The sequence below is a fragment of the Peromyscus maniculatus genome, chromosome 3 (genome assembly GCF_049852395.1).
Source record: "Peromyscus maniculatus bairdii isolate BWxNUB_F1_BW_parent chromosome 3, HU_Pman_BW_mat_3.1, whole genome shotgun sequence".
Classification (NCBI taxonomy): Eukaryota; Metazoa; Chordata; class Mammalia; order Rodentia; family Cricetidae; genus Peromyscus; species Peromyscus maniculatus.
This window is the reverse complement of record NC_134854.1, coordinates 143792798-143857349: the sequence shown is the minus strand read 5'-3', so window position 1 is coordinate 143857349 and position 64552 is coordinate 143792798. Positions and strand designations below refer to the sequence as shown.

Sequence of the window (64552 nt, the reverse complement as noted above, 5' to 3'; positions counted from 1 at the left end):
GCTGAGTTGGGGATTTAGCTTAGCAAGCACAAGGCCCTGGGTTCAATCCTCAGCTCAAAAAGAAAGAAAGAAAGAAAGAGAGAGAGAGAAAGAAGAAAGAAAGAAAGAAAGAAAGAAAGAAAGAAAGAAAGAAAGAAAGAAAGAAAGAAAGAAAGAAAGAAAGAAAGAAAGAAAGAAAGAAGGAAACCAGAGCTGCTTAGAAAAATGGTACTTCCAGAATTGGGGCAAAGAAAAGCATGGAGGAACCTAAGCAGGGCCCTTTTCTGCCTCAAAATAATGCTCACGGAATGGGAGGGAATGTGTCTAAAGGACACAGGTCCTCCCACTGGCCAAGTCTGGGGCAAACTAAACTTTGGAAAAATAGATACGGTAATAACGTTGTAATCACTAAAATTAACGGAAAACTGTCGTCTGCACCAATACAAGTGAACAGCTGAGTAAGAACCCGCAAGGGAGATGTGGCTTGGATATTTAACAGCATCAAAGTTCTTTCCCTCAAAATACACACCAATTGCTGGTGATATTCTACATGTAATGTTACATTGTACCTGCAAATAATCTAATTAATGTAAACAGTAACAAAGCAGTCAGAAAGAAGTATCTTTCCAGCAGGAAGGAACATCACTGGTGTCTTCACAGTAGCCTTCACACCAAGTAACAGACTGTAACAGGATGTAATGAACAAAAGGCACACAGCTCCCTTCTCTTGTCACAGACCTGTGGCCTGACTACTTCCAAAGAAACATCCAGGTCATCCAGAGTGACAGATGTTTTGCAAATCAGCTAACTGTTCTCATTAAAGACATGGCCTTCATCCGCGTCTTGAAAATCAAAAACGTGAAGAACAGTCCCAGACTGGCAGGGACCACAGCAATAAAGATCAGCAGCAGGCCCTAAACTAGGTCTTTCTGCTGTGAAGGACGTTATTGGGACAACTGGTAAAATCTGAGTGGTAATATTTCATACTAACGCATTAAGGGGGAAGAAACATCATGTGGGAAGCATATTCTTGCTGGGTGTGGTGGCACACATCTGTAATCCCAACACCTGGGAAGCAGAGGTAGGAGGATTGCTTCAAGTTAAATAAAGGCCAGCCTGGTCTACAGAGTTAGACTGTGCCTCAAAAAAACGAAAGGAAAGGAAAAATAAGAAAGGAAAGGGAGAGAGATAATTTACCTTTATGTGGTACAAAAAAAAATGTAAGTTCTTTGTACTACAGCTTTATATTGTTTCAAATTTTTAAATATAAAATAAAATTATGGGGTAGCATGTCTTTTTCTGAAGACTGATAATAAAATTATGCTTTTTTTTAGATGCTTTTTAAATGCCAAACAGGAAATAATTTAAGTTCAAGCCACATAATGCTTGTTCCAAAAGTGAGTTTGGGATCCCAGGAGCTTTTCCCATGGCTTGTCCATTTCTGCCTACTTGGGGGTAATTTCAGTGTGGCCAGAATTCTCATTGGCAGAATATCTTGCTTTTTGCCCTTTTGTAAAGTTGAGTTATGAAAAAGAGGCCGTGCCTAGCCACCTCACTCAAATGCTTGGTCACAGAAGAAACTGTCGACTGACATGGTGGGATGAAGCAGTCCCCTCCCTGACGGGGGAAGGTGACTTACTTCAGAGACAAGTCACGTCAGAGGCCAGGACGGCAGTGCTCGTAGAAGGGTAGACCGTGCAGCGAGGAGTAGGAAAGTCTGTTATTTTTGAGAAAGCAATGGCCAGTAAAGTTTTAGTCATCCCTTACCACGCTCATTTCTATGCCAATGTATGTTGTCTCGTGTGACTACGTCTCCACAGCTCTTCCCTAGTTTCCACTCAGCGTTTTGATGTTCTTGGACTCTAGATTTCTCTGTCGTCTGCATATAGTCAAGAATAAATAATAAGCTTTTTTAAGGCTGTAAACATTCCTGAGAAGGGGGTGTGGTGCTGGCTTGAAAGAGACACACACAACCTTAAGTTTCATTTCCCCAGCTGAAGGCTCAGAAGACAGAATAACAAACTGAGAGGAAAGGAAAGTGTCTGTTACCTGCCCAGTCATTATCTGCCCTCTGGCGATGGATTGCCTCACTGGAGGGCCCTTCAAACTTATCCCTAAATGTCTTATTTTGGAAAGTGGATTTTACACACAAAGGAAGACAGAAATATTTCAATGACCCCAACATGACATTCACTCATTATTAGCACTATTTTGGGTACAACTGTCTAATTGTTTATCAGTCTTGAACATACACATACCAAACACACCACACACAAATCTATATATTGTTTTTTTTTCCTTTTTCGTGGACTAGTTAGTAGTGAATTAGAGAGTCAAGATTCTTCAGTTCTGAATAATTCACTGTGTATCTCCTAGACCCAAATGAAATGTTTTACATAGCCCTGGTAAAATTATCATCAAATTTGGAAACTTTCTAAAAATCTAGTCAATATTTAGATTTGACTAAAATGAATAATCTCATTCATTTAGGTTTTTCATCATCATTTAGAGACCTTTATAGACTCATGTGTTCATTTATAAGAAAAATAAAGATGCCGGAAACATCTTATGTTCCCAGTACAACGTTTGGCAAAACTATAGTACAAATTTCAACCCTGACACAGAGCATTTCCTCCACAGAAGAATGCCTTGTGTGTCCTTGCTCCTCCACCTCCTTCCCTAATTCTTGACATCCACCCATCTGATTTCCATAGCTATAATTTTGTCACTTCAAAAGTGTCTGTGAACGAGATTTCCTAGAAAGATGTTGCAGAGACTGATTAACTGATTGGAACCACAGTGATATGGAGAGCCTAAAATATTGCAGGTCCAGAGCCAAATTATACCTTATTTGGGCTAGCTTTAGCCCTGTAAATAATCATTTCCTTGCCCACCTCTGTACAGGACTTTAAGTCCTGTGGTTAACAGATAAAACATTTGGAACTTATACGTAAGTTCCCGAAAAGCTGAGATTGTCATCAGACAGCTTCTGAGACCTATGGGAAAGATCCCCATCTTGCTTTAGCCAACTCTCTAATGCACCCACCACTGTATTTTAAAACTGCCTTGATTTATGACTTTGTTTTGGTTCTGCTGCTATGAAACTGCTTTTGTGCAGGAACATGGGACCTCGGGTAACCTAGCTTTGTGTTTTCCATGCCATGGTCACTCAAATTTGGCTCCAGAATAAACATTTTATTCCCTTTGAGGCTAGATCTGCGTTTTTGTATCAACATGTTGTATAAATGGATATTAACTCCACCACACACACTAGTATAAATTTTTAGAGGTGTTTTATGATTGTTGAGTAATATCAATAGTTTATTCCTTTTTATTGTTGAGTAGTATTCCATAGGATGAATGTATTTGTTTAGCCATCTCTTGAGTTATTATCCATTTTTTATTGATTACAAATAAAACTACTACTTAAAATTATGTGATTTTTCTGCATGGATTTTTTTTTTCTGGGATAGATGCCTAGAGTACAATTGCTAGGTGATATATAGCTACATGCTTAATTTTTTAAAGAAGTGTCAAATTCTTTTCCACACTTGACAACTCTGTTTTACATTCCCAGTAGCCATGGATATGCCATCTGGTCACCAGCATCCTTCCAGCATTTGTTGATGTCGCTGTTTCTTAGTTGAACCATTCTGATAGCGTCCACAGTAGTCGGCAGATGAAGCCCAGCACTAAGGCCAGTAGCCTGAGGAGTTAGGGACCTTAGGGACCTCCATTCAGATAAAGCCACATCCTTGGCTACTTTCAGGACAAGACAAACTGACACAAGTCAGCTAGCTTATTAAGAAGTTGATGGGGGGCTAGAGAGGTGGCTCAGCGGTTAAGAGTACTGGCTGCTCTTCTAGAGGACCTGGGTTCAATTCCCAGCACCCACATGGCAGTTCACAACTGTATGTAACTCCAGTTCCAGGCGATCCAACACCCTTGATTTACCTGATTTACATATTCAGGTAAATCAATGCACATAAAATAAAAATAAATCATTTTAAAAAAAGAAGTTAATAGGGGACAGTGTACATGGAGGGATCTATTTAATCTAGAGGACAGATTTAAACATGGAAGGAAGCAGGGAGGGAGGAAAGGGGAGAGAGAGACAGAGGGAAAGGGAGATGGAGAGAAAATGTACATATAAGACATGATGAGTACAAGCTCCTCAAGAGAGGCATCCCTCCCAGTTGCCTCTGCAATTGCTGATGCCTGATTACAGAATCATACAATCTTTTCAGATTGCCCTGCTCAAAGGAGGTAACTCACAAGACATAAAGACTAAGCAAGGTGAAAATCAAGTTTACCCATTAGCTGTTTCACTTTTCTTGAAGAATTTCCTTTATAAATGAGATTTTTTTAAGTGGTTCTACAAGGGAAATATTGTTAGAGATAAGAAAGGCTCGGTGAAGCCAGGCAGTGGTGGCACACACCTTTAATCCCAGCACTGGGGAGGCAGAGGCAGGTGGATCTCTGTGAGTTCGAGGCCAGCCTGGGCTACAGAGCGAGATCCAAAGCTACACAGAAAAGAAAGGGAGGGAGGGAGGGAGGGAGGGAGGGAGGGAGGGAGGGAGGGAGGGAGGGAGGGAGGGGGGGGGAGGGAGGGAGGGAGGGAGGGAGGGAGGGAGGAAGGAAGGAAGGAAGGAAGGAAGGAAGGAAGGAAGGAAGGAAGAAAGAAAGAAAGAAAGAAAGAAAGAAAGAAAGAAAGAAAGAAAGAAAGAAAGAAAGAAAGAAAGAAAGGAAGAAAGAAAGAAAGGAAGAAAGAAAAAGAAAGGCTTGGTGATGCAGCCATAACCAAGGCTCTGAGGAAGCACAGTCCCTTCACTGTGGTGAACAGCCATGTTGGAGAGTTCTTGCAGAGACCATGCATCCTCTCCACGCCCGGTCCCAGTTGTGCTGGTTGCACTTCTGGCTCAGGCAGAGGAAAGCACAAACTGGACCCCAGAATGCAGCTGCTCTGCCCTGCCCTCTTGATGTTTCCTCGGGAGCTTTTTGCTGTTGCCAGGGCTGTCTCGTTCTGTGGCTGAGGTTGCTGCTGCGTAACAGGCAGGTTCATGCAGCCCAGGGTGGCCTCAAAGTCACTGGGTAACGGAGGATGACCCTTGCCTTCTGATGCTCCTGCCTCTGCCTCCTAAGTCCATAGTTCCAAGCCAGTTTGATAATTAATCCTTGTATGTCCGGACTTAACTAGGACTGGATCAACTTTGAATAACCAGTTTTCTCTTTCTTTTCTTTCTTTCTTTCTTTCCTTTCCTTTCTTTCTTTTCTTCTTCCTCCTCCTCCTCCTCTTCCTCTTCTTCCATAAATTTTTGACACGGGGTTTCTCTGACTGTGTAGCCCTATAGCTGTCCTAGAACTCACTCTGTAGACTAGGCTGGCCTCTGACTCCGAGATCTCCTTGCCAGTGCTGGGATTAAAGACGTACACCACCACACCCAGCAAACAGCCAGTTTTCTTAAAAGAAGCATAGAAGGGCAGGCTGGGAACCAAGTAGTTAGGCTGAAAGGAAAGAAGAAAGAAAAAAAAAAAAGAACCACCCTTCATATTACACCTTCATATTACAGTCTCTCACACAAAACAAGAATGCCAACTCACAGGTACAGGTTAGCAGCTAAACCAACAGACAGAATGGCACATCAACAACCGTGAGAAATCAATACTTGCTATGAGCACAGACTAACAGGGAACTGAGAGAACATAATCACATTAACTCAGGGTGTTTGGGACAACTTGGCTATTTTTATTGCTTTGCTTTGTTTCTTTAAGTTTTATATTGAGGCGCCTGTGTTCAGTTGTGTGTCTAAAAGGAAAAACTAGGCAAAACCTTGGACACCGGTTTCCTTAGAGTACCTCCTTAGAGATTTGAGGAAGCTGCAAGCCCCTTGTCTTAAGACCGCTTGCAGAGGGTGGCCATCCACATGCCTTGTGTGTGCCGCTGCCAACTTGACAAAGGCAGTCAGTTGCAGAAGGGGTGAGGAATCAACTAGAAAGTCTCAGTTTCCATAGAGAGAAAATAAGGGCCTTATCAAGCAAAGAACTGGCCTGCTAAATGTGCTTTGGAACCTAATATGCTGATTAAAGATATTATCTCCCTGGGTGCCATCCTAGGGCTATTTCATCTCAGCAGCATCTGAAGCGGTTCTAAGGCATGGAGTGGCTTGAGATTGGCTGGAAGAGGGTGTCTTCCCAAACAAGCCATGTACCGTTTCATCTGGCCCAGGGCCAGGGTATGTATAAGAAAGTCATGTTCGAATCCCGAGGCTGCTGCTCAGGCCACCCTACCTGAAGCAGCCCTTCCCTGTCAGGGACAGGAACGGCTCCCTGCTGAGACATCAGTGACTCTCTAGCTAACAGACTTCCAAGTGCTCGGACTTCTCACATGGAACAGTGGGGATTGGTGGGGACACATCCTGCTCCTTACCCCCCCTCCCTGCCTCCTGCCTGAGAATCAGAGAGCCTGGCTTATTACTCTGAAACCGCCCTCATCCTCAGGAAAGTGTAAGAAGATGCAAGAAGTAGATTACAAGGGTCCATTTTCAGTGTGAGGTAAGCTTAAAGTCCCTCAGAGTTACAGCTCAGCAAGATGTACCAAGTGCCCTCCCTCGGAGTAGCCTGAGGTGTTCCCCACTTAGGGACTTCTGTCAGGTAAAGCCAGGCACTTCTGTGACACAGAAAAGAGTTCCGGGACAAGTCACAGGAGAGCAAGGTGAGTGGTGGTTTGGATTCGAGGTTTTTTTGAGGGGGGGGTTTGTTTGTTTGGTTTTCTTCTTTCTTCCTTCCTTCCTTCCTTCCTTCCTTCCTTCCTTCCTTCCTTTCTTTCTTTCTATTTATTTTTTCTGGAGCTGAGGACCGAACCCAGGGCCTAGCACTTGATAGGCAAGCGCTCTACCACTGAGCTAAATCCCCAACCCGGTTTTCTTTCTTGAGACAGGATTTCTCTGTGTAACCCTGGCTGTCCTAGAACTCCCTCTGTAGACCAGGTTGACTTCCAACTTAGAGATCCGCCTGCCTCTGCCTGGAAAGTTCTGGGATTAAAGGTATGTGCCGCCACCACCCAGCTGTTTGCTTTTTTTTTTTTTCTGCCCCCTTCCCACCCAACTGCTCCCCACTACTCCTGGGTGAGTTTATTAAGCAGAATTAAGAGATAGCACATGATCCAAGTAAGCATGAGTATTTAGAAAGATTAAGAAAGAAACAGTAGAGTGAAGAACCACCCTGCCTCCATCTTAGGCCTAAGGGCCATCTTATAGTAAAGATAAACCAGGCTCATTCTTGTTAATGATTAAATCTGTTTCTCAAGGATTGGGTTATGTCCCACCTGTGACCTTAACTACAGATGGTTCCGTACTGCCGGTTCCAGGAAAAGGCAACCATGTTTTTGTTTAAAAAAGTTAAGACCATCCTGTACCCTACCTTTGTTTCAAAAGGTTATCTGACTGCCTCTGACTACCTTGTTATGACTACCTGTTGTTACGCCCACCTGACGACCATGTCTCTGTTTCAGGAGGTCGTTAGGCCTAACTTGTTATGCTTCTGTTCTGCTCCTGTAACCCTGCCTACTTTGCCCATTAAATCCCCCATCTGGAAACCCCCTACCCCTGAGCTTTAGAAAAACCTTGTCTTCCCGTAGTGGGTAGCTGGTCCAGCTTTGATCAGGAAGTACCACCCCCATTGAGGCTTCGGTAACGGTCACTCCTACAAGGTGGGCCTGAGAGAGGACCCTGAAGACCCGAGATCCGGATGCTCCTGCTCTCTTGTTCCTGGACCCTGGACGCTGGAGGTAGACTGAGCAGAGTTCTCCAGAGAACACCGCCGGACTGCGCTATGTCTTTCCCAGACCCTGTTACCTATCCCTTCACTTGTAAGTTATCCCACAAAATAAACCTCCCTTTTAACTACGTGGAGTTGTCTTAATATTTTAACCAATATCTTGCATACATCCAATGCTGACCTCTAGAACCCCGCCTTAGCAGGAGGCAGCCTGTGTACACGAATAAAAAAGCTTGCTTTAATAATTAATTAGGTCATGATGATTTAGGTTGCTTATTTTTCTCCTCCCATCTTTGAAATTAACATTCAACTAGGCATGGTAGTGCTTCTTTTAATTAGGCAAGAAGGCATAAGAAGGTCAGGAGTTCAAGAGCAGCCTCAGCTGCAAAGCAAGTTCAAGGCCAGACTGAGCTACATGAGCCCATCTCAAAACTGAAAGGGAAAGTGTCGACTCGGGACCCCTACAACCAAGTTCTCAGACCAAGTCAAAGGAGACTTATTTGCCCCGGAGGGACAGTGGGCAGGGAGAGGGGACAAAGACGGAGACAGAGGAAGAGGGAGAGGGGAAGGGAACAAGAGAGAGGGGGAAAGGTATGTGTCCAGAAGACAAAGGACTGCCTCTGAATAGAGAGGAGACAGACCTGGCCCATAGGAAAATGGCAGTTCATAAAGGTAAAGGGGAAACCTGGTGTGAGAATGAGGTGTTTAATTTTAACTAGGCATGTTAATTAGGTGACCCAAGGACAATTTTTATTACTGGACTTTAATCCTTTGATAGCTGGACCTTGGTAGTCGGCCTCAGGAGGAGGAAGGGGCCAAATGAGGGGCTAGACCTTGGCGGCTAGCTTTAGGAATGCACTCTATCGGTTTAGCAAGGCAGAGGGAACTGGGGAGAAGGGCAAGGCCTGCCAGAGCCATGCCCACCACACTTGAGCTGGCCAGAGTCCCTTCAAAAACCAAAGCAAGTTCAAGGCCAGCCTGGGCTACATGAGATCCTGTCTCAAAACATAGGAGAAAGACAAAGGAAGGAAAGGTAGGTAGGGACAGAGGAAGAGAGGGAGGGAAGGAGGGAGGGAGGAGGAAGGAGAGATAGAGGGATGGAGGAAAGAGAACACACATACCCAAGACAAGGGTACAGGATCCCCAAATGCACACATATACCCCTGCATACACATGAGCATACATATACACGCATACTCGTTTACAGTTAGGGCAAAGTGGTGGAAGAAATCTCCTTTCCTCCCCCTCCTTACCTGTGACCTTCCTTCAGTTTATAGAAAACCGTGTGACAATAGCTGCAATGGATGAACATTCAACTGCCACACAGGCCAAGTGCTCCTTGCTTCTGAGGAACGGGACCTTTGGTCCCAGGTTGTCTTTAAGACAGCTTTTTATATAAGTCCAGGAGGAAGAAAATGGAGCCTTTAAAATCCACCATTTTGAAACCGAAGATAATTGAGTTTTTGAGACAGATAATTCCCACCCATTCCAAGCTTGGCAGAGTTCATAGTCCCTGGGTCCATTCCTCTAATGGATGGGGAATAGAAGCCTTCTGTATCTTTTCTCTGGGGGTCAGCTTCGAGCACCAGACTTCTGCATTCCTATTAAACACTGAAACTGGCATGCCTGAAGGAATGAGGAGATGTCCTTTGGAGCCTTTCTAGCGGGCTGACATCTTAAAACAAAGGACCCTCAGGGAACTGGAATTTCCCTGCCCCAGGACTCCCACACTAGAGAAGGAAAAGGCTGGAGCCTGGTGCCAGCCAGGGAAGAGGAGAGGGCTTCACACAGCCCAACAACATGCCCAGTCACCTACAGGAGAGACTGGAACTGAGACGCAGGGCAGCGATGGAACCACGCTTGGCCCGGACTACGGAAGTATGTGGTTCTCTTGCCTTCTATTTAAGCTCTCTCCCCCATGTTAAGACCTAAAAGACGGACTTGGGGTCCTTGGGGAAGCTCTGAATCTCTGTGTCCCTCTTCTCAACGTGCCCACCTTGAATAAATCTTTTTCTGATTTTCATTATTAATTTGGCTCCATTTTTGCTTGTTGTTTGTTTTGTGTTGTTGAGACAGAGTTTCTCTGTGTTGTCCTGGAACTCACTCTGTAGCTCAGGCTGGCCTCGAACTCACAGAGATCCGCCTGCCTCTGCCTCCCAAGTGCTGGGATTAAAGGTGTGCGCCACCACCACCCAGCTACCATCAGTTCTTTTTGTTATCCACCAAAACCAGAAGATAAGACCCTATTGCCCAAAACATCTCCTTTCATTACATAGGAAAGCAGTCACAACCGTTGTGGAAATAAGCACCCACCCTCTGATTGGATCTGAGGTGTGCTCCATGAGCAGGAGCCAATGTCTGGTACTGTAAACCTGGTTAACAACCCTCATCTGGGAGGTCAAATGGGGCACTTAACTACTGTTGTTTAAGTGATGTAGCAGCAACTGCCTTCTAAATCTGTTTATACCTCAGACAAAAGCAACTCTCAGACTTAACCACAGAAGCCTCTCTGCAGTGAACGTCAGTGCATTCAGAGAATCCTGGCTGCCCAGGACAGGAACAGGTGGAAATTGAGGGCTCGGCCCTAAACAAGACATTTGCAACCCCACTGAGGCCTGAGAAGCGTTGCAGAAGAGAAATCAGGAACAGGAAGCATATAAGAGAACATAAAGTGAAGGGCTGTGAAATGAGCTCCTCTCGCCTAGGCACCCCGCTTACACACTTGAACTCACAGCAACCACAGCTCTCGGCGCTGTCTGGCGGGATGGACCTGTCAACAGTCAATCGTGGAATGATGGGCAGGCTCAGCTGGCCCACCTCTTACAGCTAAACTATTAGTTACTAACAGACTCGGGGAGGGGGAGGAGTCACTAGCTGTAGTCGTCTTCCCACTGTTGAGCCCACCGGGCTCCAGTGAATAGCCCCAAACCCATGGTCACACAGACAACGTGGCTAAAATCAGTGGGTCACAAAAAAACGTGAAGGTGAGAGAAAGTTTTGTAGGGCAGGGGACCACAGACACAGGGAGTAAGAAGGTGGGAGAGGGTTGGGGGTGAGAGCGTCATGCCTGCATGTATGAAATTGTCAAGGAACAAATTTAATAAATAAAATAATAACGAAATAGACCTTAGCCCTCCATACCCATGTTTATTTCAGCATTATTCACAACAGCCAAGAATATGGAACAAGCCTAGGTGTCCATCAACATATGAATGAATAAAGAAAATGTGATGTGTGTACACAGTAGTGTATTAGCCATAATGAAGAATGAATGTATCATTTACAGGAAAATGGATGGAAATCATCGTGGTAAGCAAAATAAGACATCCTCACAAAGATAAATATCACACGGATTCTCGCCTATGTGCAATCTAGAGAAAATAAATTAATAAAGATGACACAAAAGTCTACTGGGGGTGGAAAGAAAACTGGGGGAAATAAGGGCAATAATTAAAGTTTCCTAGCCTGTCTAATGTCACAATGAAACCTAGTATTTTTATAATTAATATATACCACTGTTTTTAAGAGTTAAAAACAATACACACCCATATATGACACAGGTTTTGTTAGGGTTGGACTCTGAAATCGCTTCCACACGCTCATGTTCTGGGTGCTGTGGCACCTTTAGGAAGAGGGGCCTAGCCAGTAGAAGTAACTCAGAAGCAGTGGGCATTGAAAGCTTGACCTCCGCTGCCAATTTGTGCTGTTTCCTGGTCCGCTGTGATGTGACGCGCCTCCATCACACTCTGCTGTTGCCGTAGGCTGAAATCTTCTGGAACCAGGCACCAAAGCAGATCGTTCCTCCTTTAAATTGTTTCTGCCAGGTATTTTGGTCACAGGAACCTGACAGTGATTTAGGTGGGTGCCAAGGCCTGCACAGTTTTGGACTGGACCGAATTGAGGTAACGGGAATGAAGAAACAACAGACAAGCATACAGAAAAGCTGGGATCCAGTGGGCGGTGCTGGGATCCAGTGGGCGGTACGCTCCACTGGAGATGCAGCAGCCTGGAGACTCAGGTGATGTTCTCTACAGCAGGAAGGAGGGAGCAGTTAGCTAATCTTGGTAGAGGGTCTCTGTAGGGGAGCAGTCCCTGGTTGCAGGCATTCCCAACCTGGGAGAGGAAGCCGTGGTCTGTACAGGAAGCTGTGGTCCGTACTCTGCACACACTGTCGACATCTGTACTCAAACCTGGGGAAGGCCTCACCGTTCCCATGCGTCTGATGCTTTGGCATCCTTGACGTGGTCATGCTCATGTCAACAGCACACATCCACTAAGGACTTCATCTCTCTCCACGAGTGCAGGAAATGATTTACCACGCAAACATCAAACACAAATGAGGATCACTGGCTACATTAATATCATAAAGAAGAGGTTTCAGAGCAGTGAAAAATTGCAAAGAAACATTTTTTAGTGACAAAATGGTCAGCCCACCAAGAAGACTTAGAAACCCTAAACAACGGGATGGACATGTGTGTATGTGTATGGTGTGAGTGTGTGTGTGTGTGTGTGTAGACTACATTTATGTCTGTGAGAGGGTTTCAGATCCCCTGAAACTAGAGTTACAGTTGTGAGCTGCCATGTGGTGCTGGGAATTGAACCTGGGTCCTCTGGAAGAGCAGCCAATGCTCTTAAACCACTGAGCCATCTCTCCAGCCCCCTTCTAACATTTCCTAAGTTGCAGTTCTTCAGTGCTTAACATTTTTTTATTATTGGCGGATCTTTCCTCTTCCACTTTTCTGATTACTGTCTTGACAAATTAAAAGCCTTATTTCATTTTATTTAATCTTATCATTGATTACATAGTATCTTCCAGGTGTTCCATTATATCACCTATAGAGATTATTTTCTAGCTTTTCCTATCCAATTTCTCTAGCCGACACTTTCAGCATGAGCCAAATTGCTGGAAGAGAAATTCAAGATGCCCACCATCCTGGGCGTATGCTACTGTGGTGGGGCAGTTTGTTTTATGTTATTTCTCAGTGTAGAGAGTTAGGTCCACACTAAGGGGGAAAGAGGGAGAGACGGGGAGGGGAGGGGAGGGGAGGGGAGGGGAGGGGAGGGGAGGGGAGGGGAGGAGAGGAGAGGAGAGGAGAGGAGAGGAGAGGAGAGGAGAGGAGAGGAGAGGAGAGGAGAGGAGAGGAGAGGAGAGGAGGGAGAGAGAGGAGAGGAGAGGGGACAGAGGAGAGATTTCAATCCTGTTAGTTTGCATGAGAAGCCATGCCCCCTGCCGCTGGAGTCCAGTCAGACTATGAGGACCATGATGGCCTTTCTTGGTTGTCAACTTGACTAGATCTGTAAATAACTAAAACCCACATGGCTGGGTACAGTTGTGAGGGATATTTTTTTCATAATTAAATCATTTGAAGTGGAAAGACCCATTTTTAATCTGACCTTTTGAGGTAGGAAGATCCACCTTTCATCTGGGCCACACCTTCTGCTGGCCGCCTATATAAAGGACATGGAAGAAGGAAGCTCACTCTCTTCGCCCGCTTGCTCTCGCTCTTCCTGGCACTCCATTCCTTCACTGGCGTTAGGGCCTGCTTCTTCACAATCCTGGCACATACTGAAGACCTGCTGAGACATCCAGCCCTCTGGACTAAGCAGCTACTGGGTTCTTGGACCTTCCACTGGTAGACAGCCATTGTTGGACTAGCTGGACCACAGCCTGTAAGCCACTCTAGTAAATCACATATACATATGTGTGTGTGTGTGTGTGTGTGTGTGTGTGTGTGTGTGTGTGTGTGTGTATACACATACAGGTTCTATAACTTTCTGCTCCTCTAGAGAACCCTGGCCAATACGGGGACTCATCAAATTGCTGACAGAATCAGCAAGTTCAGAGAAATGAACCTGCCACCTTCCTCCTCATAGATTCCCTGTATTTGGTGAGAATTCAAGACATCACTGCAAATGACGGACAGGGAAAGCATGCATAGCCACATTTTCACCCAGAGGAACCTGGAAATGCATTTGATAAATTAGGGAAGAAAACAGTGTTAGCCACAGCTTCTTCTAAGTCCTGGTATAAAATACAACAAAATGAAAGTATTTTTTCTTCAGTAATAAATTTTCTTAAGACATCTCCAGTGGAGCTGACAAGAGGCAGTGAGCTAAACAAGGAACCTCCCGGAAGGCTGCTGCATGACTGCCCTTCTAATGCAGGGCCTAGCCGGAGTTTGCAGAACTCGCTTTACCCTCCCCTCCCCTTACTGTGTGTGGTGTGTGTGTGTGGTGGTATATGTGGTGTGTGTGTGTGTGTGTGTGTGTGTGTGTGTGCATACCATGTGTACAGGTGCCAAAAGAGCATGTCAGACCCTCTGGAGCTGGAGTTACAGGCTGTGAGCTGCCTGGTGTGGGTGCCAGGAACCAAACTCAGGACCTCTGGAAGAACAGGAAGTGTTCCTAACCACTGAGCTATCTCTCCACCCCCCTACTTCTCCTTCCTAAGAAGTGTCAAGCTGATCTGTGATAGGCTAAGATTCACAGGCTACCTGCCCTGGGAATGGCGGGTACCTGTTTCCCTATCCACCTTCTCACGGGAACACCAGTTTCCGGTTCTGAAACACACCCCTTCCACCTCCTGAACGAGGCCGTGAAAGTGGAGCTGGCCTGGAGGTACCCACGCTCATGGCCGGACAAGGGCCAACAAATGAGGGAAGACGGAAGGGGAGATAGAGCTTCATTTAAAGCCCCCTTAAGGTGTTTCCGGCTTCCCTGAACCTCCCTCCCCTGGCACACACCTCCGGGGCGTCATCATCGTTGTGACTGCCACTTAATGTTTATTTTAATCCAGTTCGCCTCAGGTTGGCATGAATCTGTCAGCGAATCTGTCTCTCACTTCTGTGAAAATGCCCTTTCCTGACAGTGACTGGCAGCTCCCTACCACAGACAGCTGTGGAAACCGGAAAGCCCATTCCTGAAGGGCAAGCTGCTCTCCTTGCCAGACGCCTCCACAGACAACAGAGCTGGACCTGCTCTTTTAGCACCGTGATCTCCTACATAGAAGGGCAGGAGACCAGGCTCTCTGGAGACAGTTGGCGTCATTTCTTGCCTAACCTTCTTTTTCTACTTCTCTCAAGGCTTCCAAGGAATAGACTAGAAGCCTTCTGGGAACATAACTTGAAGAGCTATGTGTTCGGTGCACAAGGAAAAGAGAGACAAGCAGTGGAGAGGACCTGGTTGGGACCCGGCTGAACTCCATCTTGCTGTCTCTAGCAGTGGACTCTCCATACCTCAATGTCCTCTACAGAATGACCCGAGACCCCAGTTTGAGACTGAGAGCACTGGAGAAGGTGTATATAAAAGATGAGGTACAGTGGAAGCCTTCTTCAAGCCTTCAAGTGCTTATGTTTCCCTTAGGAGACATCTAAGCATCCATGATGCTCGCTGAGGATGGACAAACTCTGGCACGTGCCCGAATTCCCACCCTCCCGGCACACTCCTCTGCTGCTGTCAGAACCACACCTGCTCCCTTCTCTTTTCCTGTTGCTGTTCCCTGTGCCCAGCATCCCTGGACTCCTGCCATCTGGCCTCCACTGGTCCACAATGACACTCCAGATCCTGCCATTGCTGTTTGAAATCTCTAGACACGATCTAAAGTGACCTCATTTTTTTATGTATTTAGGGAGGCAGGAAACGGTTGTATTTCTAACTCTCTGGCTCTTGGGATGGTGCCTAGGTCAGAGCAGAGACAGTAAGAGGCAGGGTTACTTTCACTTTCTTCTCCTGTGGTTTCCTTTTCCCGTAGAAGAGTGATCACGGCATCCTCCGATGAGAAAACGGGAGCAAGGGGCACAGCTGCTGCCTGTGTCTGGGTACAGAGGCAGAAAACGAACCCAGGGTTTCACACAGCCAAGCACCTGCTCACCATGGAACTGCACCCCAAGTCCCTGCATAAGTTTTATTACTGTGTTTTGTTGTAGTTGTTGCATTTCGTTGATGGTGACTGTTAACCTCTCACTGTGCTGATATGTAAATTGTATTTCATAATGTAAATATGGGAAAACACACCACACATACATACATACATACATACATACATACATACATACATACAGGGTCAGGACTCTTGATGGTTGTCAACACCCAATGAGGGTCTTAGGATACACCCCTGAGGGGAAAAGGCATGAAGCTACTCAAACACTTGATGAATGGAACGTGATCGATCCAGATGAGGTCAGGGCTGTGCTACAGATCCATTTTCATGAGCTTCTGTTTGCTCTCTCCACGGCATCTTCCGAGACTGGGATTTTCCTGGTGTTTCCCCATTCCTCCACCTGCAGCCCCTGTCTTGGGGTGACCAGCCTAAGCAGGATAAAGACTCCTCTGTGTCTCCTCACGCCACCCTGTGCTTGTGACGCGTTCACCTTCACTTTCGTTCTTTAGGAATGAAGCTGTTCGCATTCCAGGGAGGGTGCTCTGTGTGCTCGTGTGGCTGGTCACGTCCCCGGAGTCATGAGCCCTCCTCCCACGTGGGACAGGAACCCGGCTGGGGCTCAGAGGCCAGCCTGTCAGTTTCTCTTTCTGTGGTTTCCTTTTCCCATAGAGCAGTGAGCACAGAATACTAAGCGGAGAAAAGGGGAGTGAGCAGGCACAACTGCTGCTCTGTCTGTCTGTCTGTCTGTCTGTCTAAGTACGGAGCTAGGAGATGAACCCAAATGCTCAGCAGAGCAACACAAACAGAGAGAGACACAGTCATGGGGCAGGTGTATATTTAAAATTCCTCCCCCTCATTTTCTTCTTCAAATGAATCAGTCCCCACCTCTTCATAATCCTTCTCCAGGGCAGCCAGGTCCTCCCTGGCCTCGGAAAATTCTCCTTCCTCCATTCCCTCTCCGACATACCAATGTACAAAGGCCCGCTTGGCGTACATGAGGTCAAACTTGTGGTCCAGGCGGGCCCAGGCCTCTGCAATCGCTGTGGTGTTGCTCAGCATGCACACGGCTCGCTGGACTTTAGCCAAGTCCCCTCCTGGCACAACGGTGGGTGGCTGGTAGTTGATGCCCACCTGGTGAACAGAGAAGAAGACAGGCAACAGGATGACATGCAAGTTGGCCAAAGACAAAATTGGGCAATCTGTTGGGAATAAGCTATGTTGGCGAACCCCAGGCACTGGTGTGGGGTGGAAGGGCATGATGGAGCAGGAGAAGGAACATGGCCAATGAAGAGGGTGTATGCTGGGGATAAAATAAAAGCAAAAGGGAGGGGCGTGGTGGTGCATGCCTGTAATTTCATTACCATGGAGTCTGAGGCAGGAGGATCACAGGTGCTTAGGAACTACAGGCTGGAGGAGAAACAGAGGACAGGCTGATAAAGAGGAAATATCAAGTTGCTGGATGTAGTAAATGAAATTGTGACAAGAACGGAGACGCCTCAAATGTTTATCTCGGGAGCAAGGGGCAGGAAATGCCTCCCCAGTCAGAGGCAGATCAACTGCTAGAACTGACATTATGATCATAAAGCTTGTTATTTTCTAGATGTTTATCTGATGCTTGTCTTAGTTTTTTTTTTTTTTTTCAATAAATTTAGGGAAGTTTCTCCGTGAGGGGTGAATAGCTGTTTAAGAGGTCACAGGGAGACTCCAAAGCAACAAATTAAAGAGGTCCTTGGGGACTGTGTTACTACTCACAAGGCTGGGTCTCTGGTAAACAGGGTTCATAGAAGAAAAGCAGAAACAGCAACCACAGAAGTCAAAGGTCACACACAAGCAAGCCAAGCCAACCTCCCAAGATCTGCTAGCACACTGGGAGGGGGTGGCTTCCCACTGGGGCTTCTACCCTAGAAATCTCCCCACAGAGAGAGGTCCCAAACCCAAGGAGACCAAGGATTAAGGGAAACTGAAAAGCTTCAAGATGTCATGGGTAGGACACAGAGAACCATGGCATTGCCCAAAACTAACATACATCCCCGGGCCATCACGCTTAAGCCGCCAACGTCTTGGGCTCATTGCTTTCAAGCATACGCCTTCAGACAGTGCTAACCGCTAAGGCACACAGATGTGAAAGAGATACACATGTTGCCCTTCATGTATCTTGCTGGTGTAGCTCTGACTGGCATAGGCCTCTCTTCCCTTTCCACCAGTGACATCGCAGACCCGAGTCAAAGTGGGACAAATACCCCTGGGGAGAATGGCGGGCAGTGAGGCCTGGCAACATGCATTCTGCCCGCATGCGCTTTTCTGAAAAGCCCCTAGCAACGCCAACACCACCTCACTCATCTTTCTATATGGGACCTCAGAGCAAGCTTAAAACAAAGGAGGGGGCATCCCCTCTGTGTTCATCACCCCACTATCCCCACATTTCTTTCCTTCCTCCTCCTTTGCCATTAACTCCCTTATTAGCTTATGTTGTGATTTCAATTAAAAAAGAGAGAGCTCCGGTTTTTGGATGACCTTGACTGTTTTGGCCAGAATGACCAAACACACACATGAAAACAGGTGGTGTCTCGGAAGGAAAGAGGATCAAGTGTGTCACAAGGAGTGGAGCGGTGAGCAGGAAGACCGTGTGCCCCTGTCCTGCAGGACGGCGCGGCCAACAGGAGGGGAGAAAGGGAGAGTTCATGACAATCAGGACTCAGTCACAGGAAGACTCCCTTGATGTCACTCCAAGCTGAATAAGGCTTACAGGGTAAACGGTTAACTTTTAACATATGCTGGGGAAACGCCTCTTCTGTTAGAAGACAGAATGATGCCTCTCCAGCAATTTGAGTCATTTAGTTATATCTAAAATTAATACCTAGAAGGGTAAACTATCCATTGAATTTTCTTTTAAACAAATTGAGATGAATTGTAAGTCCTCAAGGCATTGTGGTTCAGGTCCCTCAGTTTAAAAAAAAAAAAAAGCCAAAGAGGGTTAACTAATCTTAAAAAACAGCAGATTCATACACTTTCTAAAGTGGCTTAAGCAGACCAGCCCTCAACAGCTGACTGTCTCAGTCAAAGATGAAGGAAGTCAATGTTTAAGTCATCTTCTGGCATCATCATAGAGGCCAGAAGCCCCCAAGATTCATTCTCTCCAAGTAACCCCCTCTGCACCCTCAGTACTTCACCACCCCAAGTCATAAGTTCTCACCTTGAAGCCTGTGGGACACCAGTCAACGAACTGGATGGTTCTCTTGGTCTTGATGGCCGCAATGGCGACATTCACATCCTTGGGTACCACATCACCGCGATAGAGCATGCAGCAGGCCATGTATTTGCCATGACGTGGGTCACACTTCACCATCTGGCTGTTGGGTTCAAAGCAGGAGCTGGTTATCTCTGCCACAGACAGCTGCTCATGGTAGGCTTTCTCAGCAGAAATGATGGGTGCGTAAGTGACAAGTGGGAAGTGGATGCGGGGATAGGGTACCAAGTTGGTTTGGAACTCCGTGAGGTCCACATTGAGGGCTCCATCAAAGCGGAGAGAGGCAGTGATTGAGGACACAATCTGGCTGATGAGGCGGTTGAGGTTGGTATAGGTGGGGCGCTCAATGTCCAGGTTCCTGCGGCAGATGTCATAGATGGCTTCGTTATCCACCATGAAAGCACAGTCTGAGTGTTCCAGGGTGGTGTGGGTCGTCAGGATGGAGTTGTAGGGCTCCACCACGGCTGTGGAGACCTGTGGTGCCGGGTAGATGGCAAATTCCAGCTTGGACTTCTTGCCATAGTCAAGGGAAAGGCGTTCCATCAGCAGAGAAGTGAAGCCAGAGCCTGTGCCCCCTCCAAAGCTGTGGAAGATGAGGAATCCTTGCAAACCAGAACAGGCATCTGTCTGGGGAGAGCCAGAAACAAGGAGAAGTCAGAAGAGTACTGAGACCCCACATGGAGACAAATCCAGACAAACTCCCACTATCTGCCATACCCCATCCTCAACATTTTTATGTCAGTAAAATCAGAATAGCCTATAAGGAATAAGACACAAAAGAGGTTGTTTTGAGCTGGGTGGCGGTGGTGCACGCCTTTAATCCCAGCACTCAGGAGGCAGAGCCAGGCAGATCTCTGTGAGTTCGAGGTCAGCCTGGTCTACAGAGTGAGATCCAGGACAGGCACCAAAACTACACAGAGAAACCCTGTCTCGAAAAACCAAAAAAAAAAAAAAAAAAAGGAAGAAAGAAAGAAAGAAAGAAAGAAAGAAAGAAAGAAAGAAAGAAAGAAAGAAAGAAAGAAAGAAAGAAAGAAAGAAAGAAAGAGAGAAAGAAAGAAAAAAGAAGAAGTTGTTTTGATCTCAGGAGGAGTGGCTAGTGTCTAGACTGGCAAACTACATATGCAAACATAAGGCTCTGACTCAGAGCTGGCCAAAGCAGGAGCCGGAAGTCTCAGAGTTGCCACAGCAGTCGGCCTTGCCTTCTGAGATCTCAAACCTTGCCTGCTACCCCTGTCCTTGACATGTGATTTATGGGCATGGCTGACCTGCACGTCTCAAACTTGGGAAGGACTCAAGGTACCGGTGGAAGATATATAAAAGGAGCTATGGGTTGTTTTTTTTCTTTTAAGATTTTGAAATTTTGAGATTTAAAAAAAATGTTTATAGGCTGACAGATCACAGCTGTGTATGTTTATGGGGCACAGTGTGCTGCTGTGACTTCTGTGTGCATTGTGGAGTGACCACACCAGACAAGCAACATGTCCATGCATTCCCAACTTGTAAACTCTTCAGCCAGTTGTTAACCTTTCCAAAGGCCTCCTCCCCCTTGGCTACATCCTCATCCTGGAAGGCTCTGTGATACTCTCAGCAAGCACCTGACGTGTAGTAAGCACTCCATGTTGACTCCTGCAGGGCAGAACTATGAGAATTCATAGACTCACAGAATTTCCCCAGAGGATGTGAGCTATGATCATTCAATCCAGTGGTTCTGAGCTTTTGGGCATCACAAGTCTGTCAATTTTTTTTTCCATCACATGGAAATGAGAACTTAAAAAGACAAAGTGATGTAACCCACAATGCACCTTTGCAGTCAAGCCAGCCTGAGTCAAATCCTAACTCTGCACTCTCTAACACACTTAACTAATGTGACCCAAGTTAAGACGACAACTGCCCCAGCCCAAAACTCCTGTATCTGTCTATTACAAAGGAAATACCTCCCTTGTTTGTTTAGTAGAGAACAAGCGAAGGTGTGTAATTAGAACTTACAATGTGCACATAAGTACTCAAATGTGTAAACAAATCTCTTCCTCAATTCTTCCAAACCAGTGTTTTACTAACCTATGTTTCTAACTTTAACCTCGGTCTATAGGGTAGGCCAGATTACCCAGGCAGAGGGAGTATCTATCTACAGGATAGTATACTATCCCTGTGAATGTTCCTTCTGAAACATGAGCAGAGGCCTAGGGGCACAGCCAGTAAAACAGCATATGCCTAACATGAGAAGGCCCTGGATTTGATCCTCAGCACCAACAAATAAATAAACAAAAATCCCCAGGAACTGTAGGAGCTATACCTGCAGCCAGCTGACACATGCCTCTATCCCACCTGAGTCCATACATGACTAGGCATTGTCTGCACTGCCCTGGTGCACTTACCAGCTTACGGATGCGGTCCAGTACCAGGTCGATACTCTCCTTGCCCACTGTATAGTGCCCGCGGGCGTAATTGTTAGCGGCATCCTCCTTCCCCGTGATCAGCTGCTCAGGATGGAAGAGATGGCGGTAGGTTCCTGCCCGCACCTCATCTGTCAAGAGACAGGACCTTCAGATCCTGGTTTCCAGGAGAGACGCTCTATCTCCCTCATCTGAGTATGAGACTCCACTGGAGTGAAGTCAGTCTACCCTAGAACAAGTCTGTAAATGACTGAGAGGTCCTGGGTGACAAGGGCACTAAGCCTGGGCCCCTGAGCCAAGCTAGAGTGCAGGAGGAGATTTGGAAGAGCAGACCCCACTCATCAAACCCCAAAGCCATTTCCTCTCCTCTCCTTCTCTCCACCTGGATCTGGATCCTCCGAGGCACACAAGGAACCGCATCCTGAGAAAGCCACAATCCACTGTGTGTTTCTAAATCAGAAGTAGTGTTCTGCAAATGCAACACCCCTGCTTGTGAGTGTGGCTACTCTCACACCACCTTGACTGTGAAGTGTGGCCAGGTTAGACAATACCTGAGGCCCAACCACAGCTATAGTCAGACACCTACGCTTTAGGAAATGGACTGTTGCAGAGGTTTTTAGAGACAGGGTTACTTTGTGTGGCCCTGGCTGTCCTGGAACTCACTCTGTAGACCAGGCTGGCCTCGAACTCAACAGAAATCTGCCTGCCTCTGCCTCCCAAGTGCTGGGATTAAAGGCATGCACCACCACTGCCTAGCTGAGAGGTGTCTAATAGTTTCTAAAGCTAACAATCTCAGCAGGTTAAAGAAGCATTATGTTCTGCACAGAGTGGCAGAGATTCTTTTGACCCCTACTACAAAATCCCCCGGGGGCTGAGGGAAGTCATGTGGAGGATGAGTTCGAGCTGGCTCACTCACATCTTTCAACTCATTTCACCCTCCTAAGCCGAAGGCCCTGTGCTTTGCCGTTACAGTAGAGAGCTCTTGGCCAGTACTCACCTACTACAGTAGGTTCCAGGTCGACCATGACAGCCCGGGGCACATGCTTCCCATTGCCAGTCTCACTGAAAAAGGTGGTGAAGGAGTCGTCATCGTTGACCTTGCTGGCCTGAGTGCCAAAGGTTCCATCTGCCTGGATGCCATGTTCTAAGCAGAAGAGTTCCCAGCAGGCATTGCCAATCTGAACTCCAGCTTGACCCACGTGGACTGATATGCATTCGCGCTGTGGAAACAGGGCCCATCAAAGTCAGAGGACCCAAGTCCCCGGCTGTGGGCTGAGACTATCTCTCCCCCACATTCAACGGGCAGCCACACCACCCCACAACTAGGATGTGTCTGGGGTTCCAGATGCCTGGCACCACTACATCTGCCACAAGACACCAAGAAGTCAAAGACAGCAGCAGACTAACCTTAACCTTACAACACATGGTGCCTGTATTCACATTAGTTCCTGAACACTGACCGACCTGAAACATCACACACGGGTGTGCATACAGAACCTGGGACTATCACAGGGCAGCCACCATAGATACAGTCAGTGTTATGGCTATAATTGTAAAAGTAATAAACGATTATATACCATCAAGGCCAAGTTAGGCTCTTCCTGAATGCTGAGAAATTAGAAACATTTTCGGAGCCACCATTAACTACCTCATTGCTTAGGTCAGGCCAAGTATTAAGTAAAAGTCACCTTTGAGTGCTCCTCTATTTTAACTGCTCCTATTTAAAGCCTCAATTGTCTAATTGATCCTAGTATTATCACCTGAAGATAAGGTATGTGTGTGCGTGCCCACATGCGTGTGTGTGTGTGTGTGTGTGTGTGTGTGTGTGTGTGTGTGTGTGTGTTGAGATCCCAGATTTCCCAGAGAAATGGACTCATCCTTCACCCCTTCCCAGCCTGTGGAGAATCAGTGGCCCCCATAGGGTGACTCTGTTCTGCCATGCCTGCCAGAGCCCAGCAGGGAAGCATGTGCCTGATCTGTAGGTTTCTATTCTTATCCATGACCTGATGTGGCATTTTCCAGCTCTGGGTAACCAAGCCAGGAGCAGAGCCTCCGGAGAGCATGGCTGGTCAGGGAAACAAGCAGGATCCAAATCAAAGTTCAGGCTCCTCGGAAGGCAGAAGCCCCTCCAGGCAGAGGAATGGGGCGGATGCCCTGCCGTCTCCGAGGGGCGAGAGATTTCAGATCGGTTGCTCGATGGTTTGGTTTTGCAGCTGAGTCCCTCCCCTCCCCATCACCCTGCTAGCCCCTGCCACTGGAAGGAAAGAAAGTGTGCAGGCATCCAAAGCCACCAATGTGGAGCACAGACTGCAGACTGCAGCCCGGCAATACTTCCCAATGCCCGGCGAAAGGCTTCGCTCACGGCTTGCCCACACCCTCGGTTCACAGCTAGCCATTTGCTCAAGTCATTTGCTGTGTTGTGGCACCTTGGTTGAGTCACTTAACCTCTCCTCATCTGAAAAGCATTTAGCCATGACTGCCATTGGCTTTACGGTGGTCATCGCGATCTTCTAGCTCCTCCCCCACCTGCTGGCAGCGCAGGCGGAGAGTCAGCGCTAGCAGGCTCCCCTTCTTACTCCCTTTGTTGTGGGGCTGTTTTCTACTTCCATCTTAGGACTGAGGAAAGCACACCCTGCCGCCGCCGCCGCCGAGCGACGGTCCCACACTAAGCATGTTATTAATGACACAAAACTACAGCACACATTCAGCAAGAAGCCATGGCTTCTCAGGAAGGCACCTGACTCTGTGGGATCACCAGGCAGGCCCACATGGAACCTGATCCTCATCATCTCCTCCAAACTACAGTCTCATCTGTGGCCCCAAACTTCAGCTTTCTGACCTTTGCCCTTTCGTATCATCAGCCAACCACCCCCAGCTTATTGAGGGTGCTGTATGGTTTCCAGTCTGCTGACTCCCTTCTGGAACACTCTAGGCCTTTCCAGGGGAGATAAGGGTTACTGCAGGAAGGAAAAAAAAATCACGGGCAGACAAGCAGAGTGACCTGTAGCCACCAACTCACGATCCAATGTTTTTGGCCTCTGATGACCTCCTCGATCTTATATGAATGAATAGATCTTATATGAATGAATAAATATCTTCACAGAGAGCCTCTCTCTCAGCCCCTTCTCTCCTCTCTCCCTTTTCGAGTAAAAACATAAAGAGAAAAGAAAAGAAAACATCCTGAGAAAAACGCATGTGTCCCGACTCAAGCTGGTCCTTTTCACTCTACCAATGAGCTACATTCCCAGAGTTCTTTCGATTAACAGTATCACGGCCACTAACACCTACGAGCCGGATGATGGAGTAATAGTGCCCTGCTGTACTTCCTCCTTACGTATTCTCTCTCCTCCTCCTTCCATATTCTCTCTCTCCTCATTCTCCTCCTCCTCCTTACAAATTCTCCCCCGCACCCCAGCAAACCAGGCAGGCACCCACCACTGAGCCACACTCTCTCTCAATTCATGAGAAATGAGAGTGGGGGCAGGCACTGTGCCATACCAAAGCCATGTCAGAAGCAGAACAGCTACATGGACCATGCAGACTCTGGATTAGAACTTGAACAAACCAAAATAGAGAAACTCATTAATTTTAGTTATTAAGTATGATAAAAATGAGGTTAAGTATGAAAATGCTTTTAGTGTCTAGAATTGCGTCTGAAGCACCAAGCAGTAAAATATCATATCTATATTTCAAGTACTATTTTTTAATTTTAAACAGTATTGGAGATCAAACCCAAGGCCTTCAAGTGTGAGGCAAGTGACCTGCACTCCTAGCTTTTACTCGTTAATAAACATAGTAGATAAGTAGATATGGCCTTAAGTGATAATTATTACACCTAAGCAATAAACATATGGGTGGCATTATACTCATCTACTTTTCTGGAAGTTTTAATTTTTTTGTAGTAAAAATCATGACGTTAATAGCAATGTAAAGCAAATAGATGAAAAGTAGGAGTCAGAATAGAGACTGCATCCATGTTGGCCTGGTTTTTCTCATTCCACATAGCCACATACTCAACTGATACTTCCTAAGGGCCCACCCTGTGAGAACATGCAAAAATTTCAAAGTTCTGTGGAGAGCTTGCCTAGCACAGGCAAGCTCCTGGGCTCGGTCTCTGTTTCCTGTTGGGAATTTTGCATGGCCAGCTTGGTATTGATGTCCACTACCAGGCCTGCACTGAAGTGAACGCGGCCACCATCTACCCAAGGCACCGGAAGTTCAGACTAAGAGGGAGGCAGGAGGTTTGGGGTACAAAGGGCGGAGTTCAGATGCGGTAAAATTATAATGTATGCGACGTTTCTGGGAACCCTGTGGCCTATGAACATCCTCAGAATTCCACGGGATGCTTTGCTCGTGGTAGGGTACTAATTTGCATCCGGAACACCCTTCCAAAGGCGCACATGTTAAAGGCCTGACCCACAGCCTCTGGCACTGTCAGGAAGCAGGGGAGGCTAAGAGGTGGAGCCCAGCAGTATGTGTTTCGGGTCTCGGGGGCACACCTCGTGGGACTGTGGAACCCCGGGTTCTCCCTCTTTTTCTCTTTTGCTCCTTAGCCATCAAGCACGTGACTTGTCACTTGCTTCTACCGTGTGCCTCTTTACCTCAGACCCAGAACCGACAAGGACAACCCAGCACACACCGAAACCCCCAAAACCGAGCCAATAAGTAGATAACCTCAGGGTCTGTTACCCTGGCAGAAGCTGGCATGAGGGTGGGGTGGGGGCCTTCTCTACACCGTTGGCTCAGCCACCCCTCTTCCTGCCTGAAGTCCCACACAGATGAGCACGGGAGACCAGTGTGGCACCCTGGGAAGCAAATCCTCACAGCCATGAAAGGTCATCCATGTGCCGTGCTGAGGATGAGAGGTAAGCTCTGAACACTCGGCACATGGGTGGGCTGGCCCCATGCATCACTCAATGATTCCTTCTCCATTGATGGTAAGTAAAACTGAGGCACAGAAAAGAAATGGTTAGACTGAAGATTCACAGCCGTAAAAAGCCTGGCCTAGAACCCAGGGCTTATGAGTCCACCCTGAGCTCTGTCGTTTCAATCCTGCCGCCTCGTGACTCACCCTTACTCTGAATTTCCAGAGCCTTAGGGTGTGGTCCCCCGAGTCTACCTCAGTGCAAGCCTGGCAGTGGACATCAATACCAAGCTGGCCATGCAAAATTTCCAACAGGAAATGCTCTCTGCACAGAAATGCTGTGAGAATAACAGGAATCATCTCTTTTAAAAATAACAGTCATCTTCCTCTGCCGCTACCCGGAGGCTGTTCCTCGGGATAAGCTGTGCAGCCAAGCATGGGGGCCAAGGTAAGCTGAGTTAGCAAGGATATTTCAGTCACATGTTGCTCCAAACTCATATCTCAGGTTCCCCTTGGTAGCCAAAGTTCCTGTCCCCTCCCCCTCTTGATTCTATTTTGAATCTGGGCCTGTGGAGCTCTGTTCTGCTGGGACCCTATAAGGGAAGGCTCTGTATGCTTCCAGAGCCCATGAACTCAACAATCCAGGGGGGAGGGGGAGATAGACGTATACGCCCTTCTTGAGAAAAGTGACATCCGTCAATAGACCTGATATGTCCAACACCACCTATAAAAGTTCATCCCAACGTGATGAGCACTGTCATATGCAAGAAGGTTCTAAACAGCAGTGTGCTGATGCCATTTTTCAGCACTTCAGTTAAATGTCACTCTCTACTGGCAGGAAGTAAGGATAACCACAGCCCATCCTAGGGTCCTTGCTGGGCTTGCTCATGATTGTCTTTCTGTTTATCACACAAGGCTCAGCCTCGATGGTTGCTTCTTCAAGTGTCTGGCTTTTCCTGATACAGAAACTAAACTCTGTGGGCAAGCAACCGAATCTCCAGCACCAAGCACAGAGCTTGGACATAGCAGAGATGAGCAGAACAAGAGCCCTCCTTGGCTTTACAGACCGTTTAACGTGAGGAGCGAGCGGAGTCTAAGAACCCAGACGCAGCTCAGACCCACAGCTGACTTGGTCTGCTGAAGAAGGAAAACAGACAGGCCCCTGATGCGTTTAGACAGGGCTGGGGGCATGTTTCGGTGCTCTTAGGAACAGTGAACAAGAGACAGGAGAATCCAGGACGTGTCTCACAACTGCCACTTTCTATGGAGCATGAACTCGTGAAGGGCAGAGCGGTGGGACAGCTGTGTCCCCTCTGCCCATCCTCCATGGACCGCAGATGTCACAGAAAATAATATTCTAGAACTCTACAGTCTTTCAGAGCCTACTGCAAGAAACCCTTCCTTGCGTCGATCCTATTTAATTAATATATTTCCCCTGTTAGTATTGTCCGTCCCTTTTGCTTTGTTCTCAGAAACAAAAGCTACGTACTCTCTTCAGTGGAAGAGTGCTTTGAATCTCTCAACATCATTTTGAGGCCAGTGCTGACACAGCTCAGTATGGAAGAGCAATTTCAAGCATGTTTAAGACCCTGGACTTAGCCGGGCGGTGGTGGCGCACGCCTTTAATCCTAGCACTCGGGAGGCAGAGCCAGGCGGATCTCTGTGAGTTCGAGGCCAGCCTGGGCTACCAAGTGAGTTCCAGGAAAGGCGCAAAGCTACACAGAGAAACCCTGTCTCGAAAAACCAAAAAAAAAAAAAAAAAAAAAAAAAGACCCTGGACTTAAAAAAATAAAAAAGTCAGTTCAAGGTTTCACAAAACAACATTAACAGTGGAGTATTTCTCTAGGAAAGTTAGTGACTCAGACCAGCATCAGGAGCCCTGTGAAGGACTAAGACAGGTCCATTGTCCCCCGGCCACCTGTGTGCTCGGTTGCCATGCCATTGTTCTCAGGAAGCCTATTATCACAGGATTATTTCTAGTTGTTGGGCTAGAATAAAAAAAAAATTACATATATTTTAGGACCTAGGTCACAACGCTGGCAAAGCGAAAAGTAGATCCGCAGTGTTCCAAGGGGGTAATTAAAGCAGGAACAAAGGTGATTCATCCAAGATTGAGTTATCGCTGCTCAGACCCTTCAATTAGGGTGCGTTGGGATCGCTAGTGAGAGACAAAAGACAGCAAATGAGCTTGAGCGAGAGCCCGAAGAGCTGACCTAAATGAGCATCGGGGAGAGGCAGCGGCGGCTCAGGAGAGGGGCTCAGATGATGTAGGCAGCAACGGTGCTGATGAGAGACAGAGGTAGGGGTGCTTGGTAAGTAGATTCCGGCTCAAGAGACCCTCTGATGGGCTCTAGCTGGCATTGAGACAGGACAGGCTAGATAGAGCTCAGGTTTCATTGTGGTGCACATCGCACTTTTCCTCGATCTTCCGGCGGACAGGAAACGCCCACCACAAAGGCCACAACGCTGTGGCTCCCCAGCAGTCCAGGAAAAAGAAACAGTTGGACCACTTCCTTCCTCAAACAATACCACATTCTCCCATTCTGCCCCATCACTGACCTGGTCACCAGCCAGTTCCTCCTCAAAGTTAACTTTTCCTCCTAGGAGTCATCAAGGTCACCTAGGAGCCCCCTCAGCAAGGACACACCGCAAACGCTTGGCAACAGCATTAATGTCCTCACTCCTCCCTCAGCTGTGCACGAACTTGAACTGAGCCTAAAAGATGTCTATCAAGACTCACTCAACAGCGTCTCCCCGAGCACGACTCAGGAGCAGGCACCCAAGCAGCTGGGAGGGAAAACCTACCCTTGGTGATGGGAAGGGAGACATGGCTATAACCCCCACGGTGCTTGGGTCACAATGCTAGTCTGCTTTGCACTGCACAGCCACGTGATACAGCTGAGTGATGGCAGAGGAGACTAGACATGGCAGTGACTCCACCCTCATCCCCAGACACACTGCTCTCCCCACTAACTGCCAGTTTTTGCAAGTGTATATGGGATGTCTGTCACCATTTGATGTCAATTTCCACCTAATACAGCCAGTGTTCCTCAAAGCTAAAGGAATGGCGTGAAGGGATTTCAAAGGTCACATAGGTGTCCCCATCTCCCTGTGACCTTTATAAAAACTCCTTCTGGTACCATTGACATGGGTCCAGCTTAAAGTACCTGCTGGGAATCTCTATACTAACTTTCTAAAAATAAGTGTCATCATCACATTCCTAGGGCCTGCTTGCTGGAAGAACACTGGCAGCAGATGGGATGCTGGGCTATGGGATTGACCCGCTGAGCCGATGGTTAAGAAGGAAGGCTTTAGAGAGTGGGTTTAAGCTCAAATCTTCTTATCAGCTGTGTGACTTGAATATCTGGTGTGGAACCACTAAAGGACATTGGTAGATGCACCTGGGAAGCAAGCCAGCCAGTCATAGGAAAAATGCCCACCTGCCCAGTAACTGAAGAGACCACACTGAAAAGATGTGGGGACCAGTTACATATTTCTTACCCAACAAAAATGGGAATGGCAAAGCTAATTCTGCTTACCTCCCAAGAAGACCTCCATGACCCGTGTAGGAAGGGGGACATGGAGGCTGGCTGCCTGAATCCTGACCCACTGGAGGAAGTGAAGACATTCTTCAAAGGGTGGGATTCTTGAGATCCAAGTTTACAAATTGATCATTCTAGTCTTTCAGGAATGAGTCGGGGTCTGGGGATGTGGCTCAAATTAGCACAGTTGCCAAGCATACAACAAGACTTGGCCTCAGGATTCCATCTCCCACCCCCCACCGCCCCCGAAATGTAAAAAGAAAAGAAAAGGATAGAGTCTCCAGCTGCTCAGGAGGCTGAAGGAAAAGAAACAGCAAAGCTTAAGGGTCGCCTGGGCAACGTGATGAGACCCATCTCTAAATGAAAAACAGGGATGGGGGAGATAAAAAGAAAAAAATTCACTAAGAGGTTCTGTGAATGGGAAATGTTGCCCATCAAGACAGTGCTGGGCATAGAAGGAATGTTCTCAGTACACAAAGCTCAGGGCTTCACAATAAAGGGATGGGCTCTTTTCAAGATATTTGGCCATCTAGGTTTTCAAAGCCTCTAAACTTGACTAGTTTTTTGTTGCTGTTTGGTTTTGGTTTGTTTGTTTCCCAGGTCTCTCAGAACACACTGGCATTTGTCCAAGGATTGGTTGCCTGTCTTTGCCCCCTTCTCCAAACATCTTTTAGGCTGTGCTCACAAGTCTGTAGACATTCAGGTCAAAATTAAAGTATAGGGGTGAAAGCACTTTGAAACTTTGAAAGCAATAACCACCCACTGGGAACTGTGGATATTAAGTATCAGTTCTACAGTGTGTGGCCAAATAAATAAACAAAGCAAGTCTGAGAACTGAGGTCACAGAGACCGCTCAGCAGGTAAAAGCACTTGCTGAACAAGCCTGATGACTTGATTTGGATCGCCAGGTTCCATGTGAAAGGAGAACACTGATACACAGACACATGTGTGTATGAAAACACACTAATAAATAAATATTTTGATCATTTTTTTCTGCATGTGATAGTGCATGCCTTTAATCCCAGCACTCAGGAGGCACCGGCAAATGGGTCTCTGAATTTGAGGCCAGCCTGGTCTACAAGAGTTCCAGGACAGACAGGGGCTACACAGAGAAACCCTGTCTTGAAAAAAAAAAAAATTAGGGACTGATCATAGCAAATATGCAGTTAGATGATGCATAGAATAAGCTTTTACTCTTCATATATGTAATATATATATATATATATCACTTCTTTAACAAAAAAAACTAAAAATAATAAAATGTATCTAGAGCCTTGGAAATTCGAACTAAGCCCTCTGCATTTTGTAGATGAGAAGGAAAAACCAGTCCAGAGACGTTTAATGACCTTCCTGAAGTCACACAGCTAGCTACCTAGTCAAGGGCCTCATTTCCCACACCAGGGACCTGAGTAGACGTGCTTTCCTCTGGCCACTCCTGTGTTCTCCAATCCTTCAGCCTCCCAGGTGTGTCTGGGAGCATGCTGGGGAGTGAGGAGTGATGGACAGGCTTAGAGGTAGGACTACAGGAGGGCCAGCCGCAGACAGTCTTGGGCACTCTCCCAAATGAACAGCCAGAGAGGAGGAGGGGTGGAACAGGAGAAGGGGGAAAAGAGGGGGGGGGGAGGGGAGGGGAGGGGGGAGGAGAGAAGGGAGGTTCTGGCGCTGCTGCCCTGTCACTGACACCCGAGCAAGTGCGCTCGCTCGGAGAACCTGACCTTGGTCTGAGAGATACTCTTATTCTGCCCTCCACCCCCGCCACCCTAACCTTTCTGTCCCACTTCACTGCAGAAACACTAGAACTTCCAGCGGGAAGGTGATTGAGGCCAACATTAGGCCGGGCAGCTGGGCGTCCCTGGGGCTTTTGGCGCAGCCCACGCGGCGCTCAGGAGGGGGTCTCTCTACCTATAAAGGTAGCAGCCGCTAGTGGAGACAGCCATCAGTGAGGAGTCGCTGCCTCGAATCCAGGAAAGGAAATAAAATTAAACTGCTGAAGTCCCCAGGTCTCTAGGGAGGGAAACTTCCGAGTCCCAAAGTCTTTCTGACTTTGACCGCTGGGAAAGGTGAGGAGCCTGCACCAGCGCCCGGCGCCTGCGAAGCTGATTGGGTCCAGAGGACCCAGCTCGAATCGAGGGTGCCCCAAACCCAAGACGATGTCCGGAAGAGCCAGCACCGGCGGCAGGCTCCTGCCAAGCTGGCTGGGTCCAGGGGTCCCAGCTCAAATTGAAGTTGTCCCAAACCCAAGCCGTTGGTCAGATTATAAGAGTGGAGAATGACCCCAGTCTGGAGCCTGTCACTTATGAGTGGGTTTGGAGACTTGACTCTATCTACTCCCCCAGCCAGCCACACAGGTCCAGACCACCTGTCCAGGATCCCTCAGCATCCCATTTCTTCTCACTCTGGTCCGCGAGTGGTGGTCCCCCAAATTCTTACTCGCCTCTCCACCCGGCTCTCCCGGTCCGCCCTCCTCTCATTAGCAAGCGCAAATCATCTACCTTAGGTCCCTTTAAGGGGAGAGTGGCTCCTGCTGTCTACTTTCTCTACAAAATTAAAGGTACCTGACAACTAGATGTTTCCCACCCCTGGGTTTATGACCCTTGATCCTGAACGGACCCACAGCCCCTCCAAGAGACTTGGAGCCCAGTGGCTCCAAAGCCATCCCGCAGCTACTCCGTGGTCCCCCAGCCCTCTACCCGGGCACTTGCACGCGTCCCTGGCCAGCCCCGGGGCCGGAAAGTCTCACCATCGTGGCCGCTCTCCTCGCCTGCTCGCCTCCCAGCTGGGCCTGCCCACCCCAACTGCTCCAGATACGGCCGCCTCCGCGGTTGTGACATACTGCGAGGGAGGGGGCCTGAGACAGACATGCTGGGCCAGCAGTTGTCCTGAAGCATCACAGTGCCCGCGGAGGGGAGGGACCTGGGTAGGTCACAATGGCACTTCCCCTCCTGCCCGCGGCTCCCTGATCCAGCCCCGCTGCTTCCCACGCCTGGAGCGGCAGCCGAGCTCCCTCACCGAGCTGAGTCGGGAAAGCAGTCCTGTGACCGTGACACACGCATGCACACATACCCCGCATCCACTCCGAGATCAGCAGTGGAAAAATACTTCAAAACAAAAGGCTCATTTCTCCGCAAATGTTCATCGTCTTCCGGCTGCCAGCACTGGCTGGTGTGCTGTGGGAAGGCAGCTAACTAGTCTGTTAGAGTCACCTCAGCTCAGGAGAGGCCGCGGGATCTGACCAGCCCCTGGTCAGGGCCCAAGCTTCTGCTTCTGCCACCGGCCTGCCTGGTTATTGGAGACTTCAGTAAGATGGCTTACACAGGGCTCCTGATCTACAGCAAGCCCTCCATAATGGGATTCAGGAATTCAGTGCTGTATTAAATTCTGTCAGAGTAGGTCCCGCTCCCTCATTCTCAAATCTCTCCTCCTGACCCACTCCTACAGGATCCCTTCCCACTTAATCCCCAAGTGTGCAGCTATCACCTCCTGTTCTCCAGAATATCAGGGTTCTCACTGCCTCTGCCCTGTACTAGGACCTCTTCCTTGTGGCCACAGACGACATTGAAGAGCAAGGGATTGGATTTCCTCACTCTCCATCTAGTGGGGTCATGGGGGTGCTTAGCCTTGTTAAGAGCCGCTACTCTTTACTGGCCACATTTCCAACTGTCTCCAAGCCGGTGGGGGCTGGATGGTTCCTATGCCTTGACCTCAACACAGACTCCCCTACCAAGGGCCACTTCGGCCACTTGATGTAACCATACTTTCTTCTCTCCCTCTTTTCTCTGGCAACTGCCCACCACACAAGTCACCGAGGGAAATCAAGAGTTCTTCAAGATGTATTTGGAGCTGCTGTGGCCAGATGATGTGCCTCGGAAGAAGACACATTTTCCCTTCTGCCCTGAGGAACCAGCAGGGCGAAACCTACCCAGTGGTTTCTCTTGGCCCACCACTCATGTATTTGCCTATTTATGAGTTTCTTGAGGATAGGATACATATTTTAATCATCTTTGCATGTGAGAAAGCATTGAACACACACTTCCCACTGATACCCAGCCTCCAAGCTGGGACTGCCCCCTCCAAATGCTCCAGAGAAGTTGCCTCCATGGCTGTCACACACTATGGAGAGCACTGGGGACAGACAGGCTGGGCCAGCAGCTTCGCTGGGGCATCACAGTGCCCACAGAGCAGAGGGCCCAGGCAGGCACGGTCTTATAATGCAACAGCTTAAAAATGGAAACTCAGCGAGGGATGGTAGCACGTGCGTTTAGTTGCAGTACCCTGGAAGCAGAGGCAGGCCAGATCTCGGTAAGTTCGAGGCCAGCCTGGTCTACAAAGCAAGGGCCAGGACAGTCAGGTTTATTACACAGAGAAGGGGCTATTACACAGAGAAACCCTGTCTTGAGAAAACCAAAAATTAAAATATAAATAAGTAAAAATGGAGACTCATAATTAAATTGTGTCAAACTCAATAAAGAGTGGTTATAATTAACTCCATAGTTTATTTCTCTTCCAAACTCCTATGGCGTGTTCTATTACTCCTTCCATTTACTTATTACTTAATATTTTACATGCTTTGGATTACAGGGTGTGAGTATATGTGTTTCAACACTCCTATAAAATTGCAACACCTGTGTTATGTTGTTCAGCTTCGTGCCTGCCCCACCAGGACTCAGAGAATGCGCCTAAATAAGTTAATTTTTCAAGTCTTTTTCATAAGCCATTAAGTATATTATGAGCACGCTCTTAATGTTGCAGGATAAAGTTGATGATACATCAACAGTGATGGAATTCAAATGCACTCTATAATGGTGATACCCTTGAGCATCTCATCTCTACGGGATTTGAGGGAGCCACGACTATACTACAAATGCTAAATCTTTTGAGTGCAGAGAAATAAAAAAAATGTTAACTATCATTTATGGGATTGTTAGCATCTGCCCCCCAGTTTCTAAAGCCCTAATTGCCAGTGGGGTGTATTTGGAGATAGGTCCTTTAGATTAAAGAGAAGACCCTAGGGCTGAAGAGATGGCTCCGCTCTCAAGATCATTTGTTGCTCCTGCAGAGGACCAGGGTTCAATTCCCAACACCCACACAGCAGCTCACAACTGTCTGTAACTCCAGTTCCAGAGGTTCTGATGCCCTCTCCTGGCCTGCTCAGGCACCACATGCATGTGCTGTACATACACACATGCAGGCAAGGCATCCACACACATAAAGATTTCTTTAAAAGGGTAAGGTCCTAATCCAACAGGACAGGTGTCCTTATAAGAGGAGAGAGACTCTAGGAATGCACTCCCATAGGCCATGTGAAGGTCCAGCAGGGAGACCATGTACACCAAGGAGATGGACCTCAGGAGAATCACACCCACCCACACTTGACCTTGGGCCTTCAGCCCAAGAAAATACATTTCTGCCCAGTCTGTGGTATTTTGTTTGGGCAGCCTAAGCAGACTGGCAGTGGCTTTGGAGTAAGAAATGTATACTAGGGGCTGGGGAGATGGCTCAGCAGTTAGGAGCACTGGCTGCTCTCCCAGAGGACCCAGGTTCGATTCCCATCACCCACATGGTAGCTCACAACTGTAACTCCAGTCCAGGATTCAATGTTCTGTTGTGACCTCCACTGGCACTTCATGCACATGGTACCCAGACACATGCAGGCAAAACATCCCCATACAAATATAAATGCATACACACACATTACATAGGACCTCATAAATATGAAAAATCTAAAAAGACAAAAGTATGTGCTTCTTTTTTAAGCCTTCATTCTTAAAATTATTTGACCTGAGCAATCCCAGAATACTTATATTCCCCCATCCTACCCTTACCCCATGTATCCCTTCTTGAGTAGAAGTTTTGAAAGACAAAAGGACATGTTTTTCCCATCCCTATAAGTGTGTGTGTGTGTGTGTGTGTGTGTGTGTGTGTGTGTGTGTGTGTGTGGTGTTGCTTTAACTGGGCCAAAGGGGGTCAAACATGTGGGTGTATCCATGAGAGCATTTCTAAATGAAATTAACATCAAATTAATCAGATGCCTTCCTACACATGGATGGGCTCACCCAAAAGAAGAACAGAACAGAGTACAAGGCTAAGTTCCAAGGGACCTTCTGTGCTTTCTTACAGTTGGATTAGAACAGACACCATTGGCTCTCCTAGGTCTGCAGCCTGCAGCCTGCAGCCTGCACATCTTAACACTTCTTAGCCGCTGTAACAGCATGAACCAATCCTTATGACCGATTCCTTAGAGCTGGGTATGTGGCTCAGTAGTAGAGCATCACCCTAGCAGGTGCAAGGTTCTGGGTTTGATTCCCAGCACTGTACATGTAAATGAAATAAATCTCTTCCATCTATATCTAGGTAGATAAGTGAATAAGAAGACATTCCCATTCCTTGGAGGAACCTAATACAATCCCCTTTCTGCAAGCAGAGAAGCGATGTCAGGCTTCCTTATGAGAAAGCAACCACCCACACAGCGTTTGAAAAGCCTTCTGAAGGAATGACCTCTACCTCCTCCACATGCTGCTTAGGAGGTGTGAGTCTACTTCTTCCGGGATGCATTTCTGTGCAGTGAGTTCATGTTCCTGGGATAATTATGATGACCTCAAAGTTGAGCCATACTCATTTGAATAGAGATAATGTCTACAGATTATACAGGAAAAGTTGGTCTTCATAGGAATGAATATGTATATGTATATTTGTGTTTGCGGTAGTGAAGATTGAACCTAGAGCTTTGTATGTGCTAGAGAAGTGCTCTGTGACTCATATATCCTCAGGGTTTTGTTTGGTTGGTTTGGGCCTTTTGTTTTTCCAGACAGGTCTCTGTGTAGCTCTGTCTGTCCTGGAACTCACACACTCTGTAGACCAGGCTGGCCTCCAAGTCAGAGATCTACCTGCCTCTACCTCCCTGGAATTAAAAGTATGGACCACCACCTAGGATTAAAGGCATGGGCCACCACCACCCAGCTTCTTCACCTTTTATTCTTTTTTTTTTTTCCTGAAACTTTACTGATCCTTTATTTTTCCTATTTGAGTTCTCAAAAAGGGTGGCACAGCCAAGAATCTCTTTCCATAAGGTTTTATAATTGTGCTCACTTTCTCTTCATCTGGAGATTTTTCCCTAAGAAGATCCACTTTAATCGGACTTGTCCTGGATGTCTGGAAAAGAGGGTATGCAACAACCTTTTCAAACTCTGATCTCCTTCTCCACTCGACCACGCCTCTCACGTGGTGGAATCTGGCTCTGGCTTTTTCTCAAGACTCTTTCTTTGAGTCTTTGCTCTAGAAGTTCCCTCCCTTGAATCACGCATTCTTGATGGCCTTTGATTGGGAGCAGTTCTCTCTCTTTCACCTGCCTTCTCTCTGCTTTCAGGATGATAGTCTTTTCTGGCACAGTTTTGGGTAGTGTTATTTGACAGAGGAGTCGTGTCTGTCTCCAGGTTTTATTCTTAAATTCTCTGGCCTGGCCTGTTCTAAGGATGTGCCTTTCTATTTGTTTTTTTTCTCTCTCTCTGTCTCTCTGTCTCTGTCTCTGTCTCTGTCTCTGTCTCTGTCTCTGTCTCTCTCTCTCTCTCTCTCTCTCTCTGGCACCCCATACCGCAGTTTCCGTCCCTCTGTGCTTGGTGGTGGTTCCTCTCCCACTGTCACCTCCGTTTCTCCGCCGGTGTCCTCTCTTTTCATCATCTCCACTATTCTCTTATTGTGATAAGACTCTGCTTTCGCAAGCCAGCAGTCAAGAAAGAGAGTTTGCTCCCTTCAGAGTTCTCTGCTCTCCTCACGGCATTTCTGAGTTACCAAGTGTCTTGCTGCTGCCGTATGCACACCACCAGCACTCAGGAGCCTTTTCTCCGGTGGAGACTGTTGACCTTCTGCAATCCTAGGGTCTCTGGATGCTTTTGCCCAAGCCAATCTTTGCTTAATCGTTGTCACAGTAGTAGTGGGGCCTCCAATTCCCTTTCGTTAGAAGTTCGGCTCCCTCTCTAAAGCTCACTCGACCAAGTGCCTACCTTTTATTCTTGAGACAGTCTCACTATGTTACCTGGGCTAACCTTAAACTTACTGCGTAGAATACTGGTCCGTCCATCTCAGCCTCTGCGGAGCTGGGGTCCAGGCCCACTGGTGATATTCATATTTATTTGTGTGGTACTTCCCGATATGGAGTGAACTCTGTGCGGGAGCTTTCTGTGCATTATCTCACTTACCGCTCACAAGAGACTACAGAACATAAAATTTTACACTTTCATTGTACAGACGAAGAATCTGAGACCTACAGAAGTTGATTCTTAGTCCGCATTAAACAAGTGATAAACTGCAGAGCTCGACTTCATGTCCAGGAGTCTGGCGCCAGAGGTCTGAGCCCCCATATGATCCCAGTATGATCGCTGGCTCAGAACCCAAACTGGGGGGCCACATGTTCCATGGAGAGGTTTGTCCATGTGCCATCGACTTAGACCTTGATGGTACAGATATCTAGGACGGTGCTGCCAGGTAAGGAGTGGCAAAGATGGACTTTACCTTGTGGAAAGAACTAGGAAGAAGTGTCCACGTCCAGGTGCCCACAGCCTGTAACAGACAGCAAGCAATAGCTTATCATGAGACAACCTGGAGTCAAGTACTTAACACTGGTAAGTAGTGTTGTGTATCCCCTACCACCTTAAGTACACTCATATTTAATGTTAATATTCCAATACTATTATCTCAGAGTATGAAGGGGATTTGGAAAAAGGAAGGTGAACATTTTGGCCATAGTGTCACAGACACAGTGACACTTTCAAGTCTCCATGGTTACAGCTGCTGTAATCAGGCAAAAAGGAAAAAGCAAATCTCAGGACAACTGTAAGACTACCCAGTCCCACCAGCCCTTCTCCTAGGTAATTCTTCCAAAGTCAATATTAGGGTGGCTGGGTCACTTTTGTCTTAAGTTGGAGAAGACATCATCTTCACACTGGCCCTGATTCTTCCACACACCCACTCAAGCTAGCTGGCTGATGTCACAAATGGTCTCAGAGTATTGTCTCTTTAGCTTGACTCCTGTTCAGCTCACCTGCCTGGGGGTGGGAAGGACTTTTTAATGACACTAGCTAACCACACAGGCCACACACGTGGAACCCAGCCGAAGGGAACAAGAGGTAGTGAGTGCTTGGAGCTGAAAGTCAAGGACAGCAAACAAAATGCAGAGGCCATTAAGGTCAAGGGACCAAGAAAAACTTACCTCCTTCACCAACTGCTTCAGGCACCCTAGAGGCCAGCACCTAAAGCTTAGATCCCTCAAGACATCTAAAGCTCAGATAACCACTTGCATATTTTTTTTTTTTTTTTTTTTTTTGGTTTTTCGAGACAGGGTTTCTCTGTGTAGCTTTGCGCCTTTCCTGGAACTCACTTGGTAGCCCAGGCTGGCCTCGAACTCACAGAGATCCGCCTGGCTCTGCCTCCCGAGTGCTGGGATTAAAGGTGTGCGCCACCACCGCCCGGCCCACTTGCATATTTTAAAGAAAACGAGGCATAGGAAAAGATGATTTGTCAAAGAAAGGGGAGCCAAGATATCAATTCACAAATTACAGTCTTGGGAACCACACTCCTAAATACCATCCTACAGCGCCCACTCACTTAGTGGGCAAAGGTACTCCATTGAGTGTAGAGAAAAAGAAAAAAAAAAAAAAAAAAAGAGGCCATGAAGGGATTACTTATCCCTGTAGCTTGGCAGTAGTTTGTGCTTAGCATGCTCAAGACTCTGAGTTCCAACACACACACACACACACACACACACACACACACACACACACACACACACACCACAGGAGCATGTCTTTTGGCCACTGTCTTTAGCACCTATGAAAACAAGTCATTGTTGTTCATCTAGGAGACCATAAAACCTATGAATGGAACAGAACACTACTACTGAGAGGAGAGGGCTAGGCCCCTCAGAATTTTCTAGAGGTGTGAGTGTTTGCTGGAAGGTGACTGCCATCCACTGCCAAAGAGAGACTAGGAATGGATATGAAGGCATCTCTCGGAGGATCACAGGCAATTTCGCCAGCTCCCAGCTTTGTGCTAGACTAGGAAGAGGAAGCAGGATCTCAGACAACCACTTGGAGAGGACCAAAGATGCAAAGTGGCTCCTTCCAGAAGAGGCAGTTGATCTGCCGGAATCCAGCTGAGACCAGTGGTAACCGGGAGCGGCTTGTCCACCTGAGTCATCTTGACAAACTCTTTGTCACAGTCAGTCTAGTGCTTGTGAGTTGAGCAAGGACATTACTAAAACAGGTACCAAAACTGGTCCTTCCTCCTCCCCGCCCTCACCCCTTAGTCTTAATGTTGGCCTTTCTGGCTCCCCAACTTCTACCGCTTCTATTCTCTCCTTCCTCTGACTCTCAAGACCAAACTCCAACTCCATCCAACTCATCTTTATCACATGGCCTCTTACGAATAGAGAGAGAGAGCTTCATTCTAAGTGCAACAGTGGAAGGTAAGAATTTGACCTCTGGTGCCAGTCTGCCTAGGTTCGAATCCCAGCACCACTAACAGCCAAGACAAGCTGAGCAAGTTTCTGAGCTTTATCTATCTATCTACTTTGTCCTCTCCATCCCGGCCTCACCGGTGAGTTGCAAGATCCAATTGGTTAATATACGGAAAGTGCTTAGATACATCTCAGCAGTGTGAGGCAGGAGAGACACTCTATGAGCCCCCTCAAAATGTGCCTCCTGACTGAATGAAATGAACGGTTTATTATTAGGTGAAAGAACATGTCTGAAAAGAGAAACATATTTCAGGAGTGGCAACAGCATTGACCTCACAGAAAAAGGTACATGGCTGAAGAGTGAGTTGCTATCAGGTTAGATACACTATGGAAACGTGAAGAACGGACGTTAGACATGAGTGGGTTTGGGACTGAGCCAGTGAGGAACAAGAGCAAAGGCTGACGGTTGGGAATGGGAACATGAGGGCTCTGCATGGGTCGAGTTCTCTCTGTAGCTGGGAATGGAGACAAGCAAACCCTGAGAGTTCAGAAACAGAGCGGGGAAACTTCCAAGTGAAGAAGGTAGTGGTAGCTGAATTCACAGAAATAAAACTAGTTTCCAAGAGAGAGCAAAGGATGAGAAAAACAATCTCCATCACACCCCTGGAGCACTCACCCCACCTCACCCTGGAGCACTCACCCCACCTCACCCTGGAGCACTCACCCCACCTCACCCCTGGAGCACTCACCCCACCTCACCCTGGAGCACTCACCCCACCTCCCTATACATAAGCAACACCCCACAGCACACAGAGGTGAAGGCATGCAGCTGAGCAAGGGGATGGTGTACTGCCGCCCTGGGGGACAGGCATTTTAGGCGAAAGTAGAGAGAGGGCGGAAGGAGAGGCTTGGGGACAGAGCACAGCCTAGCACGCTTCAGATGCTGGATTCTATCCCCAGTACAGTGGGGGAGGGGGCGTATGAATTCTTTATTCCAGAACCTAACACCTCTGAGGGTGAGAACTGTTGGTTACAGTTTAGCCATACAAATTGGTTTTCTGCCCAAGGAACATCTCCATATAAACAACAGGATACTATTCTTAAAGTGTTTTGTTTTGTTTTGTTTTCAAACTGAAAAATGTCTACAAAAATTGTTTGGGTTTTTTGCTGGGTGGTGGTGGCACACACCTTTAATCCCAGCACTTGGGAGGCAGAGCTAGGCAGATCTCTGTGAGTTCGAGGCCAGCCTGGTCTACAGAGTGAGATCCAAGACAGGCACCAAAAATACACGAAGAAACCCTGTCTCAAAAAAAAAAAAAAATTGCTTGGATTTTCAACCAAGTCTTCAAATATCATCTTATGTTTGTCGATCTCCATCTACTCCAACACTCCCACCTCAGGCAGGAGGAAAGGGACAAGGGTGCTAAACAGTTTCAAGAGGCTACTAGAAAGTAGGAGAAAGACATGAGCGTGAGTCAGAAGCATCCAAACTAGAACACAACCTCCAGCTTGTGTTCAGATCTGGCCCTGGTGGCCAGGCCACCATGCTATAGCCCTGTCCCAAGTTCATTTCCCTTGGAGCAGAGAATGCCTAATTACCCCTCAGTCTCTCTCAAGTGCAAACTGCTATTTCCTCCACAGGTTCTCAAGCTGCCAAGGTTAGGCATTTACATTAAAAACAAAACAAAACTTTAAAAAGCTAACTCGGTCATGGTAACACAGGCCTAAACCCAGCAGCTTGGGGAGTCAAGGCCATCCTCTGCCTGAACATAGTGAGTTCAGTTTGAGACGAGCTTGGTTAGGTGGATCTTCATGCTACACACACACACACACACACACACACACACACACACACACACACACACACACAGAGTACCCCTACCTCACCGAAGAAGTCGAGAGACTCCCCCTAGTGGATGCCCTGAGACTGGTGATAATGGCAAATCCTAATATAGATAACATATGTATATCATATACATCTGAATTGGAGTATACATGATAAAGATAATAAATCGGGGGCTGTGCTGAGTGGCAGTGGTGTACGCCTTTAATCCCAACACTTGGGAAGCAGAGGCAGGTGGATCTCTGTGAGTTTGAGGCCAGCCTGGGCTACCAAGTGAGTTCCAGGACAGCCAGGACTGAACCACAGAGAAAACCTGTCTCTAATTAATTAATTAATTAATTAATTAATTAATTAATAGGTCAGGGGCTAGCAAGATGGCTCAGGAGATAAGGTATTTGCAGCAGAGCCTAAAGACTAAGGTTGAGGGCTGGAGAGATGGCTCAGAGGTTAAGAGCACTGGCTGTTCTTCCAGAGGTCCTGAGTTCAATTCCCAGCAACCACATGGTGGCTCACAGCCACCTGTAATGAGATCTGGCGCCCTCTTCTGGCCTGAAGGGATATATGCAGGCAGAACACTGTATACATGATAAATAAATAAATTAAAAAAAAAAAAGACTAAGGTTGATCCCTGGGACCCACATGGTGAAGGGAAAGAACCAATTCCCACAGGTGTCCTCTGACATCCACACAGGTGCTGTGACAATAATATACACACACACAATGATTAAATAAAATTTTAAGTTTATAAATTGGATGCAGTATGTAACCAATCACATACTTGACAGTAATTAGAATGATCACAGTAACACTGTAATAAATGATAGGCATGTTCTCGCTCTCTTTCTCAGAATCTTACTGTATTGCACACATTCAGTTTGGGACCCTCCGAGGTTAACCAGTAGCAACTGAAATTGTGAACATTGTGACCTCAGATAAGCGGACCGGTTGAAGCAATGCTTTTAAGTCAGGGAACTCAGGGCTGGGGTCCAGCTGAGTGGCCGCGGTTACGTTTAGCATGTGTGAGACCCCAAATTACATCCATTCCCAGCACCAGAAAAGAGAGGAGCATGTGTGTCATCAAAAGGCCTAGAGGCTAACACCATCTGGAATGACTTAATCCAGAGTAGGGCTTGCGAAATGGTTCAAGGCACCGTGCCTACTGCATTTAACTTCTAGTCAACACACTGAAGGAGGAAATAAACAGAGGGAGAGCATAGAGCGGAGTGAGGCCAGCCAGGGCCAGGCCGTAGCAGCTTGCCCAACTAAGGCAGAGGGTAAACTCACCACACCCCAAAGCGGGGCAGAGGTCAAAGTTCACTATTCCTGCAGCTTTTCCGTACAAAGGGAGGAAAGTCAGGCCATCCCTCACAGTCCCCTGTAGGCTGTTCACACCAAACCTTTCTCTTTCAGTCATGTCTTCTTCCAGCAGCTGCAGGGGCAGACTACAGGCTTAGGGAAAACCTGGAAGTCCAGACAGTATACACAGGCCTGCCCTCCAGCCAGACACCCAGACTGTGGCTGGGGCAGTGACCACGGGGGCTAGTCTGGCAGCCGCTCTGTGTGAAGTGATAGTGAGGAGCTCTGACCAGCTCCTGTGGATCTTAAACCTGGGAGAGGGAGACAGATTCCAGCAATGTGATGGGAAAATGAGGCCGGGGTGCTGGCACTCAGGAGGCTGAAGCAGGAGTTCAAGGCCAGTCCTGGCAATATGGCCAGACACCATCTCGAAAGTTGTTTTTGTTTTTGGTTTGTTTGGTTGGTTTTTGTTTTTGTTTTTCGAGACAGGGTTTCTTTGTGTAGCTTTGGAGCCTGTCCTGGAACTCGCTTTGTAGACCAGGCTGGCCTAGAGATCCACCTGCCTCTGCCTCCCAAATGCTGGGATTAATGGCGTGTGCCACCACCGCCCAGCTTGGTTTTTGTTTTTAACTCTTAGATTTATGTATGGGTGTGAGTATTTTGCCTGCATGTATGTGTGTGCACAACTTATGTGCTTGGTACCTGAGGAGGTCAGCGGAGGGTGTCAGATCCCCTGGAATTGGAGTTGCTGATGGCTGAGCCACCATGTGGGGGCTGGGAGGCAAGTCAGGAGCCTCTGCAATGATGATGAGTGATCTTAACCACTAAGCCATCTCCCCGGGCCCTGTTTTTGTTTTTAAATGAAAAAGTGATCTTGTTAGCAGCTATGAAAAATGAGGCAGATCCACCTGTGCTCACAGGGGGCAAAGTCCCCTTTATTAATGAAGTGGTTGGGGATTTTTTTTCTCTTTAAGTGTGTCAAGGGTATGTAAGAGCAGTAATACACTATTATTGTGTAAGAGAAAGGAAAACTTGAAGGGTAGGTGAACAGCAGTTGCCCTGGGGCAGAAAATGAGGCATAGAAATGAATGTGTGGAAGGGACAGATTTTCTTTCCCAAAATAACCCTTTCATAACTTATGTATTGCTTTGTATGTGCAAACCTCTAATATATTTATGTCTTCGTATATGCATGTGCATATATACATGCAAATGTATGCATATGTACATATATGTGCAAAGAGCAGGGGACATTACATGCCTCTTGTCTTCTTAGAACTTCATGTCCTCCTTCAGAGGCCAGCTCTCCTGCTGCTGCTCTCCGTCACCTCCACCCGATCCCTCCCACCCACCCACCCACTCACACACCCACCCACCCAGCGCAGCCTCCTGTCTAAGCACGGGACTCCTGCTCCGGCTATCCCAAGCACCCCTTAAGTCAGAACACCTGTTCTATGTCACACACCGCAGACACCTGAAAACTGATCGATTCTATCTAGTTTTCCCTCTCCGAGACATCTCCCTCTTAACCATGAACTCCAGCCAGAGAGCGGCAGAGAAGACTGAGGCAGGAGGGACCGGGGAAGAACACTAGGAGGGTCAGGAGGCTTGGGTCTTATTCAGGCTGTGACTTAGGACAAATGGTTTCACCTTTCTGAGTCTCGGTTTCGTTAACTGAAAAAGAAGGTGGCTGCAAGATACCATCTGCAACTGAGCCGGCTCTAGACCCAGCATCTCCCAATCCCAGCATGCACTGCTCTTCTCCGACATCAATCCCCCTCTGAAACCGGCCAGTATGTGTGGTGTCTTGAATAGCACTGTTCAAATGCATGCAGCATAAGACATTTCAAACACTCCAAAAGCCACACTACAAAAAGTAGAAACAGCTGAAATTAGTTTCAGTAGATTTTATTTAACCCAATATATTCAAAATATTATCATTTCAACATTCAATCAATATAAAAATCTTTGTATTTCCATTCTTTCATTTTAGTTTTATTTTTATGTTTTAGTACTTGGTCTTTGACATCTAGTGTGTACATTTTACAATCACAGAATGTGTCTACATAGATGAGCCCCATTTCATGCTCAAAAGCCACCTCTGGCTGATGGCTACCGTACTGGTCTACCAAGAAGGCCCTCCCTTCACTCTGGCCTCGTTAAGCCCCGAGCTGAGGACCAGCCTACATCCTTGGAAAGGCCAGAGTAACAGCAGCAGTTTGGGCTGCAAGTTCCTCACCTGACTGGCAGGTGGTTAGGGCTGGGTACAGACAGCCCTGCAGCGTTCAGGAGGATAACCAGAGCCCCACGGAGAGGATCGGGAGAGAGCAGAGAGACAAGCTGGGCACAACCAAGCCTATACATTCTGGGTTTCATAGCAGGGGACCGCACAGGCTGCCAAAAGCACACGCCCTCTTCCATCGCCCACTTGTTCACCCCTCTGAGCACTTACGCATGCTCAGCTAGGCCTCGGCTCAGCAACCACTCACGAGAACTCTTCCTCAGGGCAGGAGAATGTGCCAACGGCTTCCTAAGTGCCCCTTTACGCATGTGCGAGTCCCTGGGAGCTAAGGGCTGACTTACAGATGAGAAGGCTGAACTCTGCCCAACGCTCACCCACACAGCAGAGCAGGGATGTGAGCCTTGCTCTGCAGCTTCAAAGAGCTCCAGCACTGGAGGGGGCAAACAACCCCACCACCATCAAGTCACCACTGCAAGGGGCGGGCGGGGGGGGGGGGGGGGGGGTTTGAGATGGAGGCTGGGGAAGAGAAAGAGCTGGGAGTCACAAATATTCAAGAACTCCACTGGTGGGTGGAGTTCATCGCGCTGGAGTCCTGGGCCAAGCTGAGTAACAACAGTGAAACTCCCAAGTCAAAAGCAAGCAAGAGAGGAATCCTCATCAAGGGATTCCAACCCTTCCCGAGTCCTTTTCTCTCCCAGTGAGCCGGGGTCTATTTAAAAGCCATACACAAACGGACAGGGAAAGGCTATCAAGGCTCCCAAGTCCTCAGGATTCAGATGGAATTCTAAGTGTCTGTCAAGTTTCCTCTTCTAAGGAGAAACTGTTGACTCACAGTTCCTAAAAATCAACCAGCAAAAAGCTAGCAAACCCTCTGTGCATTCCCATCATCCACTCTGACAGAGATCTGGCATGGGTGGCCGGCTGAAGGCCGCCACACTGGCGGGACCAGAATGCTCTGCATTTATTTAGACAGAAACATTCGAGACCTTTGTGGTCATCAAAAGAAAAGCTGAAACAAGTCCAGTGCCTCGCCCCTGGGGTTTGTCCCTTCGGCCCCCATCAGCCCCCTTGGCCCAGCCCCCTCGGCTCTTCCAGATCACCTGATTACCCAGTTCCATTTTCAGCTCTCAGAGCTCTGAGACTGGCCTACTTCCCGTGCCACACGGGCATTATACAAACCACAGACAGCAACTAGGACAGCAGGGCACAGAGAGGGACCTGCCACAGTGTGTGCCAGAGCTAGCTGGACAGGTCAAAGGGTAGTGGGGTACAGTGGGTCCACGAGAGCTGTGCTTGGCCCCTGGCATCCTGGAAAACTGAGCTAAGACTAAGAGGCACCAAGAAAGATCACATTCCCCAGAGATAAGGTCAGGCAGGCTCACTGTGCTCCCAGCGGTCACCTGGTGGGTCAGAAGCCACATTCTGCCTGAATAGCAAACCGCCTCAGGCAGAAGCCTCCTGCCCGACTGGAGGACCAGCTGGAGGGGATGGTCCACTGACTCGTAATTCTGGCGCCTGTGGGAGGAGCATGGGAGAAGAGGCAGCTCTGGTTTCACTGGAACTCAAATACTGCGCAGTGGAGCAATTCTCAGAGGTAAGTTTCTCAGAAGCCGAAGGCCAAAGGCCACTCCACCAGTTGTTTGTGGACCCCCAGCTCCCTCAGCACCCAGCCTGGAAAGCACCCTCGGCCTTTGTCAAGACAACAGTGTTTCAAGACATATTCCCTGCTCTGGAACCCGCCTTTCTGAGGAGCTGTTGCAGTAAGAGGTAAGAGAACTGTTCTGGGCAGCCAGACCTCTGCTCTGGGTGGCTGGGCCTTGGGCATCACTATTTCCACACTCCCTCTGAGGCCCCCTCACAGTGGGATGCCAAAGGGAGGGTTCACAGGCAGCCAGCCACAGCTCACCTGCCTTTGTGTCTCTCTCTCTGGAACGATGTGGGCCCGGGCCCACAGAGCCAGCTGGGGCTCAGCCACCGGACACAATGTCTCTGCTTCTGTAGCTGTGGACTGCAGGAGGCCAAGGCAGCCGGGGCAGGACCACTCAGTCACGGAGGGCGAGTGGGTAGAGCCGAGAGAGTGTGGCCTTCTGGATCCGGCGGAAGAGCTGGACCAGCTGGTAGAGGAGGGGCAGCGAAGAAGGAGTTGCTGTGGGGAAGGAAAACCCACCATGAGTGCTTTTCCCTCAGCCCTCCATGGTGGCTAGCAAACACATCTGGGCCGCCCGCTGTTCAAAGCCTCCTCAATAACAAGGAATTTCTCTTCCTCTGAGATATGCTTTCTCCACTAGAATTACAATAACCTTAAATAATCTAGAAAGCAATCCAGACGTATTACATCTGAATCTTTCTGATTTACACACAGACGCTGGTGACTCCAGAAGCCCACACCTGCGCTTCCAGGTGCGTCTCGCTTCCTTCTGAGGGCCTCTTTCTTCAGTCCCATGCTCAGGCCTACATTAAAATATTTTTATTGGGGCTGGAGAGATGCTCAGTGGTTAAGAGCACTGGCTGTTCTTGCAAAGGCCTGGGTTCAGTTCCCAGCATCCACATGAAGGCTCACGACCATCTGTAATACTGGTTCCAGGGAATCCAACACTTCTGGCCTCCAAAAGCACCAGGCATGCATGGGGTGCACACACATACATGCAGACTCATACACACTTTTTTAAAGTCTAAAAACAATGCTTATTAAGCCCCAATTCTACTTCATGAGGAAAAGAAATACACTGGTAGCAATGGCTGCCCATGGGGAGAGTCATTTCGGGAGACTTTCACTACGTTCTGTACCTTTCTATGCTTTTTCAGTTTGGAGCCTTACGACAATATTACCTATTTTACCAGAGATTAACTACATTAAAAATAAAAATCTACCCTGTGCTTATTTTCCTTGTTTGGATTACAGATTTAAAAAGCAAACAAGAAATATATATTTCCATCTTTGTTTTGGTTTGATCTGGGTAGGTTGTTTTATTTTGTTTGAGACAGGGTCTTATGTAGCCCAGGCTGGCCTGGGACCTCTACAGGCAAGGATAACTGACCCTCTGACCTTTCTGCCTTTGTCCCCTAAATTCTGGGAGCACAGGGATGGGCCACCGCACCACGTCTCATGGGAACCCAGGCCCCAGTGCATACCAGGCAAGCATGGTATCCCAGCTCCTCCTTGGCCTCCAAATGAGGAATACATATTTCTTTCTTAAACAGAAAAAAATACCCCAGGTTCTTAGAAGGCTGAGGCAGGAGCTTCAGCTGGGACTAGAGGTTGAGGCAAGGCTGAGCAACACATAGACCTGCCCCTCAAAATGGGGAGGAGCAGTGTTCAGGGCTGAGGAAAGGGCATGGTGGGTAAAGAGCTGTGAACAAGTGTGAAGACGTTGGTTTGAATCCTGAACACCCATGTGAAAGCCAGGCATGGTGGGAACACACACACAAGCCAGGCAGCGTGGGAACACACACACACAAGCCAGGCAGGGTGAGAACACACACACACACACACACACACACACACACACACACACACACAGGAACACACACAAGCCAGGCAGGGTGGGAACACACACACACACACACACACACACACAGGAACACACACAAGCCAGGCAGGGTGGGAACACACACACACACACACACACAGGAACACACACAAGCCAGGCAGGGTGGGAACACACACACACACACACACACACACACACACACACACACACAAAGCCTGCGATCCCACGGCAAGCTCCAGGTTCACTGAAGAGACTCAAAGACTAAAGTGGAAGGCCAGAGCTGGAGCTCAGTGGCAGGACACTTGCCCCACAAGTATGTGGCCCTAGATAATCCCCAGTCTTGGCGATGATGACGATGATGACGCCGACGCCAACGATGCAGAGAGTAAGAAAGCACCCAGCATCAACCTCGAATCCATGCCAGCGCGCACACATGCACACACGTACACACACGCACACACGATGCAGAGGGAGTGGAGAGAGAAAGGGATTTATTTATTCCTCTAAGGCTGGGGATGGAGCCCCATGCTTCACACGTGCTACATATGCCATCTACCACCAAACACTACCCCGGCCCTCCATACATGTGCCATCTACCACCAAAAACTACCCCGGCCCTCCACACATGTGCCATCTACCACCAAACACTATTCCCAGCCCTCCACACATGTTCTTTTTCTTTACAGCAACTGACCATCTTCTTCCAAGTTCTATTTGCAGCCCAGCCCCAGGTCCTCCTCTCCTGAGGAAGCTCTGAGCGGCCCAGTGCACGGCCAAGTTCAAACGGCTTTCTGCGTCACCGTTTAGGAGATCAGCATTAGTGACAGAAAAGGGCTTAGGGGAAGTCATAAGGAATTTCTAAATTCTTATCACACCTACAGAGCGGACAGTACGGGACAGACATAAACCACACAGACCACACTTCCCTTTCTTAAATCTGTTTTTCCAGTGCTCAGACTGTGCTTCCCATGTCGGGTGTGGCTGCTCACCCGTCTTTTTCACAGTGTTTCTGGAAGCTGCCCGTGATTTTTCTGTATAACCAATAGAGCTGTCCAGAGGGGACATTCCTGCTCTGAGTCCAGCAAAGGGTTAAACCAACTCTGACCACAGAAAGGGGAAGTTAGGAAAGCTGGGACCTAAAGTCAAAAGGTGGCAGCTTTGAAAGCAGGCAAACTGTGGACTCTGGTCTATCCACTTGACCTCTCTGGTTATTGGATTTCTCAACCAAAAATGAAAGAAAAGGCATGGACTAATATCAAGGTTTTTCATTTCCCCTTGGTTTTGAAAGTTGCATAATTCTATCCTAAGTCTAAATTCTTGAGAAAAGCAGAGACTAACTCACAACTCAGAGAAAGTAAGGCAGAAAACCTGGCCTAGTGATACACACCTACATTCCCAGCATTCAGGAGGCTGAAACAAAACCATTTGAGGACATTCTGTACTACATGGCAAGACCTTGGGGTGGGGGGGTTCTCGAATAGTGGTCCCCTAACTGTGGCCCAGCGTCTGCACATCTGGGTGATCACAAAATCAGGTGCCTTCCCAAGTCTCACCCGGAAAGCTCATCTCTCTCTCTCTCTCTCAAGTGAAGCAGAAGAGACTAGGCACCCTGAGGCCCAGCACACAGCACCAGGGAAGGTTCTGTAACCAGAAGATCATTCCCAGTTATTTTCCCACACCTTCTAAAGTGCACCAGAATTTCATTTACAACTTCAAGGTCACACTAGCCAGGAGACACTTGGATCAACAGACTATTTCAGGTGTTATGATGAGGAAGGCTTCCTTATCTTGCATTCTGCCTAGAGATCATCTCTGGATGGAGCAGAGGCCTAGGTAACTCCATCAGCAGGGTGGTGAATGTTCTCCAACTGCTCTCCTAGGTTCTAGGCCTGGTCTCTCCTTCCAGGTGAGGCTGACATGTATTCTCTATGGAAGAGGCTCAGAGAACAATGTCACAGTGTCACAGGGGGTGGCCCCCGCACAGCAGCACCTGCTCCCACAGACCCTGCTGTAGGTGACCCTTCACTCACCTGGGTCAAACCGCAGAACCAACAGACAGAGGATCAAGGCGGCCAGGAGGCTCTTTTTGAAGGGCTGAGAGAGGAGGTGGCTCTTCACAGAGCCCCAAAGCTGGCGAAGCAACCTCAGCAGTGACATCAACTTCCAGGAGAATGAACCTGACCAGGGGACAGAGCATTGCAGGGTGAGTCGGGCAAGTCAGCCTCCCGGGCTCTGAGCCTTGAGCTAGAGCTGAAGAGTCAATCAAAATAGAACGAGAATGATTTCCTTGTAGAGCTCATGAAATAGTTCAAAAGAAAACTCTGAAAGCTCTAAAAATGGCATTGTTTGTTTGGGGGTTGAGTTTGGCTTTTGCAATGCTGGGGATGGATCCATGACCTTGCAGATGCTTGACAATTACTCTACCATTGAGCTACACAACACCCACAGCTGTCCAAAGACATTTTAAGGACAGGCTGTATGAAGACACAGTCAGCACACACAAGACCCACTCAGCTGTGTAAGCGTGTGTCTGAAAACAGCCCCCTTATTTTACAGCATTCTTCACGTGACAAATTGACATGTAAAATAATTCAGAGCCTTACTAGTGACACATTAACACAGAGAAATGAAGGGTTTTAATATATGCAGTAGAGAATCAAGACTGGGATTGTGAATAAAATCATGACTACTGGTAGCCCAAAGACAAGTGGTGCCGGTCCTGACAGAAGCCCCTGGACCTGCCACAGAGGTTACGGCTGTGCTGCTAATCTTCATGTCACCTTGACACAGACTAGAATGGGAAGAGAGAACCTCTACTGAGACAATGTCCCCACCAGACCTGCCTGTGGAGCATATTCTTCATTAATTATCCATGTAGGTGAGCCTATCCCACAGGGGGCGGGACCATCCCTGGGTGATGGTCCTGGGTTCTATAAGTAAAGCAGGCTGAACAAACCATGAGAAGCAAACCAGTAAGCAGCACTCCTCCATGGCTTCTGAGTCAGTTCCTGCCTCCAGGTTCCTGTCTTCAGTTCCTGCCCCGACTTCCTTTAATGACGGATTATGATATGGAAGTGTAAGATGAAATAAACCCTTTCCTCCCCAAATTGCTTTTGGTTGTTTTATCACAGCAACAGAAACCTAACTAAGGCAATGGTGGACGGCCTGGCAGCCACAGGCAGCTCCTGAAACCAACAGCCTGCCAGCAAAGAAGAGAGGTGATCCCAGCAGGTCCACAGAGAAGAGGACTTTGGAGAACACGATCATAATTTCCTGATTAAAATAGCAGGCTTCCATGTAAATTCCAAAAAGAAGAAAATTTAACAATCCCCAAGCTGTCCAAAGACAGAAAATGCTGAAGGAAGGTATAAAGCCAATTGTTTTTCTAGTTCTACTCTGAAACAGATACTTTGTCTCTGATGGTGACTAAGTACATAAAAATATATTCAATGTGGAAGTAGAAAATCCAAAGTGAAACTCCATAGCTTCTGTTCTGAATGGCTATTCAAACCGTATAGAAGTTCACTGAATTGTATAGTCTTTTGGTGTAGCATGAATCTTAAAAGTTCTTATTAATAAAATCAAACCTGAGACCAGTTACTGGGGTGAATGCTGGAAGGTCAGAGAAACAGAACAAGCCACAGCTACCTCACCTCGACAGTTCCTCAGCTGATCCTGTTTCCTCAGACTGGAAGCCTCTAGTCCTCATCCAGAATGGGTCTCAGCTGAACTGTTGCTCAAAAGCCTAAAAGCTTAACCAGCCAAATGCTTCTAGTTTCTGGTCTTCACACCTTATATATCTTTCTGTTTTCTGCCATCACTCCCTGGGATTAAAGGCTCACTTTCTGGGATTAAAGGCGTGAGTCACCATGCCTGGCTGTTTCCAATGTGGGCTTGAACTCACAGAGATCCAAAGGGATTTCTGCCTCTGGAATGCTAGGATTAAAGGCGTGTGCTACCACTGCCTATCCTCTATGTTTAATATTGTGGCTGTTCTCTTCTCTGACCCCAGATAAGTTTGTTAGCATGCACAATATTTGGGGGAACACAATACCACCACATTTTGGTCTGGTTAATTTTGGTGTGTTTGTTTTTTGTTTTGTTTAATTTACAATCATTTTTGTCATACCTAAATTTTTATTTAGTTTATTTATTCCACCACACAATAAAGTGATATCATAGCAACCTTTTCTATAATAAAACACACACACATATTATTTCTTTTGTTTTGTTTTCGTTTGGTTTTACGAGACAGGGTTTCTCTGTGTAGCTTTTGGAGCCTTTCCTGGAACTTATTCTGTAGTCCAGGCTGACCTCGAACTCACAGAGATCGCCTGCTTCTGCCTCCCGAGTGCTGGGATTAAAGGCGTGAGCCACCACCGCCCGGCTTCACACATTATTTCTACAGATACACATATTATATGTTCAGTTCCTGGCATCCACACTGTGGGGTTCACAACTGCCTATAACTCCAGCTCCAGGAGGATCTGATGTCCCTAGCCTTCATGGGCACCTACATATCCATACACAGACACATACATACACATAACTTAAAATAATAAAAATAAATCTTTAAAAAAGACAGAAGGCACACTCCGGGAGACAGGTAATGTTCTAATCTTGGAAGTATTCACACACAGACTGAAGGAATGGGAACCGAAAGGACTGGGGAGCAAAGACAGTTTGGAGCCAAAGGCCTTTAAGTTCCTGTAACAGAACAATCCCACTCCCAGCCCCACTCCACTGCCTTGTGAGGATGCGACCAGAAGCCACTGGGTAGCACAACTGCACACTAATGAACAAGGCAGACCTCAGTTGAAAAAAACAAAACATTCAAAAGCCCTAGTTAAGTGAAGGCAGAGAGGAGGCCGGGCACAAAGACCCAAAGCTGAAGGAGGTCATTTTTATTTCATAAATTACCGAGTTAAGCTGTGTGTGTATTAGAGCCAGCATGATGGATGCAAAAATCCAGTGAGAGGATCCCAAGGAAATGACTAATCAGACCCCAAAGAAAAGCATCTTTTCTTTCTTTCTTTTCTGTTTTGTTTTGTTTTTTCAAGACAGGGTTTTTCTGGCTTGATAACCCTGGCTGTCCTAGAACTCATTCTATAGACCAGGCTGGCCTCAAACTCACAGAGATCCGCCTGCTGGGATTAAAGGTGTGCACTACCACAACCGGCCCTTAATCCCAGCACTTGGAAGACAAATCAGGGCCAGGGGACCCCAGCAACACCTCCCCTGTGTAGACTCTCCTTGCGTTCCAACTTCAAAAAGCCTAGCTTGGTTTGTAATGCAATACAGTGGCTTTCCATTCTGTGACTTAAATTCTTACGTTTCTAATCTTAGGAAAGTCAAGAAGGTACAGGGGACACCATGGGACCCCTTTGCAGAGGCCAGGGAGCCCTGATGTCTTACCCTGCTGGCTCAGCTTCTGTTGCTCCTGAGAACTCGGGTGCTCCTGCCTCAGGTGCTCCTGCGTACGCTGTCGCTGTGCTGTGTGGATGGCCTGCAGCGCTTCTTCCCGCTGCTCCTCGCTGAAAGCTGCAGAGCCCTCCGCTAGCCCCGCGGCCTCTGACAAGCGGCCCAAGGGTAGCAGCACCCGGAGCAGGTGGAGTTCTGCCAATGATCCGTACTCAGGAAGCCCCTGATTGTCTGGGTCTTGGAGCCAGGCATCAGCCACAGCCAGCACAGCCCCAGGCTCTTTCATTTTGCTGTGTAGAAGGATGCTGTGTCCCCCAAAACAACACAATCCCCAAAAGAGAAGAATCAGTACTCTCTCTATAGGTGACTCATTCTCAAACCCACAAATTTCTGCAATCCTACCCTCCCAGGTCCTCCAGCCCTACCCTGTGGGACAGGGACACTGTCAAGAATTAAAAACTGGGGGCTGGAGAGATGGCTCAGTGGTTAACAGCACTGGCTGCTCTTCCTAAGGTCCAGAGTTCAATTCCCAGCACCCACATGGTGGCTCACAACCATCTGTAATGAGATCTGGTGCCCTCTTCTGGCCTGCAGACAGAACACTGTATACATAATAAATAAATCTTTAAAAAATAAAAAAGAATTAAAAACTGGGAGGTTAGAGACAATGATTAATAGTGCGTACTGCTCTTACAGAGGACGGGAGTTTGATTCACAGACCCATATTGGACAGCTCACAACCACCTGCAACTCCAGTTCTGGGATATCTGAGACCATCTCCTGGCCTCCAAGGGCACTGGCATTCACGTATGCACGCACGCGCGCGCGCGCGCGCACACACACACATACACACAATTTTTTAAAGTAACAATAATAATTTTTTTAAGTATTAGAGATTGCTAGCAGGGCATGGTGTCATATGCCTTTAATCTCAGCACTTGGGAGGCAGAGGCAAGCAGATCTCTGTATGTTCAAGGCCAGCCTGGTCTACAAAGTTAGTCCCAGGATAGCCAAGGCTATTATACAGTGAAACCCTGTCTGGAAAAAAAAAAATTTAGAGACTGAAGGGTTTGCAAGATGGCTCAGAAGTTAAGAGCACTGGCTGTTCCTCCAGTGGACCCATGTTCAATTCTTAGCACCTACATGGAGGCTCACAAAGGTCTGTAACTGCAGTTTCAGGGGATCCAGCACCCTCTTCTGGCATCTGTGGGCATCAGGCATGCATGTAGTGCAGGCACACAATGCATGTCATGCAATGCATGTAATACCTTCAGGAAAAGCATCCATACACATAATAAAATAAAACAAAAAGTAAAATATTTTTTAAAAAGAGCTTTAGCTGTGCAATCCTGAGGATCAGAGTTGGGGGCCTGGCACCCACATAACAAGCAGGATGTGGTTCATCCGCATCTATAATCCCAGCATCGAGGGGGAAGAGACAGGAGGACCACTGGGACTTGCCGGCTAACAGCCTAGCCAAGAAAGAATGTGAGCGTCAGGTTCAGGGAGAGCCCCTGCCTCAAAGGAATAAAGCAGAGACTGATAGAGGACCCCAAATGCCCTCTCTGATCTCCAAGCACACATGCATGTGCACCCACATATACACATGCACATATGCCGCACATGCACACACATACACACCCCACTTATACACATACCCACATACACAAAATAGATGCCAAAAAAAATTTTTTTTTAAGAATTAGAAATCCCCAGGAGACAGCAGGAGGCTTGAGTGGCCCTGTCCTCTCATTAGCCTGCTTCTCTACCATCCTGTGTGAGCTCTCTTTTCTTCTGTCCTACACCCAAATGCCTCCTTCCTCATCCTTAGCTCCTGTAGGCTGAGGTCAGAGTGGGGAGACCTGAATTTGAAGGGAACTGATGGAGGAGGAGGAGGAGGACAAAGGAGTCATGAGACCCTGACTCAAGAGAGGACTTGGGTTCCTACACTGACCCAGCGTCAGCAACAAGGACCTACCACAGCTCCAGGACTTTGGGAGGAAGCTTTTCAGGAACCTGGTAATACTGGAGGACCCAGGGCAGGACTTCTCTCCACCGATCCATTTCTGCCAGAGCCTGGATCCCCACAACACACAGGGAGCACCTCACCTCCACAACACTGTCGGCAGAAAGACTCACGTCAGCTTTAGAAGGCCTTCCCCTCTCTCCATCCCCTCTTCCACCCGGGGACTGGTGTCCAGCTTCCAACTCAGAGGCCACCACCCTTACCTTTTCTGTTATTTATTGGACCAAGCCTCACCACTGGTCTCTTGGGCTGCCCTTCCCCCTGGAGTTAAGTTCTGGAAACCTTTTAGAGGAAAAATGAGCTACTGCCCAACACACATCTTTGCATCCAGGTGGAGTCTGAATTGGGTGAGCTGAAAAGGAATCCCGTGGGAATGGCACGCAGCAAGCTGGCAGCCAACAGGTGTGCACGGAAGGAGAGTGGGGTCAACCGTGTGCTTAGTGAGAAGTGGGCTTGGAGGCAGGTGTCTGACCGGGTGTTCATGTGGGAACCCAGCTGGCCTTTTAGAATTATCTACGTCCAGGGGGGCCATAAGCAACGCCCTCAACATTCGCTGTGCGGCCTCCACCCATCTAAAACCACAGCTCATCTCTCCAGGTTTGGCTTCTTTGCTATCAACATTGACCATTCATTCTGCCAACTCCCTCCCTAGTATGCTCACAGCTCTAGGGAAGGTTTACACTCCACAGAGAAATGGTGCCCCCAGCGGCCAGAGGAGGACTATGCATTAGAAAAAGCAAGGACTTCCTAAAACTAATTCATCCAGTCCTTCACAGGACCAGACCACACTTCTGCCTTGACCCCCATTTTCCATGATCTGACAAGGACGGGAGTGAATGGGTGGGTCCCCAAAGGAGGCCTCCTGCTGGCTGCTTACTAAACCCCCTTACGACTGAACACTTAATGTACATTCACCCTGTCCTTCCTCACTGAAAGAGTGAGCAAAGAATTGGCTGCGGCTTCCCCCAAAACTGTTGCATGATTTGACGTCTTCATTGTACAGTGACCCTTTCTTCCTCAGTAACGGGGGCAGAATAAGCAACCTGCCTCTCTCCGAGAGGATCTCCTAGTGAAAGCAAGGTGTAAGGTTGGTGCAATCTGGCAACGCCAGACATTCTGAGACCGAGTTCCTCCCCCAAAAGGATCCAGAAAGGAACTCAGCCCAGCACATACGTGCCACTTGCGGGCTCCTCGGCCAGGCTCTGCCAAGCCCGTTCGCAAGTCTCTAGTGCGGCTTGGAAGTCCAGATGCACCACCAACAGGTCGGCCGCCTCCTCTAGCAGGTGCGCCCCGGGTGACACAGCCGGCAGGGCACGCGCGGGCTCGCTGCTCCGCAAAGGGCCCCCGAGCCCTTTCAAGGGGGCTGCAGAAGTCGAAGCGTCGCTCTTCATAGCCAGCCTGGGCTCGGCCGGGTCTCCTCACACGTCAGGAGGGTAGCTTCTCCGGAGACTCCTGGAAATCCGGAGTGGGCCCGGTAGATGACCCGCAGGCCTCGTACTCTTGCCCTCCACGCCTCTCCAAGTCAGTTCCTAGGAAAGGACCGTGAAGACGCTGGACCCGAGGCACAGCCTGCGCTCACCGACAGCCTAACTCTCGAGGGACTGGCCTGCACATAAATCGAGATGCTGCCAAACGCCAGGCACCTCGACAAGTGCTGGAAGGACACGAGAAACCAGAGTCACAAGCGCGCCAACAGAACCCTACTCTGAACCTACAGAGACGGACACCTCCGCCTCCGCCCCCCGCCACTACGGCGCACGCGCGCGCGCTGGAGCGCGGGACTCTGGGAATTGTAGTCCTGACCTCTTGGCTCTGCGAAGCTTAGGGCGTTCCGACTACAACCTCAAACCTCTGGCACCCAGAGACTGTCATCCTCCATGGAGAACGCACCAGCGCTCACCAGCTTTGGGGTGGAAAAGTTGGGGCAGCTGAACCATTAGTGAAATCGCCGATGTCCTGTGAAATACGATCCTTCCCTCACTAACCGGAAGAGGCCGGACGGAAGAAATTCCAATAAGGAGGTGGAGCTACCTGCGCCTTTTTTCTGAACCTCCGATGGGGTGCATTGAAGATGTCAGCAGGGAGCGTAGGACAGACAATGAAAGGAAGCAACAAAGCTGGTTGTTTCCCCTTCCTGGGTTCGATGCTTCGGAAGCGTGGCACAGGCAAAGTGCCTTCTGTGTGTTCTCAGTTATTTCTGCATCTCTGTGAGTTAAGGACGATTATTACTCTGTTTTACAGTCGAGGTAGGCCACGCAACAAGTAAGCCTCAAAAACACTGTCAAACCAAAGGAAGCCTCTTTTGGCTGAAAGGAATGTCGGGGTGGAGATAGAACTGATCTGTGCTCTGTATTCAGCAGATGAACCAACAACACACAAATGAGTTACATAAGCTCCTGGGACCCGCATTGTTTATGTAAAATAAAAATATCATAAAAACAAAGCTATACATGTGTAATGCAATCTTTCAACATAGTACTGGGACCAAAGTAAGAAATGCTAAGTGGCAGCTGTTATATATTGTTTGTTTGTTTGTTTGTTTGTTTGTTTGTTTGTTTGTTTGTTGAGACAGGGTTTCTCTGTGTAGCCCTGGCTCTCTTGGAACTCCCTTTATAGACCATGATGGCCTCAAACTCAGGAATCAGACTGCTCTCAGTTGCTATTATATACCAGCTTGCAATTATATAATTTTAAACAGATAACGTAAATCACTCATTATCTGTGTGCTTCAGACAGGGTTTCCTAACTCTTCTACATTTGTACTCAGCCCTTTTGTTTTACATTTGTCCGTTTCTCTAGCTTCTGAACTCTCTCCCAAGCTTTCCTAGAATCACTTGCTCCCTTAGAGACTGGGTAGGACAGCTAGGCACCAGGCCAGGGCCTGCTCACCTCATACATGCCTTTCTCTTTTTGCTAACACTGACACAGCCGTCTTTAAGTTGCTGCAGCAAGTCCTCAGACAGCTGAGACAGAAATGTCAAGTCTGTCAGACACTGGTACTGTGACTATGTAAGGTGAAAAGCCCAGGATATTACTCGTTTAAAGTACTGTTTGATTTGTTTTCCCCCTAGGGACTAGAGAGATAGCTCAGCGGTTAAGAGCACTTGTTCTTGCAGAAAACCTGGGTTCAATTCCCAGTACCCACGTAGGTGCTCACAACCATCTGTAACTCTAGTTCCAGGGGATCCAGTGCCCTCTTCTGACTTCTGGGGCACCAGGCTTGCACATGGTGCACATACATACATGTAAGCAAAACACTCACATAAAATAACTGAGTCTAAAATATACGTATTTTAATGTTCTACATTTGTCTGTGCCTACACATACACGTGTGGAGGTCAGAGGGCAGCCTGCAGGAGTCAGGTCTCTCCTTCCTCCATGTGTGTCCTGGAGATCAACCTCAGGTCACCAGGCTTGGTGGTAAGCTCCCCTACCCACTGAGCCATCTCACTGGCCCTACAAACATTTTCTGATGCTAGGAGGTGGCAGACATTGTTCCAGACACTGAGGGTCCCACGGAAACCAAGGACCAAGCCTCAGGGAGCTTATATCACAACGAGAAGAAACAAATAACAAAAAGAAGCAAATGCTATTAATAAACAGGTGCACATGCCTGCAGACCCAGCTACTCCTGCAGTCGATGTGGAGAGATTATTGTGAGGCCAGGAATTGGAGACCAGCCTGGACAACACAGAAAGGCCTCCCGTTTGTAAATACATGCATACATACATACATACATACATACATACATCATACATACATACATGCATACATACATACATACATAAAGCAAGTAAAGTACAGTCAAAAGTGTTGTCAGATGATTAAGGAGGAAGAGAAGGGAGATGGGGCAGCCTTGGAGAGACCAGCACAATAGATGCATTTACGTCTGTTTTCTTTTTTCTTTTTCCTTTTCTTTTTCTTTTTTTTTTTTTTTTTTGGTTTTTCGAGACATGGTTTCTCTGTGTAGCTTTGCGCCTTTCCTGGGACTCACTTGGTAGCCCAGGCTGGCCTCGAACTCACAGAGATCCGCCTGCCTCTGCCTCCCGAGTGCTGGGATTAAAGGCGTGCACCACCACCGCCCGGCTTTTACGTTTGTTTTCTAACAGCAAGTCCAGAGACAGGGACAGAACACACAGAAAATGTGGCCTTTTTGCCCTACACTGGCCCTTGTTATTGGGGGCCAGTATTTGGAGCATCACCTTTGGGACCAACATATTCTCTGTGTCATTGTGAGGAGACCCTCTTCCTCAACAGACAGTCTTTATTCCCCTGCAGAAAATACTAAAACAAAGCAGAGATGCTTGGCATGTGCGTTGTACAGACTGAGGCTGCCAAAATGTTCCATCAGCTCCACCTCCAACTGAACACCAAATGATAAAGATCATTAGTAATAACATAATTATGGGGTTGCAAAACATAAAGCTCATCTGTTTCTCAAACTGAGTTGTTTAAATTTTTTTTTAAATGTGGGTAGGTGTTTTGCTGTATATTTGTCTGTGTATCACATACGTGCCTGGTGCCTTCAAAGGCCAGAAGAGGGTGTTGCATTGGATCCCCCAATATATGGAGCTACAGGTGTCTGTGAATGTGCGTGCTGCTGAAACTCAAACCTGGACCCTCGGAAGAGCAGCAAGTGCTGTTAACCTCTGAGTCATCTCTCCAGCCCCTCAAACCGAGCTTTAAAATGTGCCCTGAAAACTCAGGGGAGCAGGAACTGGGAGAGAGCTCAACTGGTGACTCCACTGATGATTAGTTGCAAGTGTGAGGATCTGATTTTGGATCCTCAGCACCCACATAAAAAAGAAACAAGAGAGGTGCGGTGGCACGCACCTGTAGTCTGGGCACTGGAAGTGGAAACAGGGAAATCTCTGGTTCTGACTGCCTGCCCAAGAGAGCCAAATCGATGGGCTCCAGTTTCCGTGAGAGACCCCATCTCAAAAAGATACGTCGAAGAGCAACAGAGGCATGTCAACCTCTGGCCAAGCAGGTGCACACAGACCAAAAATAATCAGAACTGAAAGAGCAGCAAAAGATAGAACACACACACAAAAAAAAAATCAAAATTAAAAAAAAACAAAAAACACATGTCCACCAAGTGAGACTGCCACCAAGTAGAGGCACCAGCACTGTGAGATTGAGGCCAGGAAAAGTCTTTCTAATTCCTAACAAATTTCTCACTATTTCAGGTTTGTCCAGCAGATGGCAGAACAACCTTTTAAAAAAAATCTTCCTTATCAGAAATAAATTTCTCTAGTTAGTGATACAGTAATCGGAATGAGGTCAAGATATTTAAAGTGGGAGTGGGATGTGCTAAAACTCATACAAAAATAAAATTGTGTCATTGTGTGCTAAATGCGTGTGTTAAAACATCACAATGAAGCCGGGCAGTGGTGGCGCCCGCCTTTAATCTCTGCACTCGGGAGCCAGAGGCAGGTGGATCTCTGTGAGTTCGAGGCCAGCCTGGTCTACAGAGTGAGATCCAGGGCAGGCACCAAAGCTACACAGAGAAACCCTGTCTCGAAAAAACAAACAAAGCAACAACAACAACAAAAAAGAACAATGAAACCCATTATTTTGTACAATTAATACACATAATAAATGTTAATAAAATAAGCATGTGCTTCATTTATTTGCATGTCTCTCAACACACCACTGCTGTGACCCAGTGCCCCCTTCTTCTGAGTATACCCATCTTCTCCAGTGCAGATTTATCAATCCTAAACAGAAGCCAATCTGTTCTATGTATGTGAGAGTGGACATGTATGGCAGACTACACCTGGCCAGTTAGATTTTTTCCTAACTCAGGACCCTTGATACTGGATGTTTGGAAAGTACCTACCTTCCTTTCACTGGCTCATCCTTGAAATACAGCTAGAAGCAGAAATAAGTACAGTTCTCCCACTCAACAAGGCCTGGCCCCAGTCAGTGTCTGTATTGGTGGGATTATCTGTCTCACTGTGGGAAAACCAACAGCGTTAACAAGACGCCGGTCTCCTCATCACAGCCCAGCTCCTAGTGCCTGCCTGTGATGTGGTGTTCTTCCTTCTGTGTGACACCCTCAGGACTCAGCCCAGGGCACCTCCTCACATGCAGGTGTAGCTTGGTATCTAGGAAGGAAAGGGAAACATTGGTTAAATTCTTGATTCTGTCTGTGACAAAGCTGGCTGACCTCCACCTAACCATCCAACTTCCCTGTGCCTCTGTCTTCCCTGAGGATGTGGATGCTAGCACATGCCTCATACAGTAACTATAAGCATCAGGAGATTGGGATAGCCCATTGAACCTCCAAATCTGTGGCATCCTTCAGGCCAGAGATGGGCGTCATATATTCAGGCTCAAGCAAGGAACAGAGTGCTCTTCACCTCCAAGCTCTAGAATCTGTGTGACCTTACATTTAGGAACAAGCTGTCCTTGAACTTGCTATATAGCAAAGGATGGCCTTGAACTTCTCCCTGCCTGTCTCTCCTGAGTGCTAGGATTATAGGCATATATCACCACAGCCAGTTTATATGGCAGTAGAGATTGAAATCAGGGATTCATGCATACTAGGAGAGCCGTCTATGCAGAGACACATCCTCAGGCCCAGAGTCCAACTCTAGCTAAACTCTCTGTGCAAAGTCAGAAATGTTCACATCTCTGGTCAGCCTGACCTGTCACGCCAGGAAACAGTCTCCACAGCTGATCACTCAAACCAGTTCCAGCCAACCATAGGTCCTCAGTACAGGTTATCTGTGCCAATGCTCCACAGGCACCAGATCCCACTAAGCAGGGACCTTTGGCCTGATGCAAGCCAAAGAGGTAAGTAAGGGCAGGGTGGAGACAAGGCTTTCCCAAGACTTCAGGGGCGTGCCTCCTGGCTCCAGACCTTCCAGGCATTTTTATGGCTCTTTGATAAGCCGAGACTCAAGGTTCGTAGGAGAACTCCAGGGTCCTGTTTTTTCTTCCCTATTTAGATACGGTGGGAATTCAGTTTCTTTGCCTAGCGAGTGGTCACCATAGCTGCAATCCTCCTGCAGGGGGTATTAGCATGATGATGTCTCCGTGTATGTAGCATGGCATTGACTCTGTGCTGGGTGCTCTTCAGAGTGCTGAAGACATTACTCATCTTAATCATCAGCATTACGATATGGACCCTTGTATCATCCTCATGTTGTAGATAAGACAGGGAGATACAGGATGCTGAGTAATGTGCCAAGGTCCCAGAATGAACGAAAGCACAGCAGAGAAGGTCTAAACCAGGCCTTTGGGCCCCAGAGTCTCCTTCGTACTGAAGATGTAACATCAGCTCCTCAAAACGCACGATGCTTGTCTTATTTGCGCTTGGCAGCAACCATGTAAGGCAAATAACATTGTTACTGAACGGAGGGAAAGGGTGTCATTATATTTTAATCTAAAAATGGCATTGTTATTGTTGCTGTTGTTCCTACGTATTGTTTCTGCTAAAGCTTAGACTCTGCCTCAGTCAAATGCTTGTCTTCTATGGCAAAGCTCCAACTTAAGTTTCCCAGCATTCCCTTGACTATTCTAAATCCAGTACCAATAAACCAAACCAAAACAAACATACAAAACAAAACACACATGCGAAGAGCCATTAATAAGCAGGTATGGTAGCACACACCTTTAATCCAAGGACTCAGGAGGCAGAGACAGGTTGATAACTGAATTTGAGGCCAGCCTGGTCTACATAGTAAATTCTGGGTCAGCCAGGGCTACAGGATGAGAATCTCTCCCCCCCCCCCCCCCCCCCGCCACACACACACACAAGGCCATTTATAAAATCTTCATCCACCTTGAAGATACCTGAGGTGCTCACCAGGGAGCCCCCCTCAGGAGACCTTTCTTTACTGACCCATAAGTCAAGAATATGTATTCAGAAAAGGTGACCTAATCTCACAACAGAAAGACTGTTGTTTGGAATATGGAATACATGCTCCTGGGACAGGTGTTCAGCCTGACCCTGCTGCCAAAGAGGTAAAACGCTCTCCTCTCCACCGAGTTCAAGTTCATTATTCCTTCCTGAAGACTCCCACTTGTGCTCAGCTTCTTCATGCCTCTCCTATACATCTTCCCCAATTTCCATGTTTCCTTTTAATTCTATCATTCC

The 64552-nt window shown here is 47.7% G+C and overlaps 2 protein-coding genes and 1 pseudogene across 2 annotated transcripts; all 3 read right to left on the bottom strand.

The window, feature by feature from the left end:
- Nucleotides 1-16452: 16452 nt before the first annotated feature.
- Tuba8 (tubulin alpha 8) lies at nt 16453-32577 on the bottom strand. The gene is made up of 5 exons (XM_042274027.2): nt 32421-32577; nt 22272-22494; nt 21257-21405; nt 18828-19508; nt 16453-16765 (listed from the first exon to the last, which is right to left on the bottom strand). The coding sequence occupies exons 1-5, from the start codon at nt 32421-32423 to the stop codon at nt 16472-16474; spliced, it is 1350 nt and encodes a 449-aa protein (XP_042129961.1). The 5' UTR covers nt 32424-32577; the 3' UTR covers nt 16453-16471.
- A 1322-nt stretch (nt 32578-33899) lies between these two features.
- LOC143272244 (uncharacterized) lies at nt 33900-45815 on the bottom strand (annotated as a pseudogene).
- On the bottom strand, nt 45158-58210 carry Pex26 (peroxisomal biogenesis factor 26). Its single transcript, XM_006991591.4, has 5 exons — nt 57619-58210; nt 56398-56538; nt 54414-54724; nt 51029-51175; nt 45158-47653 (listed from the first exon to the last, which is right to left on the bottom strand). Exons 1-5 carry the CDS (start codon nt 57834-57836, stop codon nt 47550-47552), a joined length of 921 nt encoding a protein of 306 aa, XP_006991653.3. The 5' UTR covers nt 57837-58210; the 3' UTR covers nt 45158-47549.
- Between the last annotated feature and the right edge of the window lie 6342 nt (nt 58211-64552).

Coding starts and splice junctions, on each gene's coding strand:
- Pex26 (XM_006991591.4), bottom strand. CDS start 57,836: ATGAAGAGCGACGCTTCGACTTCTGCAGCCCCCTTGAAAGGGCTCGGG. Junction 54,725..56,397: donor CCCAAAGTCCTGGAGCTGTG/GTAGGTCCTTGT, acceptor TGGGGGACACAG/CATCCTTCTACACAGCAAAA. Junction 51,176..54,413: donor ACAGAAGCTGAGCCAGCAGG/GTAAGACATCAG, acceptor TCCCCTGGTCAG/GTTCATTCTCCTGGAAGTTG.
- Tuba8 (XM_042274027.2), bottom strand. Junction 21,406..22,271: donor CCTGGAACCTACTGTAGTAG/GTGAGTACTGGC, acceptor GTCTCTTGACAG/ATGAGGTGCGGGCAGGAACC. Junction 16,766..18,827: donor GGTGTCCCACAGGCTTCAAG/GTGAGAACTTAT, acceptor TCTGTTCACCAG/GTGGGCATCAACTACCAGCC.